This window comes from Hylobates moloch, unplaced genomic scaffold (genome assembly GCF_009828535.3).
Source record: "Hylobates moloch isolate HMO894 unplaced genomic scaffold, HMol_V3 SCAFFOLD_23, whole genome shotgun sequence".
Classification (NCBI taxonomy): domain Eukaryota; kingdom Metazoa; phylum Chordata; class Mammalia; order Primates; family Hylobatidae; genus Hylobates; species Hylobates moloch.
In genome coordinates, this window is record NW_026652298.1 from 14,670,270 (window position 1) to 14,742,358 (window position 72,089).

A 72,089-nucleotide genomic window follows, 5' to 3' on the forward strand; every position below is an offset into this window, starting at 1 on the left:
ACAGCCACCTGAGAACTTGTTTCCAACAAACACAAAAGTCATAAACGTCAAAAATAATAAAGGAATTAGTGCTAGGATGTGCTTCAGTGGTTGAAATGGAACTCTGAGTTGGAAATGTGTTTACATTTACAGTTTGTTTAAATTCCTTTTTTAACTGAAAAGATAGTCATCTGGGACTAATATGAGTTATTCAAGATATAATGGTATTGATAAGCCCATTAATCAAGTGTGTTTTAGGGAATAATTCTGACAAGTGCGTTTGGCAAGGGTAATTATCACACAGTACCAAAAACTGATAAAGTCTGGCCTACATAGACTAGACACAATACAGGAGAACTCTCTTCCAGTTCAGTTAGAAACTCGTGTTTTGTGGAGTCAGAGACAACACAGCTAACTCCGTGGACAATAGAATGGACATCCCAGCTCCAAGCTGTGAATGTTTCCAAGTAGTTCAAAGAGAATGAAAAGAATTTAATCTTCCCATCTTGGGGTTTCCTAGAAGCATTGTGACTTGCCTTCAAAGCCAAGTTACTACGTGTTTGAGAGTCAAATGGCTCAATAGTCGCTAATGTCATTTTTCTCCCTGCTAAATACTTGGATAACACACAGTAAGAAGAAAATAGGTTTTATTTTGGCTTTTAATAATTCTCTAATCATGCAGAAATGAAAAGTTCATCAAAGATCCATAGTTTCCATTGAGAATTTCCTTATTTTGTTTTTTCTAAGAGTTCTCTTCCCCACAATAAACCACAAAACAATTTTTCCTCTCTTTATATTTGTTGAAAGAATTCAATTCTTGAGTGGAAATTTTGTTTTCCTTTAATTCCCAACAAACTGCATCCCATACCTGACAGCCTCAAGGTAGGAAGGCAGCTGAGTTATTCCAAGAAGCATTTTGTTCTTGGTCTTGCCATTCAATATCACAGGGTGTGATGAAAACTGGAACAAATATGGAAATCACAGAGGTGCCAGAACATTACATTTAAAAAATGGAATTATTTGAGTCAATCTGGAATGTCTGGTTCTTTTGGTTTGGGCCTCATGGGTAGCATTGTGCTTCAAAAACAACTTGAATTGGCTACCAGGATTCCAGAAGGGTAACATAATCCTGTACCTTTGTGGAGAGATGCTTATCTTTATGTCTACTCTTAGCAGAAAGAGGCTGGATTCTTCCACCTTTTCATGTTTCAAAATAAAAATTGTTCAAAAAGTTCCAAACCTGAATGGAATTTGGAAACAAGAGTGGGAGGAGGTACTTCCTCAAGTCTTTTTGGTTTGTGCTGTATTTTATTTGAAATAAATGCTCCACCATGAATCAATATCCTCTAGAGCTACAGAAATGTGGGGTTTGGGGAAGGTTCATCCTCACCACTTCCCCTTATGTGATTTGGAATTTAGAGAAAAGGTCCCAGAAAAGATTAGTAATTCTGAATACAGTGCTCATATCTGCTCAGGAGACAGAGACACTTAAAGGAGCAGGAGCTGGCAATAACTCAATTCCTGGCAAATGCAGCCTGCAGCCCAGTGACCTCCACCCCTTGGAGTGATGCGGCTACCACTTTTCTCTTGTCAACAACACACAAAGTGGTAGGGGTGTGTCTGACCTTGATAAAGGGCTGGAGAGAACCAAAGGGAATTACAGCATATGAAGAAAGGAATTTTAAACTCTGTCATCCAACAATGGGGAAAAAATCCCCACCGAATTTAGGGAACACACCCGAACTCCTAACCTCTGTTGACTTGCTGTCCCATAGTGGGAATGAATCCCTAGGTACCTTCAGGACTCAAGGGCCTCATCCCTTGGGGTTTTGTCTACCTCCAGCATTTTTCTTCTTCCTAACATAGTACACATCTCCATCCTGGTATATCCAGCCTAGAAGATCTAATGGTTTCCACAGGACAATCCATGGTGCTACCCAAGAGTCTTGGATCCAGTTCCCTTGAAGGCCTCACCTTCAGGGTGGTGTGGATTGCAGACTGAATTCTCCCACTTGGAAGGCGTATGTGTATACATACACACACACACACACACTGATTCATCACACAAGGACATTCTCCTGCCATACCATTCTCACATACCAGAAATGTAACATCGACACAGTAATATTGTCTGGTGTAATATTTCCCAATCTTCAATGTGTGGATAAATCACTTGGATGGGGCTGGAATTCTTCACTTCCAACAAGCTCCCAGGTGACACTGCCACCACTGTTGGGCCACAACGCACACTCCAAGTAGCACTGATGTAATATACAATCCATATTCAACTTTCTTCAATTGTTTCAAAATATCTCCTACAATTCTTTTCTTCCCTCCCCATTCAGGATCCAGGCAGGAATGGTGTGTTGTATTTGGCTGTCACGTCTCTTTAGGCAGAGGACATGAACTTTTTATTGGTTGCTCTCTTACTTATACAAAGACCCAGAAAGAGTGTGCAGATTTCCGCTTGTGAGACCCCCTCCTCCCAGTTACACTTAGAAAAGGACCACCCTCCTCACAGTCTCAGTAAATGAAGGGCAGAGAGAGAGTGGAAGGAAGCACCTGGAGATGACACTGTGAAGTGCTGAGAGGCTCTATGATGGCTAGGCTCTATGATATGTTTTTTTTTTTTTTTTTTTTGCAAATCACACACATTGACCACCAGGGATATGAGGCCTACCGCAGAATAACAGCACAACATTCAAAAATAGCTTCAAAGATGTTTTGCTATTCTTATTCCCAGATTTAAAGAGTTGATTCCATCTCTCCAGAGAAATTCGAGTCCAACACTATCAACAAGCATGATGCACTCCTGCAAGGTGGACAAATGTCATTTCCTATTTTCTAGGGTTTAGAGTCTAGATAGACATAATCCTTTCTAGAAGAACCCTCCAAAGGGCTCCAAGCAGGATGGGCCATGGGGACCTGTAACTGTCCAAATCCCACTACTCTCTACAGTGTGGGTGGCAATCCCCTCTCGCTTAGTGTGCCCATAACCACTGAGCCCTGCTACCTCTTCATAGTGGCCTCCGTTAAAAGCAAATGTTGCCTGGAAAGAAGTATGTTAGACTAGTCCTTCTAGACAGCTAGCTGATGGAGACTCTCACCTGAAGAATTGGGAATGAGGATAGGTTATTTCTGAAGTTGACGGGGAAGGGCGTGTTATGTGGCATAAGGACTTCTCCAAATAGGAGTGGAGGGGCAGAGGGAACTCAGATAGCAGGAAGCACAGCAGATCACTGGGCATCTGCAACAAAAATAAACCTCTCAAGAAAAGAGGTGGCACTGAATGGGGACTGAGAAGTTCCCTGTTCACCAGCCTCACACTTTGTCCTTAGGTCAACACGTTGCACTCCCATGCAGCAAAGGGATTTTTTCATAGAATAAAGAAAGAATCCAAGATTAGGTGCTAGATCCAGCACCCCACTTTCACCACAATACGATATCCTACTCTCCTTCCAACATTTTAAAAGAGTATTTTAGTCTCTTCTTGAGCATTTCCTTTGCGGGGTCCAAAATGTGCCTGCACACTTAAAGAACTTATAACTCTAACAGCTATCAGTTATTGACTGCTTTCAACACAAGCACCATTCTACGGGCTTTACACACAGTCATTTAATCTCCACAGTAGTCCTAAGAGGGCAGTGCTGTTATGATTCCCATTTCACAGATGAGGACACTAAGGCACTGAGAGATTTAGTAGCTAGCCCAAGATTACTTATTTCTAATCTGGGCCCAAGAAGTGGAGTTCCAAGGTCATTTCTCTAAACTACCTTCTAAGGAGACACAAAACGAAAACAATTGCTGCCTTACAGAAGCTTCAATACTAAAATAGGTAGCACATATCTATTAAGGACTCATTTAACTTATAATTTTTATTTTATTTTATTTTAGAGACAGAGTCTCGCTCTGTTGCCCAGGCTGGATGGAGTGCAGTGGCACAATCTCAGCTCACTGCAACCTTCACCTCCCGGGTTCAAGCGATTCTCGTGCCTCAGCCTCCTGAATAGCTGGGATTACAGGCGTGTGCCACAATGCCCAGCAACCATTCAACTTATAATTTTTAAATTTATAATTCATTGCAATATACTTGTCTTTAAAATTTCTTGCCTTGGTTTTCTGCTTTTTCTATTTTCTAAGTTTTGCTTGTGGTGGGCGCAGTACAGGCCTCCTGGGGAAAAACTTGTGCCAGAGAGGAAAGATAAAGGTTTCTTCCATAACTCACTCATGACAAGAAGCTTCCCCACAGCTGCAGGTGGGATTTGAGAAGGGATTTATGGGGGAAGGAAAAGGGAGGGAGACGGAGTTGGGAGGTTTGCTGGGACAGAGAGACAAACACCAAAACGTTAGGTAGATAACGGTATTCGGGAACACACTGAGGTAGCACCCTTGAAGCTCTCTTTTCCACATCCTTCTTATTACCCCCACCCCATCCCCACTGCCATCCCCCACCCCAGCACCCCCCACCATCACTGAATCTTGCCTCCTACTTCAAGGAGAACATAGAGGCCCTCAAGTAAGAACTTCCTGCCTCTTGGACCATTATGTGCATCTCTTTCCATCTTTGCCTCCTTCCTCTTACCTTGAAAAAGTTGTCCCTCCTTCAGGGTGAGTCCTCCACCCTGTGCTCTAAACCCTCCCTCTTCCATCCACCATCACCCTCTACTCCTGCACTTCCATCTGCTCCTTCCTCTCAACATATGTTTATGCTGAAATCCCTCTTCCTGAAAAATAAAAATTTCCCTCAACTGTGGCTCCTTATAGCAGTTTTCTCTCCTTCCTTCTCAAAGAGTGGCCTGAGTTTATTCTTTCCATTCCTCACCTCTGTTCCTTCCCCATAGAACACACCCTGGCCTCTACCTTTGCCACCATTGAAATTACCTCTGTTAAGATCACCAAGAACTTCTTAACAGCTAACTCCAGAAGTCCTTTTTATCTGGGCCACCTGCAACATATGACTTTGCTGACCACCTCCTCCTTGCAACCTCTCCTCTCTTGGTTTCTGGGCCATGGTACTTTCCTGCTTCTCCTATCTCAATCTATCTTCTGAGGAAATTGTCTCCATTTCTTGATGTTTCCTAAGGTTCTATCTCCAACTCTCTTCTCATTGCAATCTACACATTTTCTCTGGGCAATCTCAACTGTGCCCCCCATTTCAGATACTGCCTTAACCATTTGTCTCCACCCATTGCACTGCCTCTTGTTAGAGCTCTGTTTTCACTGACCCCACTCTTATACCTTCTACTCACTCTTTTTTTTTTTTTTTTTTGAGATGGAGTCTCACTCTGTTGCCCAGGCTGGAGTGCACTGGCGTGATCTCGGCTCACTGCAACCTCCACTTCCTGGGTTCAAGCCATTGTCCTGGTTCAGCCTCCCGAGTAGCTGGGAATACAGGTGCCCACCATCATACCCAGCTAATTTTTGTATTTTGAGTAGAGATGGGGTTTCACCATGTTGGCCAGGCTGGTCTTGAACTCCTGACCTCGTGATCCACCCGTCTTGGCCTCCCAAGTGCTGGGATTACAGGCGCGAGCCACCGTGCCCGGCTCTACTCACTCTTGAACCCACTCTAATTAGTCTGTCATCCCCACCACACCATCTAAACTGCACTTGTCAAGGTCCCAGCAGCAACCTCCATGTTCCAGTGGTCAGTTCTTAGAATCTTTCTTTACTCAGTCTCTTAGCAAGATAAGAAATGATTGGTCACTCTTGGATGGGCGTGGTGGCTCATGTCTGTAATCCCAGCACTTTGGCAGGCCTAGGCAGGTGGATCACGAGGTCAGGAGTTCAAGACCAGCCTGGCCAAGATGGTGAAACCCCATCTCTACTAAAAATACAAAAAATTAACCGGGCCCAGTGGCAGGCACCTGTAATCCCAGCTACTTGGGAGGCTGAGGCAGGAGAATCATTTGAACTTGGAGGGTGGAGGTTGCAGTGAGCCGAGATTGCACCACTGCACTCCAGCCTGGGTGACAGAGTGAGACTCCATCTCACAAAAAAAAAAAAAAAAAAAGAAATGATTGGTTACTCTTTCTGTTTTGAAACTACTTTTTTTTTTTTGACTCATGAAACACCGCAGTCTCCACAGAAGGAGCTAGTTTTTATCAATAAGTAAAAGAATACCAGGAGGCTTGGTATTCTTTTATTCATTAATAGAAATTAGTTTCTTCTCATCTGTTCAAATGCTACCCATGGGCATGGCCAAAAGGCTCAGTCCTAAGTCTTCTTCTCTATCCACATTTACTGTCTGGAGACTTCATCCAGTCCTGTGGATGGGTGTTCCCATCCTGTCCTCCAGTGACCTCACCTGGTTCTGTATCTGAATATTATTTCTGAATTAATGATTTCTGAATTGATAACTCTAGTCCTAGCTTTTCAATTTTGGTGTCTCATAGTCACTTTCAATTAATATTCAAGCCAAAATATTTGATTTCCACTACCAAGCCCCAATCCTGCCCTCACCCACCTCATTAAATCACACCACTGGTCACCTAGTTCTTAGGCCAAAAACATGGGAGTCATCCTAGATTTCTCTCTCTCTAATACTCACAGTAATTCCATTGGCAATCCTGTTGGTTGCACCTTCTAAAGATATTTGGCATTCAACGATTTCTCACCACATCACTGTTTTCATCACCTTCTTAGTCTAAGCCACCATCATCTTCTGCCTAGATTAAAGTACTAGCTTCCTGACTGATCTACCTTCTTCCACTCTTGTGACCCCCAAAGACCCCACAAGGCAGCTGTGAGAGTTAAAAGAATAAGTCACCTCATTTCTGTTCCTGCTCAGAGCCCCCTCATGGCTTCTTACCAAACTTAGAATGAAATGAAAATTTCTCATGCTGATCAACTATATAGACTGTATCATCCGATCCCTGCCCACTTCTCCAAGATTATCTTCTGCCACTATCCTCTTACCCCACTCTGGCCACATTAGCCTTCTTGCTCTTCCTTAAACACCCTCAGCTTATTTTTCTCTTTGCATTTGCTGTTCCCTTTGCTTAGAGTGTTTTCCCATGTCCTCAAAACTTGGCAGGGCTCACTGCCTAATTCTGTTCAAATGTCACCTCCTTAGAGAGGGATTCCCATGGACACTCTTTCTAAAACAGCTGTTTTAACCGTCACCCTTTATCTCTTCATCTGCTCTGCTTGTTTGTTTGGTAGCACTTATCACTCTCGAGATCATTCTTTTAAACTGTTTACTTATTTCTGATTTATCCCATTAGATCATAAGTTTTATGTGAGCAGGGATCTTGTCTTACTGTTGTTTCCTCAGTGTCTGGACCGTTATAAGTACTCAATTAGTGTTAATTAATAGGTAAATATATTCTGACAAGTCCAAAATCTGATTTTAGCCCTCCTTGCGGATATCAAGGTTCATATTTTTCACCACCTTTGACTCATATGTTCCCAAAGAAATTCAGACTCAGTATTTCGAAAACTGAGTTTTCCCACTCTCTCCCCTAAGCTGCTCCCGTTCTCTCTCCTAAGCTGCTCTTTCCCACTCATTCCTAAGCTTACTTAGCAGCGCTATCATGCACCTAGGTACCTGAGAAAGATATGGATGTTCTAAATTTCACCCTCTTCCTTACTCCCAGTTTATCTCCAAATGCCATCATTTCTACTTGTGTCAGATCATGTTCTAAGTTGCAGAAAACAAAAGTCGTTCTAGCTAACTTAAGAAAAAAAAAGAAATGTATTAATTTATTAGGTAGCATGTAGAATCTTCAGGAAAGTCCAAGGGCCTGACTTGGATACTTTGCAGAGAGGAACAATGCGGAAGTCACCCTGCCAGGCTATCCAGTAGAAATCCTGCTGCTGCCACGGACTACATGCCAACTCTGGGGTGAAAAGTGACTGCTAAGACTATTGTGCCTCAAAACTCACACTCACAAGGATGGTAGTCACTACCATCCTTGTTCAGAATGAATTCCATGCAATATCTTCTTCACATCCTTCTCTTCCAAATCAAAGTCCTGATGGCATCTGATGGGCAGAGCTCAGGTCACACGCTTGCACCCTCCTGCCAGGGGTGAGAAAATGAGTTTCTCACTTCTTCCTTGAGGAGGACGGACTGTAATTGGGAAATTCTCTAATCATAGGAAGGGTGTTCAAGAAATACCCAGCAGTTACAAAGCATCACAGATGTCAACTAACACTATCTTCTATTTACCAACTCCGCCCATGCTCCTACCACTGACTCAGTTCTAGTCTTTATAGTTTGTAGTCTTGACTAATGCGGTGACCACCTCCTATCTTGTTCCTCTGCCTCTTTTCTCCCCTCCACACCAATGCTAGATCAGTATGTCTAAAAGCAAATCTTACCATGTCACTCCCTTCCTTACCACACATTATTGTAAAACAAAAGTCCCTTAAAAGCTCTTCATTGCCAATAGATGATGTCAAACTTACTCAAATTGGCATATAAAGCTTCTTACAACGTGGCCCTGGCCCATCTTTCCAGGATCCTCTCCTCTCTCAGGATCCTGTGCTTCTGCTGCACTAAATTATTTGCCCTCTGCAAGTGTTGCCCATACTCTCTGGCTTCCGTTCCCTTGTTCATACTGCTTCCTGCTCCTTGGAATGGCCCTTTCCTCAACAAACTCTACTCAGCCTTCAAAACTCATCTCAGGCATTACCTCTTCTCTGCATCTACCCTAATCCTTCATTCGAGATGTGAAACCCCCAACTAGGTTGACACTTCTCTCCGTATTTTTTCTATTTTTAAAATAATTGTTAGCTTCCACATCTGTCTTCAGTACAGGAAGGAACCAGACCGTAGCTCTGTGGAGGCAAAAACCATTGCCTTGTTTTCTTGATTATTTGTTTGTTTTTGTTTTTGTTTTGAGATGGAGTCTCAGTCTGTCACCCAGCCTGGAGTGCAGTGGCATGATCTCAGCTCACTGCAACCTCCACCTCCCGGGTTCAAGAGAGTTTCCTGCCTCAGCCTCCTGAGTAGCTGGGATTACAGGCATGTGCCACCATGCCAAGCTAATATTTTATATTCTTAGTAGAGACGAGTTTTGCTATGTTGGCCAGGCTGGTCTCCAACTCCTGACCTCAAGTGATCTGCCCACCTCAGCCTCCCAAACTGCTGGGATTACAGGTGTGAGCCATTGCACCTGGCCCATTGCCTTGTTTTTGTATCCTGAGCATGGCATCTGGCTCAAAGGCAGACACAATAACCTTGTATTGGATGAACAGTGATGCTGCTGCTCCTGGCAGCAGCAGCTCCATTTATGGAATACTTACTATGTGTGATGAACTGTATTAAGCTATATATGTATATATATGACTATATATTCCAACACGTTGTGTTACTTAATCCATATAATGATTCTGCAAGATAGGAATGATTATCCTCATCTTATAAATGGAGAAAATGAGCCCTAATGAAAATATATAACATTCCTGGTATCACATGACTAGAAACCAACTGAGCTAAAATTTGAATTTGGATTTATTTGACTTCAAAGCCAATGTATTCTTAACCACTTAACCAATACATTCTACAGTCCCCTGTGAATAAATGAATATGTGAAAGAAAAATCAATACTTGTAAAGTGTCATATTATACTCTATAGTGAGAATTACGAATTCTCTAGCCTGCACAGACGGAGTGCTTCCTTTACTTTTTGTTATTTTACTTATTTCATTCTGCTTGAAATACAGCTGTTTCTTTCCAGGCCTTAGGAAACAGTAAGCTCCTTGGGGGCGGGAAGTCATATTTTTTCTATGTCTTTGCCCATTTGTATCAGTTTCTGAGAGTTTCCAAAATAAAGTGCCACAAACTGGGTGTCTTAAGCAACAGAAATTTATTGTCTCTCAGTTCAGGAAGTCTCAGATCAAGGTGTGAGCAGGGCCACACTCCCTCTGAAGGTATGAGGGGAGGATCTGTCTCAGGTTTCTGTCTTAGTCCACTCAGGCTGCTATAACAAAATGCTATAGGCTGAGTGGCTTATGAACAGCAGAAATGTGTTTCTCACAGTTCTGGAGGCAGGGAAATCTAAGACCAAGGTGCTCACAGATTTGGTGGCCAGTGAGGGCTCACTTTCTGGTTCACAGATGGTCATTTTCTTGCTGTGTCCTTACATGGCAAAAGGGGTGAGGGAGCTCTTTGAGATCCCTTTTATAAGATCTCTTTGTGATGGCTTTGCCCTCATGATCTAATACCTCCCAAAGGCCCCACCTCCTAATACCATCACATTGGGAGTTAGGATTTCAGCATATGAATTTTGTGGTGATACAAACATTCCGTCTGTAGCAGGCTGTCTCTTACCTTCTGGAAGTTCTTTGACTTCTGGCACCATACCTCTAATCTTCCTATGGCATTCTCCCCATGTGCTTGTCTCTGTGTCCAAACTTCTCATTTCTATAGGGACACCATTTATATTAGGGCTCACCCTAACGACCTCATCTTACTGTGGTCATCTGCAAAGATCTTTCCAAATACGGTCACATTCACAGGTACTGGGGATTAGGACCTCAACAACTTTTGGGGGGACACAATTCAACCCATAATGTCATGTGTCTAGCAAAATGTCCTGCACTTATCAGGTGCACAGTTAAGGTTTGTTAAGAGACCTTGAGAGCCACCAGTGAGGCATGGCTTTCAGCCAGTGTGTTTGAGACCCATGGGCAGAGGTGAGGTGAATGAGCTTTGCCTAGTGGCCGCATCACTTCCTGCTAAGTTTCTGTAGGGCTGATGGGTGGGGAGGGGACACAGAGAAGCAGTTCATCTTCTTTTTTAAAAAAAAGTATTTTCTCCCATGAAGAATATAATGTCCTCGGGCTCATTAGTACCTAAGAAGAAAGGGACTTGGGCTGGCTGCCTTTATGGCAGCAGTGTCAGGCCAAGAGGTTGTAAACATGCCATCCTCTGGAATGCATCTGCTTGCTTCGCTTGGCAGATTCCTCAAGAGTTGGATGAACTCCAGCCAGTGTCTGAGTCTCTGCATCCCATGTGGGGCCCATGAGAATTTGTCCTGGTGTCTCCAGCCCACACCTCCGTGCCCTCCTGTCCCAACCCTAGTACTGGCCTGAGGTAAACATTATTTTATTCTATTTTTTAAATTTGGACACTTTATATTGAGCACTTCTTAGATGCTTGGCACTTTATGTGTCTTGTGTCATTCAGTCTTGGCCACAATATTACAAAGCTGACTTTTCATTTAATTGGGGGAATATATCATATATAAAAATGAATAAATGTTATCTGGAGAGTACAAAAAAATAATGAAATGTGCAGCAATTACCCAGGATAAGAAACAGAACATTACCTGTATCTTAAAGACCTCTGTGTACCTCTCTCAAATTATAGAGCCCTCTCCTCCCTGCAAGAAAAACAGCATCTGAATTTTGTATTAATCATACCCCTGCTTTTCTTTATAGTTTACTAAGTATGCCTGTATCTCTTAGAATTTAATACTTAGTTTGGCTAGTTTTTGTTCTTAATATAAATGAAACCATACTGCCTGAGTTTTAGTAGTTTATTTCTGTTGATCATCATTCATCTGTGTTTTTGAGATTCATCCATGTTGATACATGTTATAGTCATTTGTACCTTTTTTTCTGCTGTGTAATATTCCATTATATAAATATACCAAATTTATCTATTCTACTTTTTATGGACATTTGAAGAGTTACCAATCATAGCTGTTATGCATAATACTGCTAGAGCATTCTTATACATGATTTTTAACACCCATGAAATTTCTTTAAGCTACATACTTAGAGGGGTAAGGGATGGATTTCAGATACGCATGTATTAACTTTACTAGGTAATGTCAAAGTGTTTTTGAAAATGCTTACACCAGATTATATTCCTGCTAACAATGAGTTAGAGATCTCATTACTCCACATCCTTGCTAACATTTGGATTTATCATAATTAAATTTTTGCCTATTCAGTGGGCATGAAATTGTAATTTTATTATGTATTTCCCTGATTACTAAAAAAGATGAGCACTAATGATGTTGAACCCTCTTTCATTAAATGCTTGTTTTTGATCATTTTTCTATTGGAAGGCATTTTTTTCTTATAGAATTATAGGAATTTTTAATATACTCTGGATACTAGTTGTTTGTACATCTGTTGAAATATTGTCTTCATCTTTGTGATTTCTCTTTTTATTCTCTAGATAATGTCTTTCAATAGCAGACATCTAACAGAATTAGATTTTCCCATTTTTATTTTATGGTTTAGGTTTTTATATCTTGTTTAAAGAATTCCTTCTTTACATTAGAATATCATAAATATATTGTCCTAATTTATCTTCTAAAAGTATTATATCTTTGCCTTTCATATTTAAGTCTTAACTCCACTTAGACATGGTGTTTATGTATGGTATAATTAGAGACCCAACTTTAGGTTTCTCTGTGTGGGTAACCAATTGTCTCAACACTATTTCTTTCTTTCTGTGCTGATCTATTAATACAGTGGCAATTCAGTGTTTTTCTTGGTACAAACTTATGGGATACATGTGAAATTTTGTTACATGTATATAATGCATACTGATCAAGTCAGAATATCAAGGGCGTCCATCACCCAAGTGCAATATATTTTTGTTAGCTATAGTCATCCTGCTCTGCTATCAAACACTGAATTTGTTCTTTCTACTTTACTATATGTTTGTACCCTTTAACCCACTTCTCTTCACGCCCCTGCCAAATCACCCTTCCTGGTCTCTGTTATCTATCTTTTCACTCCCTACCTCCATGTGATCAAAATTTTTAGCTCCTATATACGAGTGAAAAAATGTCTTATCTGTCTTTTTGTGCCTGGCTATTTCACTTAACATAATAACCTCCAGTTCCATCTATCCTGCTGCACATGACATGATTTCATTCTTTATTATGGCTAAACAATATTCCATTGTGTGTGTATATTTTATATATATATATATACACACACATATATATGTATATATGTATGTGTGTATATATATATATATATATATACCATACTTTCTTTACTCATTCATCTTTTGATGGACACTCAGATTAATTCCATAGTTTTGCTGTTATGAATAGTGCTGCAATAAATGAGCAAGTGCAGGTATCCCTTAGATATAGTGACTTCTTTTCATTTGGGTAGATTCTAAGAGTGGGATTTTTGGGTCAAATGGTAATTCTATTTTGGTTTTCTGAGAAAATTCTATACTGTTTTCTATAGTGGCTGTACTAGTTTATATTCCACCAACAGTCTATAAGAATTCCCTTTTCTCTGTATCCTCACCAAACATCTGTTATTTTTTATTTAATAATAGCCATTAGGGTAAGGTGATATCTCATTGTGGTATTAATTTTCATTTCTCTGATTATTAGTAATGTTGAGCATTTTTTCATATACCTGTTGGCCGTCTGTATGTTTTCTTTTGAGAAATGTCTACTTATATCCTTTGCCTATTTTTAAGGGGATGATTTGTTGTTGTTGTTGTTTTTCCTGTTGAGTTGCTAGAGTTCTTTTTTTTTGTTTTGTTTGTTTTGTTTTGTTTTGTTTTGTTTTGTTTTGTTTTGTTTTGTTTTTTGTTTTGTTTTGTTTTGTTTTGTTTTGTTTTGTTTTGTTTTGTTTTTGGAGATGGAGTCTGGCTCTGTCGCCCAGGCTGGAGTGCAGTGGCTCGATGTCTGCTCACTGCAAGCTCCGCCTCCCGGGTTCACACCATTCTCCTGCCTCAGCCTCCTGAATAGCTGGGACTACAGGCGCCCGCCACCGCGCCTGGCTAATTTTTTTGTATTTTTAGTAGAGACAGGGTTTCACTGTGTTAGCCAGGATGGTCTCGATCTCCTGACCTCGTGATCCGCCCGCCTCGGCCTTCCAAAGTGCTGGGATTACAGGCGTGAGCCACCGCGCCCGGCCTAGAGTTCTTATAAATTCTGGATATTAGTCTCCTGATAAATGAATAATTTGCAAATATTTTCTCCCATTCAACAGGTTATCTTTTCTCTGTTGATTATTTCTTTACTGTGCAGAAGCTTTTTTGTTTAATTAAGTTCCATTTATCTATTTTTGTTCTGTTGCCTGTGCTTTTGAGGACTTAGTCATAAATTGTTTGCCTAGACCAATGTCTAGGAGAGTTTTCCCTAGGTTTTCTTCTAGTATTTTAACAGTTTTGGGTCTTATATTTAAGTCTTTAATTCATTTTGAGTTCATTTTTGTAAATGCTGAGATAGGGGTCCAGTTTCATTCTTCTGCATATAAATATCCAATTTTCCCAGCACAGTTTTTTGAAAAGGGTGCCCTTTACCCAATGTACTGTTTTTGGCAGCTTTTTTGAAGATCAGTTGGCTCTAAGTATGTGGCTTTATTTCTGGATTCTCAATTCTGTTCCATTGGTCTATATATTTTTATACCAATACTACAATACTACAGCCTTGTAATTTTTTTTTTTTTTTTTTTTTGGAGACAAGGTCTCACTCTGTCATCCAGGCTGGAGTGTAGTCTCAATCTTTTGGGCTCAAGTGATCCTCCCACCTCAGCCTCCCAAGTAGCTGGGACTACAGGCATGTGCCACCATACCCAGCTGCTTTTTTTTTTTTTCTTTTCTTTTTTTAAGTAGAGACCAAGTATCACTATGTTGCCCAGGCTGGTCTCAAACTCCTGAGCTCAAGCAATTCTCCTGCCTTGGCCTCACAAAGTGCTGAGATTGTAGGTGTGAGCCATCACACCTGGTGCCTTGTAATATATTTTGAAGTCAGGTAATGTAATGTATCCAGCTTTGTTCTTTTTGCTTAGGATTGCTTTGGCTATTTGGGTCCTTTTTGGGTTCCATACAAATTTTAGGATTTTTTTTCTGATTTTGTGAAGAATGACATTGATATTTTGATAGGGATTGCACTGACTCTGTAGATTGCTTTGGGTGATATGATCATTTTAATGCTATTTATTCTTCCAATCCATGAGCATGGGATGTTTCCCATTTGTTGGTGTCCTCTAATTTCTTTCATCAGTGTCTTACAGTTTTCCTTACAGAGATATTTCACCTCCTTGGTTAAATTCATCACTAAATATTTTACTTTTTGTGCCTATTGTAAATTGTACTGCCTTCTTGATTTTTTTTCTCAGCTAGATAATTACTGGTGTATAGAAACACTACACTGGGTTTTGTACATTGATTTTGTACCCTGTAACTTTACTGAATTCATTTATGAAAGCTAATAGTTTTTTGATGGAGTCTTTAATTTTTTTTTTAGGTAGAAGATCATATCATAAAGAGGAACAATTTGACTTCCTCTTTTCCAATTTGGATGCCTGTTATTTCTTTCTCTTGCCTTATTGCTCTGGCAGAACTTCCAGTACAATGTTGAATAGGAATGGTGAAAGTGGGCATCTTTGTCTTGTTTCAGTTCTTTTTTTTTTTTGAGACAGAGTTTTTGCTCCTGTTGCCCAGGCTGGAGTGCAATGGCACAATCTTGGCTCACTGCAACACCTGCCTCCCGGGTTCAAGCAATTCTCCCGCCTCAGCCTCCCGAGTAGCTGGGATTACAGGCATGTGCCACCACACCCATATAATTTTGTATTTTTAGTAGAGATGGGATTTACCATGTTGGTCAGGCTGGTCTCAAATTCCTGACCTTGTGATCCACCCTCCTCAGCCTCTCAAAGTGCTGTGATTACAGGCATGAGCCACCGTGCCCAGCCTCAGTTCTTAAAGGAAAGGTTTTCACCTCTTCCCCATTCATAAAGACATTAGCTCTGTGTTTGTCATATATGTCCTTTATTATTTTGAGGTATGTTTCTTCTATTCCTAGTTTGTTCAGAGTTTTCATTATGAAGAAATGTTGAATTCTATCAAATAACTTTTCTGCTTCTATTGAATTTTATCAAATGATTTTTCTGCTTCTATGATCACAGTGTTTTTTCTTGATTCTGTTGATGTGATGTATCATGTTTCTTGATTTGCATATGTTGAACCATCCCTTGCATCCCTATTATAAATCTCACTTGATTGTACTCTATTATCTTTTTGATGTGCTGCTACATTTGGTTTGTTAGTGTTTTGTTGAGGATTTTTGTTTTTGTGTTCATCGTGGGTATTGGCCTGTGGTTTTCTTTTCTGTTTTGTCCTTGTCTGGTTTTGGTATTAGGCTGGTATTGGCTGCATAGAATGAGTTAGGGAACATTCCCTCCTCTGCAATGGTTCCAGGAGGATAAGTATTAGTACTTCTTTGTACATTTGGTAGAATTCAGCTGTGAATCCATCCAGTCCTGGACTTTTCTTTCTAGGAGACTTTTTATTATCACTTCAAACTTGCTACTAGTTATTGTTTTGTTCCAGTTTTCTGTTCCTTCCTGACTCAATCTTGGTAGGTTGTATTTATGCATTTCTGCTAGGTTTTCTAGTTTGTCAGCTTGTAGTTGTGCCTAACAGTTTCTGATGATCTTTTGTGTTTCTGTGATATCAGTTGTGTTTCTGTGATATCAGTTGTAATGTTTACTTTTTCATTTGTGATTTTGCTTATGTCTTTTGCTTTCTTGGTTATTTAGCTATGGTGTATCAATTTTGTTTATATTTTCAAAGAACCAATTTTTGTTTCATTGATCTTTTGTATTGTTTTATTAGTCCCTATTTCATTTAGCTCTGCTCTGATCTTTATTATTTCTTTTCTTCTGCTAATTTGGGGTTGTGTTTGTTCTTGCTTTTCTGGCTGCTTGAGGTGCATTGTTAGACTGTTAATTTGTAATCTTTCTCCTTTTCTGATGTAGGCATTTATTGCTATAAACTTCAGTCTTAGCACTGTTTTTGTAACCCACAGGTTTTTGTGTGTTGTTTCCATTTTCAGTCATTTTAAGATCTTTTTTGATTTTCATCTTAATTTCTTTGTTGACTCAGTGGTCATTCAGTAGTATGTTGTTTAATTTTCATGTATTTGTATAGTTTCCAAACCTCCTCTTTGTATTGATTTCTAGTTCTATTCCATTATGATCTGAGGAGATATTTGATATGATTTTGATATTTAAAAATTGTTGAGACTTGCTTTGTGGCCTAACATATGGTGTATCTTGGAGAATGTTCTATGTGCTAATGAAAAGAATGTATATTCTGCAGTTGTTGGATAGAAATTTCTGTAAATGTCTGTTAGGTTCATTTTGGTCTAAAATACAGTTTAAATCCAATGTTTCTTTGTTGATTTTCTGTTTATGATCAATCTAATGCTGAGAGTGCGATATACTGTAGAAGTTCCCCACTATTATTGTATTGCAGTCAATCTCCCTATTTAGATCTAGCAATATTTGCTTTATGAATCTGGGTGCTCTGGTGTTGGGTGCATATACATTTAGAATTGTATCCTCTTGCTGGATTGATCCCTTTATCATGATATAATGACCTTTTTCTTTCCTTCTTCTTTCTTTTTTTTAACTGTTATTGACATAAAGTCTGTTTATCTGATATAAGTGTAGCTATTCCTGCTCCTTTTTGGTTTCTGTTTACATGGAATATTTTTTTTTCATTTCTTTACTTTCACTCTAATTGTGTCTTTACTAGTAAGGTGAGTTACTTGTAAGCAGCATATAATTAGATCATGTGTATTTTTAAAAAGTTTTTCATTTAGCCATTCTACATGCTTTTGTTTTGTGTTTTATAACTTTTAATTTAAGGGCTACATGTGCATGTTTGTTATATAGGTAAACTCATGTCACAGGTGTTTGTTGTACAGATTATTTCATCAGCCAGGTATTAAGTCTAGTTCCCATTAGTTATTTTTCCTGATCCTCTCCCTCCTTCCACCCTACCTCCTCCAGTAGGCTGCAGTGTTTATTGTTCCCCTCTATGTGTCCATGTGTTCTCATCATTTAGCTCCCACTTATAAGTGAAAACATGCAGTATTTGGTTTTCTGCTCCTGTGCTAGTTTGCTAAGGATAATGGCCTCTAGCTCCATCCATGTTCCTGTAAAGGACATGATCTCATTCATTCAACATGTTTTCAGTGGAAATTTTAATTCATGTAATATTGTTCATTGTTTTCTGGTTGTTTTATGTATTCTTTCTTCCTCTCCACTTATTTTATTGATTGTTTTTGTGGTTAGGTGAATTTCGGTAGTGATACAATTTGAGTCCTTTCCCTTCCTGTTTTGTGTGATTGCTTTACCACTAAATTTTATATTTTCATGTGTTTTCATGATGGTAGAGGGTTCCAAGAAACTGTTCACCTTCCCAGCCCACTGTGGTCACTACCAGCATCCATGAAAGCTATCTGGAGGCCCAAAAATTGGCCTACTGGTAACTACCAACATACACCAGCATATACCACCCTAGAACACAAAGATAAGCATACTCAGTTCACTGTTGCCACCAATGGGGTCTGAAGAATGGCTAATACAGTTTGTATCTGTGTCCCCTCCTAAATCTCATTTTCAATTGTAATCCCCAATGTTGGAGTTGGGACCTAGTTGGGGGATGATTGGATCATGGGGTGGTTTCACAGGAATGGTTTAGCACTATTTCCTTGGTGCTGTTTTCATGATAGTGAGTGAATTCTCATGAGATCTGATTTTTTGAAAGTGTATAGTACCGCCCTCTTCTTTCTTGCTCCTGCTCCCACAGTGCCTCAATTCCCTTTGCCTTCCACCATGATTGTAAGTTTCCTGAGGCCTCCTCAGAAGCCAAGCAAATGTCAGAATCATGCTTCCCCTATAGCCTGTGGAACCGTGAGTCAATTAAACCTCTTCTCTTTATAAATTATCCAGTCTCAGGTATTTTTTTATAGCAGGGCAAGAGCTGACTAAAACAGAGATTTTGTCTCATAAGTGGGGTAGAGCTATAAAGATACCTGAAAATGTGGAAGGGAAGCAGCTTTGAGATTAGGTAACAGGCAGAGGTTGGAAGACTGTAAAAACTTAGAAGAAGACAGGAAGATGAAAAAGTTTGGAACATTCTAGAAACTTGCTAAATGTTTGTGACCAAAATGCTGATAGAAATGTAGACAGTGAAGTCCAGGCTGAGAAGGTCTCAGGTGGAAATGAAAAATTTATTGGGAACTGGAGCAAAAGTCACTTCTATTATATCCTAGCAAGGAACTTGGCTGCATTGTGCCCCTGCCTTAGGGATCTGTGGAACTTTGAACTTGAACATCATGATTTAGGATATCTGGTAGAAGAAATTTCTAAGCAGTAAAGCATTCAAGATGTAGCCTGGCTGCTACTAACAACATATTACATGAGCAAAAGAAGACCTAAATTTGGAGCTTATATTTGTATTTATATATATATTTTTTTGAGAAAGAATCTCACTCTTGCCCAGACTGCAGTGCAGTGGAACAATCTCTGCTCATTGCAACCTCCACCGCCCAGGTTCAAGTGGTTCTCCTGTCTCTTTTTTTCTCACTCACTTTTTCTAGGAAATGCTGGCTTTTAAAAATGTCTCCAACACATGAAATGCTCTTGCCTCATTAGGAAAATAGTTCATAGTGGATCTATTTTATCAATGTGGTAGGTCATTACACAGTCTTTTGTGGTCCTCGACTCCTCTGTAATGCTGCATCAAAGAGTTTGTTCAGGGTGGAGGCCTGGCTACCTTTCTCTCTGTAGCCCAGGGCAATTTGATGACAGTCTGATGGTAACAAGGAAGCTTCTCTGCTCCTCTTCATGTGTTAAGTTCATGGCAAAGAGCCAGCTAGCACCCAGACCTTGTTTCCCGTCAAAGCGCCTGTCTCTCTCAACATGATTTTTTTCTTTCCGCTTTTGAGGCTTGGTAAGCCACCCAGAATTTCAGGCAGAAATGTAGCTGCAGGCAAACGCTGACAAAACATCCTTGTGATTTTCCACCATCAGGAGCCCAGGTGTGCCGCTGGTGACTTCATGCCCTTCCCCCTCACACTCCACAGACCTCAGTTACTGTTGACCGCCTGCAACAGCACCAGGCCACCGAATCTGGCCAGAGGAGACACAGGCTGCTGATTTTCCAACCCCAGTGAAATTTCTTGAAATTTCACACAGGTTTCAAGAAATGGCCGTGCACACAGAGCAGCCTTCTGAGTAGCTGGGGTTACTCCTGGAAGGCTGCTCTGTGCGCATGGTCACAGCCTTCCCAGAGTGGCTAATGTTTCCTCAAGGTATACTTCCTCCTGGCCCCTGGGGTTCACTGGAGATAGGAGAGGCAACATGTTCATTGGAAAGTTCTGTGACTCTGTAGGAAGTCAGATCTGGGTTCAAATCCTGGCTTAGCCACTCACTAGTTGTGTGATCTCAGAAAAGCTAAACGTTTATTTCCTCACCAATAAAATCTTCTGTAAAACATGAGGATGATAATGACTACTTTGAAGAGTTGTTGAATGAATTAGGAACAGTTATATAAAGAGCCTAGTATGAGGTGAGCATTTAGAAACTGACAGCTACCATTCATTAATAGTAGCATTTTGTAGCATTAGAACCTTAGGGTATTAGGCTGCAAGATTTCAGTTTCTGAGAACAGAGGGTGGACGTGCACAGTTTCCTGCCAGGTCAGGCAGTGAGGTAGGTTAGTGGTAGGGAGGTGATCATGCCCTGGCCTCCAGGGATTAAGAGTCTCTCCCTGATTATTGTCCTGTTCCCCATGGGGCAGTAGGGAGGTTAAAGGGTGTATCTTTTTCAGTAATTCACCTCTTCTCTGGGCAAGGGCATAGATTCCCTAGCTTCAGGGACTCCTCTGTCTTCTTTAGAAACCTCTTTTGCAATTTCCCCAATGCTAATATTTAATACATAATTTTATAATTAGCACGTCCCAGTCACCATCTCCAAGTGGTCTGCAACACCCTCTGGGACTTCAGTGTGATGGAACCTGTAATGCTCCCCTGTCCTCCCTCCGCAGAATTGGCTGTGGGAGTTTCTCTCCTCATTCCTATTAGGTCTATTCCAGGCATATCCTCACTCACTGCAGGTTGGTATCTCAATCCAGCGGCATTCTTTGTTCTGGAATCATTCCAAACAGGGAAGGTCAGATATAATGCACATACAACCTACCTTTCAGGCACATAAACTTCAAATCCCCTCTACAACTGTGCCTGAGCAGTAGGTGTGGCAGGAAAAAGCAGAATGCTGCAAGACTCCTCAAGTCAAATCCTTTGGGATTTGAGCAATCTTCCCAGCCAGACGTTACAATATGCTAACACCCTTGTGAGTCATGAAGTCACTCATGGTCAATTCTGTTTGGAGAACAGGATGAATAATTGAAAGTGACCGGGTGTTTGCCTGAATCCAGGCCTAACCCAGTATTTATTCTGTTTTTTTTGTCTCTTTTTGCTGAAAACAAACATATCTGGTTTCTCATCTTCCCCCACGTACCCTGCCTACCCTTCACTGGATCTCAGAGGAAAGTTCAAAGCCTTTCGCACAGTTAGACCCTATAGGGTGGCCCTATCTCCTTCTCCAGCATCTCTCTGCTTACCTAGAAAGCCCAGACGTGAGGGCAGCCACATCCTTAGGGTACGGACCTAAAAGTCATAAACTTAATTTTCTTTAACTTTTTCTGTTGGAATAATTTAAGACTTACAGACAAGTTGGAAAAATAAAACAGAACACTCCTCCATTTCCTTAAACTATCTTCCCTTGTTAACATCTTATGTAACCATAGTACAATGATCAAAGCCAGGAAAATAACATTGGTACAATATTAACTACACTACAGTCTTTATTCAAATTTCAACACTTTTTCCACTAATACCTTTTTTCTGTTTTAATAGTACCCAATCTGGGTTCCCATGTTGCATTTAATTGTCATAGCTTTTTAATTTCCTTCAATCTGTAATCATTTCTCAGTCATTAATTATTTTTCATGACCCTAATGACCTTAACTCTTTTTTTTTTTTTTTTTTTTTGAGACAGAGTCTCACTCTGTCACTCAGGCTGGAATGCAGTGGCATGATCTCAGCTCACTGCAACCTCTACCTCCCGGGTTCAAGCGATTCTCCTGCCTCAGCCTCCTGAGTAGCTGGGATTACAGGCACGTGCCACCACGCCCGGCTAATTTTTGTGTTTTTAGTAGAGATGGGGTTTCACCATGTTGGTCAGGCTGGTCTCAAACACCTGACCTCAAGTGATCCACCCGCCCCAACCTCTCAAAGTGCTGGGATTACAAGCGTGAGCCACCGCGCCCGGCCGACCTTGACTGTTTTAAAGAGTACTGGTCAGTTATTTTGTATCACATGCCTACATTTGGACTTGTCTGATATTTTATCATGGTTAAATGGAGATTATATGGTATTTTTTAGCAAAATTACCACAGACGTGAAGGTGTGCCCTTCTCAATGCATCATATCGGGGTAAATGCTGTTGATAGGTCTTATTACTAGTGATGATAACCTTGAACATTATTGATTAGAATTATATTCTTTATGCTTAGCTCCTAAACATTTGTTCCTCTTCTCTAATTATCCTTATTCTCTTGGTGAACTCATCCTTTCTCATGGGTTGGAGTATCTTCTATCTAATCTCCAAAGATACCCAAATTTATACATTTTTTTCTGGATCTCTCCTCTGAGCTTTAGTCCATATATCCAACAGCCTACTCAATCTTTCCACTTGCTTATTGAAAAAGGGCCTCAAACCTAATTCAAAATCAAACCCCTGGCTGGGTATGGTGGCTCACATCTGTAATCTCAGCACTTTGGAAGGCCAACACGGTGGATCACCTGAGGTCAGGAGTTCGAGACCAGCCTGACCAACATGGAGAAATGCTGTCGCTACTAAAAATACAAAAATTAGCCGGGTGTGGTGGTGCATGTCTGTAATCCCAGCCACTTGGGAGGCTGAGGCATGAGAATAGCTTGAACCTGGGAGGCGGAGGTTGCTGTGAGCTGAGATCGCACCACTGCACTCCAGCCTGGGCAACAGAGAGAGATTCTGTCTCAAAAAAAAAAAAAAAATTAAAATTAAAATAAAAAAAATAAAACCACTGAATTTCCAGAAGTCTTCTATAGTTTAGTAAATGGCAATCCATCTTTCCAGTAGCTCAAACCAAAAGCTTTGGTGTCATCCTATTCCTGTCTTTCATTCTCACTAAAACCAATTCATCAGAAAATGCTGCCAGTCCTATATTCAGAATCTATCCAGGACCTAGCCACTTCTCACCACCTTCTCAGCCAACACCTTGATCTAAGCCACCACTACCATCTTCTATCTGGATTATGGTAATTAATGGTAATCTGGATTATTGTCACCCAACTGGTCTCCTTGATTTTGGGCTTGTCCTCCTACAAGACAGACTCTGCCTCCTTCTCCAATCATGCCTCTGTGACTTTAACAGCTACTATGCTCCCCTTGCTCTTCCTTGAAAACACCAAGCATGCTTCTGCTTCAAGGCTTTGCTCATTATTTTCTCCCAAAATTTAGTTCCTTTTTTCAGTATTCCCCTGCTTAGTAAATGTGCAAACAATCCAGTTGTACAAATTGGAATCTTGCAATTCTCCTTGATGATTACCTCTGCCCTATTCCTCATGTTCAATCTATCATCAAACCCTGTGGCTTTTTCCTCCACATAAATAATGCTCAAACCTGCCTACTTCTCATTTCCACTGCTGACACCCAGCTTTGCTGTTATCCTCCTATCAGATCTCTTTGGCCCCTACTAATTGATCCTCTCCACTGTAGCCCAAGTTGTCTTTTCAAAATGCAAACCTGATCAAATCACAGCCCTGCTTAAACACTTTTTAATGGCTTATTTTAATGGTTAATTGAGAATATAGACCTCAATTCTTAACATGAGCTACATAACCTTCCCGGTGTGGCCCTCATTCTCTGTACTTCCAGCCATGCTGACAGTCTCTTCATTCCTCGAATGGCGTCATACTTCCCCCAGCTGCAGCCTTTCCTCTGATTGGAAAGCACTCCACCCACCCAACCCTGTCTATCCTCCCCAGCCCCTTTTCTGCCAAGTTGAGACCTGTTCATGCTTCACACTGCAACTTAATTATCATTGCCTTGGTGGAGCCTCTCCTGACTCCTCAATCTAGATGAGATTCCTTTATTTCACACTACCAAAGAATCTTGCTTCTTTCCTATGGTACACTCTTTTTCAATAATTCGCCCCTTCTCTGGGCAAGGGCATAGACTCCCTAGCTTCAGGCAACTCCTCTGTCTTCTTTATAAACTCCTGTACAATTTCCCCAGTGCTAATACCTAATATATAATTTTATAATTAGCACTTCCCAGTTACCAGCTTCAACTGGTCTGCAACACCCTCTGGAACTTTGATGTGATAGAACCTTTAATACTTTCCCCTTCCGCCTCAGCAGGGTTGGCTGAGAAGGAGGGTGCTGAAGAAGGGGTTGAAGAAGGTGCTGAAGAAGGAGGCGAGTTATTGAAAAAGAGTCTTCTGTAGGCAAGAAGCAAGATTATAATTGCTTATAATTATATGTCCAGGAGTGTGATTATTTGTCAAACATCTGTTTCCTCACTAGACTGTAAATTTTATTTATTATAGCAGGGAGCAAAGTGCTTGACATACAGTTGGCATTCAACAAATATTTGTTGAACAAATGGATACATAGATGGATTGATGAAAATCATGCTCTTGAAAGACAAATCTAGCAAATCAGTAGAAGGAAGAGAAAGTGAAGGGAAGGAATTCTGAATAATTAGGAGGCCAGTAGAACAACACAGGCCAAAAAAGAGGAAATGAAATCCTAAACTAGGGTGTTAAGAGAGGGAATGGAAAGTAACTGTCTTTGGGGGGACTGTATTATGCTACTGATATTACCAGGTCAACCACAAATAGCCCAGCAATATCCAAGACTCTGCTCTGTGCCAGCTGCTCACCCCACATGTGGGCGGGGAAATCAACAAACTCTTGGCCTGACCAGCAGTCTCAACACTGAGAGGGAAGTTCTGTGGCAAGGACAAAAGGCACTTTCTAGGACATCTTGTCTTTTAAAAAGACAAAGCCATTTGAACAACAAAGAAATTCCAGCACCGTTTTCTCATCCTCTGGACCTTGGGGGCTCATAAATAAGCTGGTTCTTGTGCTTTTAACAGCCTCTGATGTATTTGATTACATTTTCAATTCAGATGGTTCCATTACTACAAGAAGCAACTTCATTACCAGGAGGGCCCAGAGCCCAGACTATACTAGCTCTCTGTCATATAATTTAGCCTCAGTCATACCTCAGACAATATTTATACAAGGTCACTTCTTCAAACCATGTCTAGCCTTCCCAAATGACAATATTATTTATGCCAAATGCTTCTCCTAAGGGATGGAAAACTGCCAACTCTGGTTTAATAGGCTATACGGACAGGCTAGAAAAACATCATTTGTAGCACACACAGTTTATGTATTTAGTATATAACTAGGAGTACAGACTGATCATTGGAAACATAGCTGAAAACTGGCCTCAGGAAAAAAAAAAAAAAAAGCCACAAAAGCACCAAGGTTTGGATCTTTCCTCCCTGATATTAGTTTTGGAAGCCCTAGGTTTAGCCAGAATTATGAATGCACAAGAGAGAGCTGCCTCAGACTTTAGTGGCTACCTGAATATCCAAAATAGGGAGAAAACCTGCAAAAGGAAATTTAACGTGGGCGTATGTGCCCAGCAGCCATCCTCCTGTGGCTGCAAATTAATGTGACCATCCAGTGGAACAGGCAGCCCAGGGGCCTTTGGTAACAAAGAACAGTCTAACCCATTGATGTTAATTTACCAAATTATTCACATCCCACAATCTGGAATAGAAATCAGCGGCCAAAAAAATGCCTCCTCTACACCTCAATCAAAACACCTATAAAAATCTAGATACCAGGAGGCAAAGTCTGGAACATAAACTACTTCATAATGCTGCCAGTGAGTTATTAAAGTACAGAATGATGGAGCTGTTAGAGGCGGCTGGGCTACTGTTGCTTCCAAGCTCCATTCTTGGTGGTGTCTTTAATAAGGTATTTGGTCAAAATATATTGGTGACAACTCCTTTCTCTTAAAATCGAGCGAAGGATACAAGTCATACATTCCACTTAATCCTTTATAGACCACTAGAACTTAAAAATCTCTCTACTAGAGAATGAAGAAACTTCAAGTACTGAGCTTTCAAATAAAGTGCAGAATGCCTGTTCATACTTGCATGATTTATTGATGATGAATATCACTAATAATTTATATATTAATGTCCTTTAAATAGATGCTTACAATTCCTACATTTGAATAGTGTATCAATTTAAATTTTAGGAAGCAAAAATGTCAGATTATAGAGTGGTTTCGAAATTCAAAATTGTTCCATTGTACTGATACATTTGGTATGGTTTTTGTTCCTTAAGATGCATTTTTTTAAAAAGCTGTAAGTATCTTTTGTTTTTAAAAGCTCTCTCCAGAGGAACTGCTACCCATTAACCCATATTTAGTAGTATTTGATATCCTTATCATTACTTATTTACAATAATAGCACTTCTTATAATTAGCATAACCTATGGCCAAGCAATTTCATGCCCAAGGATTTATTTCAGGCCAATAATTTGAGATATATGCAAAGATGTATAAGCAAAGACATTCACCACAAAGTTGTTTTTATTGGAAATAAATATACAACAATAGAAGACTGTTTAAACAAATTATCCATATGATATAAACATAAACAATCATGTTATGGAAAAAATATCTAACTCATTGGAGAAAGTTCATAGTAAACTACAAGTGAAAAAGAAGATGACAAAGCAATATGCATCAAATGTACATTCATATGGAATGACATCAAAATATTAGCCCAGGCTGGACAGTCTTGGGGACACCTGGAAATAATATAGGTAGGCTTTGAGAAGGAGGTTAAGGAATTGATACTGATGTGACCTCATTGACAGCTGTAGGCAGGTGATACTTAGGGGCATTTGAATATTAGAATTTTTACATGCGTTTTTATTATGGAAGTAAGTAGCTTTCTATGTGTTATTCCCCAGCTGAAGAAGGGATAGCATGGACATTTTCTGCTGCTCCTAGCCCAGTGGTGGTTTGGACAGGATCTGTGTAAGACTCCTTCTTGTCCTCCATTTGAATCTCTTTCCTTAAGTCAAGTGAGAGAAACTTGACTTCAGTATCATGCAGTGAGATCCCTGTGTCCTCAACAGTAAAGCATTGCCATCTGCTTCCTAACATTACAATACTCCTGGGTAGCCCCTGAAACTGTCCACATGTCCATATGATCCTGCAACATAGAGATTTATTAGGATACTGTAAATAAAACTTGAATAAACAGAAGCAAGAAATGAGAGACCCCAAGGGCAAAAAAAGAAAAAAGAAAGAAAGAAACGACGTAAGAAAAATAGACCTGCTTCGTCAGCTTCTCTGTCAAACAGATATGGCCCATGATTTATTAAAATAGGAGCTTTTTCAAGGCATGATTACAGGCAAGAGAAACCTGAATAAAGCTTTTACTTAACAGTGTCTTTGTGTGCACTGGGGGAAATGTTTCTGTTGGACTTTTCTATTTAGACATCCTGTGGGCTCCCCAAGCTCAATGCTTTTGAAGTAGGGATCATTCACTTTTTTTCTGAGCATTACTCCTTAGACAGCACCTAAATAGAAGTGACAGGTCAAACAATATGGATGACTAAAATCTCTGCAGTGAGGAGAGATTGGGGAAGAAGACCAGGCATAGACCTTTGGGACAGGCCCACATTTGAGGGAGAGGAAGACAGAAAGGAAATACAAAGAGATCATCCAAAAAGTCAGAGTATGAATGAGTCTTTTCTGTATCAAAGAGTATAAACATCATTTTCTTTAAGGTGAAAATTTTAGTCAAAAATATAGTTTGAAGACAACATAGTTTTGTGTGATGCTAATGGATCTTTGCCTAGGGCTAAAATAATCCAGATGTACTGGAGAAAACAAAGCAGAACTACACTTAACTATTTCCAAGAGCTCAACTATTTCACTCTCCTGAAAACCTTAAAAAAATCCTTCTCAAGGAGGTAAGTAAATAATTACAGGCATATAAAGGAGAGCCAAAATCTTGAAAGTATCAAGAAAAATTTACAAATGAGTATGCTTTAAAAGGGTCCTACTTGCTTGATAAACCAAAAGATTCTCATTCTTAAACATTACATTGACATTTTTGCTTGAAAATACAATATTAAAAGGTGGGTGCTAATGTGGGTTGACTTTTGTTTCCTAGGGCCAACTGTTGTCTGGCTCACTCTGCACTGAAGTAACCAAAGGGCCAGTTTATTCAGCAGCAATGCTGGGAGCATCCTTGGGACTAGAAGATTGAAAACTGTTACCTCTGTGGTCTCTGAGGCTGGGTTCAGACTAGAGCAATTGTGCAGTGAATTTGGCCCATCTTGGGGACTTTGGCTCTCAAATGGCAGGGACTGTTCAGACTAAACTAGAGGTTATTTTACAAGGACCATCAAAATTCTCATTTGCATGTGTGAAATTCCTGTGGAGAGGCTGGCTTTTTCAATCAAGCTGGTTGGGCCAGATTACAAGTGGAGTCTGCTAGAGTGCATGTGAACAGCATCAGACAGCTCTCAGTCCTTCCCAGTTGGTCTTTCCCTTCTCTGGTGGAAATGACCAATAGTTCAGTGACCCCTAGCACCTTCTATTCCCCAAGTGGAGAAGTGGTCTTCTAGCTAACAGGAAGACATCAGGCTTTCTTAAAACAAATTTTTATCAACAGCTACCACCACCACAATGACGTTATTGAGTGCTTACATTGTGCTAAGTGTATTACATCCGTCATCTCTTTAGAGCCTCACAATCCTTCTATGAAGTTTGATATTTTTTATTTATTTATTTATTTTGAGATGGAGTCTCGCTCTGTTGCCCAGGCTGGAGTGCAGTGGCACAATCTCAGCTCACAACAACCTCCGCCTCCTGGGTTCAAGTGATTCTCATGCCTCAGCCTCCCAAGTAGCTGGGATTACAGGCACCTGCCACCACACCTGGCTAATTTTTGTATTTTTAGTAGAGACAGGGTTTCACTGTGTTGGCCAGGCTGGTCTCGAACTCCTGACCTCAAGTGATCCACCTGCCTCAGCCTCCCAAAATGCTGGGATTACAGGCGTGAGCCACCGTGCCCGGGCAATATTTTCATTGCTTTTTTTTTTTTTTTTAAAGGAGAAAGCTTAGTCTCCATTAAGGTTAACTTATCTCAGGTCACACAGGTTGAAGGAAATGGATTTGGATGCAGATAGTTTAAATTGCACATCCATACTTTTTAAGCCTTTTTACATAATGCCATGTTGCTTCCCTATTAGTAGACTGGCCTCCACTGGCAATTAATAGCAACAATGAACACTGGGCTCAAAACCAAAATCCTGGGTGATATGGAGCAAACCATAAATTTGATTAGGAATCAGTTGCCTGTGTCATTTTTTTCTTACAATGGAGTTGTGTGGTTCACAGGAGCCCTACCACTTCTGGATGGTGTCATAATTCTCACAAAAATCTGGACCTCATGTCAGAAGCACTGCCCCATCCCTTTATTTTCCATGGCATCCCTTTATTTGATTCCATCTGCTCTGGGATTCAGAGCTTTCTCCACAGAGGCTTGGGAGGGGGAAGAAAGCAACCTATAAACAAACTCCAAATTCAGGCTGTCGGGGGCAGTGCCCATAGCGTTGCAGGTGCACAGTCCACTCCCGACCACTGTTTCCGGTACAACTCTAGGGATTGTGAAGAAAATGGGCCAATTATTCTTCAGCTTGGACATTCTTCTGAGGCCAGGACACCCTCGGTCTGGGAGCTGTGTGATTCAGGTCTCTAATGTCTTTTTCAGGGAGGGAGGCAGCACAATAGTTAAAAATTTCCCAGCTCTCAGTCCCTCCAGATCATCTTCCACATGTGAAGGGGGGGTGTCCTGTACTCATCACCTGGACAGCAGTCTGGCAACCGCTGGCCAAAGTGGTTTATAACATCTGGATTATTGTTTCCAGATGTGGCATTGAAATACTTGATTAAAAGTTTCACACACAGCATCTTGTAATAACTGACACATGCACAGAGAGTTTCTACCATCTGGAGCCAGGGTGGAAGCAGCAGGGACACTCAGAAGATGAGAGAGAGCAAGGACAGTTTCTAGGATCTAAGCGGCCTGAGAAAACTGTGAGGCTCAGTTTCTACTGGGTCCTCATTAAAGTCAAGCAAATGGTGCTGAGCCTGGTGGAAGTCAAGTAGACTGGACAGAGCAAGGCCTCAGACAGATGTGCATTTAAACACCAACTCCACCAATCACCAGCTGAGATTTCTGTGAGATACCTAACCTCCTGCCTCGGATTTCTCCTTTGTATGATGGAAATGGCCATACCTACCTCAGAGGAGGATTGTGAAGTGTCTAGCACATAGCAGGCACTTAAGAAACAGTTGTTTCTCTTTTTTATTGTTATTAGTCAAGTCTATAAACACAATTCACTATTATACTCATTACAAAACTGTTAGCAAAGCACATAGGACTAGAAATTCCTTTTTATTCTTTATACAGAACAATAACATTTTTAAAGGACAAACAATAGTAGCAGCTGTTTATTATGTGCCCCTTGGAGGAAGAGCTCAAACAATTTTCCACCAAGTACAAAAAGCTCTGCATTTGTCTTATAAACAGATTCAGACCAATCCTGACCCTCAGACTAAAATCCTGAAGTCCCTCACATCTTCTGGAGTGAGACATCTTGATGTTGCAGGGAAAAGGGAGCTCAGCTAGAGCTAATGTTAAGATGCACAAGACCTGAGAGTGCGTCAGACAAAGCTATCCTCATTTAATAGGTGTGGGGATGCTGAAGAATTGGTCCAAATGAGTAAACTAATTTTATTCATTCCACAGCATTTTCCCTTTTAGTTTGAAAGTCATTGCCAACATAATAATGGTTATAATTAATGGAGCATCTGCAATACTCACGGGTGGTGATAGGCACTTTACTTACACCATTCCCGTGTCATCTTCTCTACAACTTGCCTGTAAAGTAGGCATTATTAGCACCCTCATTTTCCACATGAGGAAAGTGTAGCTGAGAGTTACATAGTTTACCACAAATCATGAAGCCACCAGCAGCAGAGTTGGAATTTGAACTTATCAATCTAACTTATCAATCTAACTCCAAGGGCGTCTCCCAACAGTCCTGAAACAACTTCACTTTACCATCTGGTGCGCAGAAAACTAGTGAAAATTATTTTTCTGCTCATCACTTAAAATAATCATGATAGTTACACCTGTGGCATCTCTTGTTTAGCATGTCCACAACCGGTGCTCTGTCCATTGTACCACGTGGCCTCTAGAACACTTCAGTTTTTTGGTCCTGATGGCTGAACAGGTGTTCAGTACAATAGCTCCCTTTTCTCCCCATCTGCTTCTCCATGCACGGTGGGGCCCCGAGCCGTCACGGGCGGATGCTTCCCACATGTGTTTGCAGCCCCGGTGATGAGAAATGGCAGAAGCAGGTATTAAAGGTGGAGGTTATGCCTTGTTACTCTGAATGTATTAAAAACCATTTCCAGACTCCACATAAAGAGTTTTACACACACAGCACATATGATACAAGGGAGACAGAGAAGCAGACATGGGGATAACCACAGTGAGACATGTAACCACAACAGAAGTCTGGAGAGATGGGCTCAAGGAAAGCTACTTTCACAGACTGGGTGATGGATCGTCTCCTCAGCAGACAGACAGACAGCTAGAGGTACTTATTTTTATAAAAAGTTGACAGAAGCAACTCCAGACATCCAGGCCTGCTGTCTTCTAATTCTCATGTCCAGAGCTGACTCAGCCCTGTCTGTTTCCCTTTGCAGGATGGTGAGTTATTCCATGCGCTCGTGCTAATTATCCACAACCCGCTCCTTTCTTTTCTCACAGGTCGTTTAAATGTCTACTTGTCTGGGTTAGAACTTGGATGGATGTTGAATTCCCCTCTGTAGTCCTCCCCAGTGATGAATTTCTCATACCTAGGGTATTGTTTGTAGGGAAATTCTTTAAATTTAAAGGCCCTTGAGATGGCTTTCCAAAGAATTTGTTTTACTAGGCTCTTAAAGAAGGTACTTACCATTTACTGAGTACATAGCAATTGCCAAATATTTCCATAAGCTATCTCCTTTAATGCTCCTAGTAATCATAAGAGGTAGGTATTTGTCCCATTGTACAGATCAATAGTATATAGGACAGACACAATAAATGAAAGGGAGAATAAAACCGGATTGCATACAAATTTCCTCAGGGCTTCCCTTAGTGTCCAAGACGCAGAGTGGCATGGTGAAGGAGCTGCACCTAGTCCAGGAGACCCGCATTTTTTTCCTGGCATTGCCACAAAACAACTCTGTGATCTGGGCAAGACACTTTACCTCTGGGCACTTCTGCTTATCTAAAAAAATATGTATAGGTAGCTGGACTAGGTGATTTCCTCTATAAGACCCCTTCCTCCTCTAACTTTCTATGACTATTGCCTATTTTCATACCCAGTTAGTGTTCATAATGTCAGACTCTCCAAGAATAAATTACTAGAACATAGCTAATCTATTAGCACTGAACTGATGTCCACCATCACCCAGCTCTGGAGAATAGCTCATCCAAGCCACATCTGGATAGCAAATTAAAGTAGCTACTTTACCCTTTCTAGAGTAATTTAGCATGCCGTATCTATTAAAGCCAAGTAGAAGCAGAACTTCCAACCCTGTGGCACAGTCACAGATGCCATTGCTTTGCTACCTTGGATCTGAAAGGTTTTCTTACAAAAAAAATAGATACTTGGTATTCCAGTTATCTATTGACGTACACCAAACCATACCCAAAACTTAATGGTTTACAGCAATAATTTAATATTATATTTCAGCTGGGCACCGTGGCTCATGCCTGTAATCCCAGCACTTTGGGAGGCTGAGGCAGGCGGATCACCTAAGGTCGGGAGTTCAAGACCAGCCTGACCAACATGGTGAAACCCCGTCTCTACTAAAAATACAAAAATTAGCCATGCATGGTGGCCAGCACCTGTAATCCCAGCTACACGAGAGGCTGAGTCAGGAGAATTGCTTGAACCTGGGAGGCAGAAGTTGCAGTGAGCTGAGATCGCACCACTACACTCCAAACTGGGTGACAGATCAAGACTCCGTCTCAAAATAAAATAAAATAAAATATTATATTTCATGGTTCTGGGGGCTTAAGGGCTCAGCTGAGTGGTTCTTTTCTGAGGTCCCTCATATAATTGCAGCTGGATGGAGGCAGAGGCTGGAGTCTTTAAAGGTTTCTTCACTTGTATGTCTGGCATGTGGGCTGGGATGGCTGCGGGCTTATTGGTCATATTTTTGTTCATGTGGCTTATCCATGTGACCATGTTGGGCTTCTTCACAGCATGGTGGTCTCAGGGAAGTCTGATTTCTTATATTGTGGCTGGATTTTCCCAGAGTCAAAATTCTAAGACAGCCATGAAGAAGCTATAAGCTTCTATATTCTATTTATCATGGTATTCACAGACCAGCCCAGACTCAAAGAAGTGGAGGCATAAATTCTACCCTCGATGGGAGAAGGAATACAAGAAGGGAAGGACTTGATGGCTGCCATTTTGGAGACAAGTTACTTCACTTCACCTATCTCAGAGCAAAATGAACTATAGGTAAATGTCAGGTAGTCTCTCTCTCTCTGTCTCTGTCTCTCTGTCTCTCTCTCTCTGTTTCTCTCTCTCTCTGTCACACACACACACACACACACACACACTTACACAAACTGTTCCAAATGGTGCTTATTATAGTACCGTGCTCTAACACAACAGTTATCTACCTAAACATAAAGGGCGACTTACAGGTTGAATCCCATATGGAATAGTAGGGGAGAGAAAGCATACTTCTATTTCTATATGGGATAACATTAAACTCTGTCACTGATGGAAAGGAGAGAGTAACTTAATTGGAGAATATCTGTTCAGAAGAAATTGTAAAAGCATGTAGGTGATCTAGTCAAGTCTGTCAGGATGGATACTGATATTCCAGTAATTTTAAGACAACCAGATGCCATTTGCAATCATCTCTGAATGAAGGTAAAACCAACGGGATGAAGTTGCCAGACTCTCTTCCAGACATCCACACAGATAAGCAGGCCTGACGTGCAGCAGCTTTGACAGGGAGGCTTAAGAAACAAACTGAGGATCTGGACAATATCACTATCAAGAAAGCATGTCATAAACTTCAGAATGTGGCATTGTCCCCCACCAAAAAAAACCAGCAACTGAGAAGCCAGCTGAAAAACTGGAGATGCTGGAGGAGAAGAGCAGGTCAGCTTTGAAAGCAGCCGGGAGCAGAGAAAAGTCTGGACAACATGTTGGAACCCAAGGAGAATGGCATAAGCACTGGAATCACAGACCCCTACAGGGCGGATATTATCTGTGGAAGAAAATATCTGCAGCTCCTGGGGAGGAAAGGAGACTTAGGGAACCATCAAGGAAGCAGCACAGTGATCCTTTGGGTTATAGATGCCAGAACAAAGCTAGAATTACTGTGGCTTGGAAGGTGAATCTAAAGGCCCCCGAAAGAAGCATTTCTTTTTCTTCATGACTCAGAGAAAGTCAGGAATGAATTCTCTAGACATGTAATTTAAGGAAGTTTCTGGCCTGTATCTGGAATATTTAGGAGTTGTCAGCTTTGCAATCTGATGGGCACTGCAAGAAGCTCTGTGAGTCTACAGGGCAGGGAGACGGAACAGAAAGTTATTTTCCTCTCTGGCCCTGCCTCCAGATGAGAATACGAGGCTTGCTCTTCAAATTACAAGATGTTTAAAGGCAGAGGGCCCCAACAGATCAATTATAATTCCCTCCCTACAGGGGGCACTAACTGAACCAATCTTCAGGTTATATAGCCTTTGGCCACACCCACCCCTCTGGCTCTTGAAGTACCCTCCTGAAATTGTGGCAAGCATACAAATCTGCAAATTCTCAGAACTCATAATCTCACTTCTGGGAATGGAATACAATGAAACCATCCCCAAGCAGGGGAAATATATGTCCATGAAGATGTGCACAGCAGTGTAAGTTGTAAGGAGACTCTCAGTGCTTCTCAAACTTTGATGTGCATCACTTGGAGATCTTAAAGGCAGGTTCAGTAGATCTGGAGTGGGGCTTACAACTCTGCATTTCTAGCATACTCCCAGGTAATACCCAGCGCTACTGGTCTGCAGGCCATACTTTGAGAAAGAATGGTTTACTTTATATGCTGCAAAAAAAAAAAAAAGAAAAAAATCAAACACTGATAAGACATGACTAAATAAATGGTAAAGACATCTCCTTGGAATTATACTGAGATAGATGTTAACATGATCCTGAAGACTAGCCTGAATTCGTTGATGAATTTCATGGCCATGTTAGATATAGGACATGTCTGGAGGCCGGTTGTGTACTTTCTCTGTCACTTTGAAGCATTTGAGAAGCTGAACTGAAGTGCCTGCAGGGAGGGTTCCGGGGCGGGGAGAGGTCATCTGGTGTGCCTGTTGTCTTTTGAAGGTACGTTTGGATTGTGGTATGAGGCCTTAACAGTGTATGCATAGAAAACATCCAACAAAATCATGAAAGCTAGAAATTCTGAAATGAGGGGAAGTCACGTAAACCTTTGCTGTACTTTAAAAACGCTCTTTTTTAGGTAGCCTTTTTTTGATCTTTTCTCATTATTGTATACTACAAATAATCTCATAAAACAATGTCCCAGACGTTTCAGGGCAACAAATTTTTATTCTACTGCTGCTGATTCTCTAGTAGGGTAATGTTTGAATCAGTTGAATTTTTTTTAAGGTATTATTTAAGGGAAAAACTTTAAAACACCAACTAAATTAACTACTACAAACCAAATTTGTACTTAGTTAATTGTACAAATTCCAAAGCACTATTCCAATTCCTCTATTGACTTGGAATTTTATTATATTAAATATTGTTTTAAAAATATGAGCCATCAACTGCAACTTGGAAAATATCTTGCAAATACAACTTCTGCTGTGTTTTTTTTTATTATTTATTTTTTTTGAGACAGAGTCTGGCTGTCGCCCAGGCTGGAGTGCAATGGCGGGATCTCGGCTCACTGCAGGCTCCGCCCCCCGGGTTCACGCCATTCTCCTGCCTCAGCCTCCCGAGTAGCTGGGACTACAGGCGCCCGCCACCTCGCCCGGCTAATTTTTTGTATTTCTAGTAGAGACGGGGTTTCACTGTGTTAGCCAGGATGGTCTCGATCTCCTGACCTCGTGATCCGCCTGCCTCGGCCTCCCAAAGTGCTGGGATTACAGGCGTGAGCCACCGCGCCCGGCCTGCTGTGTTTTATTAAAATTGAATTTAACTTGCAATATTATTTCTTTTGTCCATGACATTCATCAATTTTTCTTTGTTCTTACAGAAATTATCTATCCCCCCACTACACACACACGCACACATGCATCTTGATATGAAACACCTGAGTCCTAGACCTGGGGTGTTGTGCTGAGTCCTTGTTTGCTAATGATTACATAGGTGGGAACCCAGAGAATGAGGGAGTCTTTGTTTTTTTGTTCTCCCTGGCATATATTCTATTTCATCTGAGCAGAACTAAGCTTACACCCCAAAGGACAATTGAGCTAGGTGGATGACAACAGAAGATTCTAATTTGAGAATAGCTATTCAGTATGAATGTAAGTTCTGATTGGTAGTGCTTTTAGAAACAAAAAAATCGGGGCCCTTGGGATGAGTATTGGACTTCAGCTTTTGGGTCATTTTAAATAGCAATGAAAGAAAGACGGGAGAAAGAGACAGAAAGAGAAAGGGAGAGAAACAATAGTTTGCTATTCCAAGGAAATAGAAAAAGAAAAAAAGGCAGTGGATAGGGCCGAAAAGCCATGCCTTCTTAAAATACACATGAAAAAAGAAAGAAACAAAATAAGTAAAATGGAGTATCAACAAATGCAAGGAAAAGCGAAAAAATGTTTAGGGGACAAAGTGTTACTAAAGGAAATCCTAGCTTCTGAGACTTAACTTGAAACAGGAAGATAAGAATCCTTTAAACAATCAGCAAACAAAAGCAAGGAAATATAAATTTTCAAATCCCATGGAGAGCCTGGAAGGGAAGTTACTGAGACAATGCTGAGCATACAGTTGAGAAGATAAATCATTTCTTTACCTCACTCTATGCAAAAAGAAGATAACAGACCAGGGATGAGACGCATTTTCCAGCATAAGCATATGGAATTGTCGAAATGATTTTCTCTTACCACAAAAAGCTAACAGAACACACAATTCAAATGAGCACTATTCTCACAGAGAGACAACATTCTTTTCTGTTGTTGACATGGGTGAGGTACTTGAGTATGGAGGAGAAAGGGATGGTCCCCTTCGATACCACATGAAATACTCATTGATTCACTGTTAAAGGAAGATCGGTGAAGACATTAGAAATCGCTGGAGCAGCCTCTCTTAAGGGAAAATTTTGGGGCTTCCCGGGGGTGCAATCCTTGAGCGCTTGGAAACTTGGATCATTGAAGCACTAAGACTATGAAATTCTCACCCATACCTACATTTGTGAGAGGGAAATTTTCTCAAACATGTACTTAAAATAACACTTACATGTTTCAATGTTTACTTAAAAAACAACACACACACGCACACATGTGCACACACACACACACATACCCTTTAAGACACTACATTCCAGAAGTAGAAGTCCACTAAGATCTTACAAACTTAAGAAAAAAATATCTGGCACAAAATCGAACCAAATATATTTTATCTTGGCCAAAAAGCATTTAAAGATTATTTTTCTGATAAAACACAAGACTGAGGAAGAGTTCAGCACATATACGGAATGTTTATTTTTGAAAATGCTTGGAAAAACAGGTAACCAAAGCGTGAAACATCAATGAACCTTGTACATCAATTGTCCGGGATCGGAGATAGGGGGTAGGTCAAAACCAGTGACATGAGCGGCATGTGTAATTAGATAGGAGCATTCTTGTGGTTGGATTTTAGAACCATTGGTAATTCTTGACTCTGACATACTCTCAACGTTCACCTGCAAAAATGGGCTCTGTGATAATACTGGCTTTTCTCCACACTGGCTTTTTATTAAAACTTCTGTTCAAATCTATTTTTAAACACTCAGGAAAAGATCTAAGCTTCTTTGAGAAGCCATTTTAAAAACAACTAGGAGCTTAGAAATTCAATATAAATTAATTTTTATACAAAATTGGGCTTCAATGCTGTAGAAAGAGGAGAGAGTTTACAAAAAGGAGTGCTTTTTCCTGCGAAATCTTTTCTAGTTAGAAAGAAACCATCATGGAGTTTTTACAAGCTATGGAAAGTCTCATTGACATCTTGATCATCCTGCTTTTTCCCCCTTGTTTTCTTATTTAGAAACTTCCAATTTGGAAAGGAAACATACAGTATAGGCAAATACGAGTTACATTTTCCCTAGTAGAATGTAGGGTTCTCTCCCACAGCTTGGAAGCAGTCTAGATCCTTTTGGGGCACAAATAGATAGTTAAACCCTTTTGATGTGTATGAGCAGCAAGTTTAAAGGAGATTATTGTGAGAGAATTTCCTGCTGTTTGAAGCACTGTGTGGAAATAGCATTTTCTTTAAATCAAAATAGAAAAAATAAGGTTGGTAAAACAGTGGTTAAAAATGACTGAAGTTTAAATGACGAGCTAATGGGTGCAGGAAATCAACATGGCACATGGATACATATGTAACAAACCTGCACATTGTGCACATGTACCCTAAAACCTAAAGTATAAAAAAAAAAAAAAAAAAAAAAGGACAAAAATAAAAAAAAAAAAAAAAAAATGACTGAAGTTTAAGATAGTACTTAATTTGCACCTAGGTAGTCATGTTTCTTTAAGAATTTGTTTAGATTGTGTGAGCATATATCTTATAAAAACATTCTTCCTTCCTTCCTTTCCTTTTTCCTTTCTTTTTTCTTTCTCTTCCTCCTACCCTCTCTCCCTCCCTTCCTTTCTTTCTTCCTTCCTTCCCTTTTCATTCTGTTAGTACTATTATTGCCAAAGGAATGGCCTATAATTTTTCTACATGATAAACAGAAACCAAAGCTAACTATTTTACATTCATACTTATTTTATGAAAGCTTTTGCCTATTACATGTGGTTCTGGCTGGTAAGCTGTAAATATCTTTAAACTACATATTCTGCCTTGTGTGTTTAGCTCTAACTGCAACATATAAGCCTATTTCATTACTTATAAAAATTTTTTGAAACAAGAAAAAAATTGCACTATTACAAGAGGATAAAAGGTAAGAAAAGATAAAAGGTAGGAAAAGAGATATTAAAGGAAAGAGACTTTTGAAGCACAATTTTCTTGTTTTTATTAATGATGATTATTTTGTAATGAGAAGCTTCTGTTAAACCAGGAAAGCCTATTAGAACTGAGAAATTTGTTATAGATTATCTGAGGTCAATGTACTTTTATTAGGTCGGTGCAAAAGTATTCACAGTTTTTGCCATTAATTAAGGTTTTTTGTTGTTGTCGTTGTTTGTTTTCTGTTTGTTTGGTTTTTTTTTTGAGACGGAGTCTTACTGTATCGCCCAGGCTGGACTGCAGTGGTGCAGTCTCGGCTTACTGCAACCTCTACCTCCCAGGCTCAGGTGATTCTTCTCCTGCCTCAGCCTCCCGAGTAGCTGAGATTACAGATATGCACCACCATGGCTAATTTTGTATTTTTATTAGAGACGGGGTTTTGCCATGTTGGCCAGGCTGGTCTTGAACTCCTGACCCCAGGTGATTCTCTCACCTTAGCCGCCCAAAGTGTTGGGATTACAGGTGTGAGCCACAACACCCGCCATTACTTTCAATGTAGTAAAAGTACAATAGTTTGTAGTGAATCTCTCTATTCTAAGCTACTGGGAATGAAAGCCAGGGTCTAGAAAATAATCTTTATGGTTTGTTTGCATGTTCAAAATAACTAATTTGTGGATACTGATCTCTTTCAAATGCTGGTTTTTTTAGATGAACAAAAAGGTCATTTGTGAGTAATAATAAGGAAGAGGCTGCCTCCAGGCTATGCATTCCATTCATTACCAGGCCATCCCTGCAGGACCCGTTCTTTGGCCTCCAGCCTGCCTTATGGCATCACTTTGAATTTTGATTTCTTTTTTCCTTTTCATCTTTGCTTGTTCTTCCTTTTTCCCTTTCTCATTTTTCCAAAATTAGAAACTGTAGTATATAATTTAAAAAGTATGGATAAAATTACTCCTCAGGTTTAAACTACTTCCAAAGGTAGAGAAAAATCTTAAATTGTTTAAATTGTGAAATGTCAAAGAGTCATTGAGATGACTCTTTAGCAGTTAAATATTTTATATGAAAATTATATATATTCGAAATAAATGTATGAAAATTAGACTTTACTAATTATGGATTTGTGATAATTCAACCTGGTAAAGACTAAAGTTAAGTTTTTCACTATTTAGAAATGACTTAACAGAGAAGCAATACTATACATATGATTATAGAACTAAGTTTAAATTACTTAAGACAAAGAGTATTTGAATATATGTTTAGAGCCAAAAGATATTGTTATCTATTCAACAGAATACATCTAACAAGAAGTCTTAGTACATTTTCTTAGCAGATAATTGGAGTCACTTTTTTATTTTGAAAGCAAGAGGCCCATATAACTTTAAAGAAATACTTCGTATGTGTGTGTGGAGACAGGGTTCCATTATATTGGCCAAGTTGGTCTCAAATTCCTGGCCTCAAGCAATCCTCCTGCCTTGGCCTCCGTAAGTGCTGGGATTATGGGCATGAGCCACCATGCCAGGCAAAAACTACTGTAAATGAGATTTTAAAAAATTAATTCAGAATATCTTTCCTTTTTGAGTCGTTCCATATTAGTGAGGTTTTATTGTAATTAGCTGTTCTGTAGGCAACAGGAATCCTTAAGAGGAGGTAACTATTTGCCTTCCACTGACTTCCAGGAAGAAAGCTAATATACTGTATAGCAACGTTACACTTTTATAGAGGTCGTTTTCCAGATGATCTCAACTTCAAAATATAATTTTCAGAGCCAGGACATGAACATAAGTCTCTGAGCAGTCAAAAACAACTATTAAAAAGCACAAAATCTCATACCTTAACTCTGAAAGAGATCTCTTACATGCTCAACTCATATCCTACTCATTTTTACTTTGCATATATTTCTAACAAGCTTCCATATTAGTTTCCCCCCCTTGAGAATGAAATCAACACATTAGACATAATACAATGTTAGAAGCGAATTCATTGACAGCAGCAAAAAGGAAGAACTCACAGTCTTTAGATCAAAGGAGGAATCGAAAAAGAACTATAAGAGCAGAAATATTTTCTCAAAAAATCTGAGACCATTTAATATAGGAACACACAGTTCAATATTTCAATAATACCTGACAATATGAATGAATTTCAGCATCATTCTGGAATTGACAATCCATGATAGTGGCCCTGAATCATCAAGAAAAGATAGAAGTAATTTAAGGTAGCAAAGTAGGTATACTGTATTTTATAATTATTCTACCTAGAATTATTACAATAATTTTTAAAATTTAAAGGCAAGAATCATATTTATCTGGAAAATGTTTATATTAAAGATTATGTTCCTTGAAAATGCCAGAAAAACGAGGCATCTCTGTGACTGTCAGATATGGAATATTTTAGAGAGCAGCTGGGTAATTGCCTCTGAGCTATAATCTCTACTGCTTTCAAATTTTCTGCTGGGAGGAAAGAGGAAAGCACCACAGATATCTCAACTGTGTGGCCAGTTAGACCATTAGCTCTCTCTTTTTCAGCATTCTCTGTGTGCTGGAAAGGGCACAGGCGTTGACGTTCAATCTGTTTGACCCCTGGTTCTGCCGCTCAATAGTTTGATAACGTTGGACAAACTACTTCAAACCTCAAATTTCTATCTGTAACTAGGGATTATGTTACCTACTCAGGGAGCTGTTTTAAGTGTACGGTGCCAGAGTCCAATTCTGAGCTTAATCTTGTACATTTCTTTCCTGTCGTTTTGCTCTCAGTGACCAGCTTCTGGGCACTTACACAGAGAGTAGAAGTGGAGAAGAGTCAGAGGAAGGAGGTGGCTTTTGCAAGCTAGTGTTAAAGAATTGGTTCAAATACAGTTAATACAGAAAGATTAGCCCATTCAGCTCCCTACCATCACTGTGACAGTCCAGAATGTCTTTCTTCAAATGCTTGATGTGGAGTTTCTTTTCCTTTCCAAGAAGAATTTTAAATGCATAAAAATGATGAAGCATGGGAAAGCTAAGAGGCCCTTCACATTGCAATTATTGTATGGCCAACTTATCTTGGGAATTATTATGAACTGTTCAATACCAAAGACATACTCCTAAGAGCATAGACTCATTCATTCCTCATTCATCAACCATTCAACCAGCATTTGTTATGTGCCTGTCATGTTCCCAGCACTGCTCCAAGCACTGGGTATTCAAAGGCATAGTCTTTGACCTCAGGAATATTATAGCCTTGTAGACAAGTGCTCTAAAGTCTTGGCACTCAAAGTGTGACCTGTGGACCAGCAGTATCAGCATCACCTGGTAGCTTGCTAGAAATTCAGAACCTCAGGTACCAATTCAGGCCTAATGAATCAGAATCTGCATTGTAACAAGATTACCAGGTAATTCACGTGTACATTATAATTTGAAAAGCACAGCTTTATCATATTATACCTGATGGGATTGGGAGATATTCTTGGGACAAGCTAGGGTTCAATGGTAGGCTATTCATTTTGATGTTATGTGGCTCAAGAAAGGTTGTACACCAAAAGTGACATGTATTAGTTTGCTAGAGCTGCTGTAAGAAAATATTATAAACTTGCTGGCTCAAACAACAGAACTTTATTGTCTCACAGTTCTGGAGGTGGGAAGTCTTAAATCCAGGTGTTGGCAGTGTTGGTTCCCTTTGAAGGCTGGGAGAGAGAATCAGTTCCATGATTCTTTCCTAGCTTCTTGTGGCCCGAGTCATTTCTTGGCTTATGGATGGCCATCTCCTCCCTATGTCTTCTCATTGTCTTCCTTCTATGCATGTCTGTCTCTGTGTCCAAATTTCCCCTTTTTGTAAAGACAACAGTCATTTTGGATTAGGGCCTACTTTAATGCCCCATTCTTGACTAGATCATCTGCAAATACCCTATTTCCAAATAAGGTTACATTCACAAGTATTGGGGTTTAGAACTTGAATATCTTTCAGGGGGATATATTTCAACCCTTAACATGACCCATGATCTCAACTTGGAAGACGATTAGTAGGCCAAGTGCAGTGGCTCATGCCTGTAATCCCAGCACTTTGGGAGGCCAAGGTGGGTGGATCACCTGAGGTCAGGTGTTCGAGACCAGCCTGGCCAACATGGTGAAACCCCGTCTCTACTAAAATATACAAAAATTAGCCAGGCGTGGTGGCAGGCGACTTAATCCCAGCTACTTGGGAGGCAGAGGCAGGAGAATCATTTGAACCTGGAAGGCAGAGGTTGCAGTGAGCCAAGATCGAGCCATTGCACTCAAACCTGGGGGATAAGAGTGAGACTTCTCTCAAAAAAAAAAAAAAAAAAGAAAAGAAAAAAAGAAAGATGATTAGTAAAGCAAACTGGGAAAAAGCGAGGGATGGCATTTTAGGAGGTGGTGGGACCAGCATGAGTAAAGGCATGAGTGAAGCAGTCTGCTTAAGAAACTGCCTGCCTCTTAGTAACCATGGCTGAAGGACAAGAGGTGGGGTGAGGAAGGAGGCAGATCTACTAGGGAAGTAGGCAGATCTCAAAATACTGTGGCAGGGTTGAACTTTTATTTTGTAGGCAATGGGGAACCAACAGAAAGCTTCTAACTTTTGGTGATATGGCTACGTTTTCAGCTCCCTGGAAATAGGGCATAGGGTAGACTGAGTTTACTTTGGGGATTAGAGTCATCTCTGAAGAGGTCACCCCTCTGGTCTCAGTGATTGATGATGAGGGCCTGAGCTGGGGTAACATCAAAGAAGAGTAGGGGAAATGATAAAAAGAAATGGTGCTGTATGCCAGCCCCGGAGTTTGTTTAAATCCCAGGTTCTCACCCAGTCTGCAGGTGTGGGGGGTGCTTAGCCTCAGGGGGCAGGGATTACCCTACGCACATGAGCCTTGGGATTTGTGTTGGCCCAAAAAGAAAGCAAGACAAAGGATGCTTCCTGCTCCATCTCCCCTACTGTCAGCCCTCTGTAATCAGCCTAGGGGTACATCAGCAGACTGAAGATTTTCCTTCAAGATACCAGCAATATTCAGACAAAGCTGCAGCAGCAGAAACATTCGTGACTCTCCTGGGATCCAGATCAAAGAACAAAGAAGAACCTGGACTGAAAGGCAGTCTCTATCTAACTAGAGAATTTAGGAATTAATTTAGAATCTTATCTTTCCAAAACTTTGCGGGGGGGCCAGCTCTTAAAGAAGAGTATTAGAGGAAAAACACCAAAGTATTAAATGGCTCCAAAGATCTGATGAACATGTGTAATCGCTGAAAGGCTGGCTGTACTGGAAGCCCTGTTGTGGTCTGGGGAATTAGAGGGGATCTTTCTAATTCATGTTCAGTGTAATTTCTGTAAGCTCTTGGTTCTCCATCTAATGACCTGCTGAGCACAAACATAAAGCACTGTTAGGTTATACTAAGGCCTACCTGAAAGTGATGCAGGAAACCCCAAAACTACACATGGTTCTCATAGAATCCCTTAAGTCAAAGTCAAAGTCCTCTCCTGGGCCCACTGACAATTCAGGTGGACTCTGAGGAAGACAGAGAAGTGGTATGGCAGCTAGAAATGAAAAACTTATCTTCATTATTGCACCCTATTGCTTAGATATTTTTACTGTAAAAGATCAGATAGTAAATACTTTAGGGTTTGTGGGCCATATACAGTCTTTGTCCCGTATTCTTCTGCTTTTGGGATTAAAAAAAAAATAATAATGCTTTAAAAACATTTTTAGTTTGTGAGCCATACAAAAACAGGCTAAAGGCCTTCATTAGCAAACCTTGGCTTAGAGCAGGCTCATGATGCCTAGAAAACAATAGATAAGCAACCTGTTTTACTTAATCATTTGAAGACATTTGGGTTTTTCTTCACACTTCTTCCGACCATAAAGTCTGATTCACTGGAGTCCTGTAGTTTGCTCACTTGTTTGAGTGCTCTCCAAGAATTCAGGAGTGAAGCTGTGTGGCCTGCTTTCTGCTGAGGCCTCAGGTCCAGAAGTGATTGATTGATGTGCAAGAAGCAAATGGCCTCTTGTCTTCCACTGACTGCAATAAAACCATCGGCACTAATAAGAAAACAAGCTCCCCACTGAGAAGCCAAAGGAATGGGCCTGCCTCTAGGATGGTGTGATTTTGTCTTCCCCAAACAGTCATGGATTATACTTCCAATTAGCTCCAACCGTCATGGCATCCTGTATAGCATCTCTTGGGGAGATGTCTGGCCAGTTCACACATGTCAGGTGTTATATTAGTAACACACCTCCTGGTATCAATACAACAGGCCTGGTGTTTGCTTTCTGACTCATAGACATGGTTTCCATGGAACTGCAGTACATACCACCAACAATGCCCAGTCTGTTCCATGTACAGACCCTTTTGGAGTGTCTGGCCTAAAGCAGAATAGAAAAAAGGAAAAAATCTGAGAAAGAATTTTTTAAAAACAAACTAACAAAAAACTCAATATAGGTGTATCTCAATTGCAAATCCAAATCTCTATTCCAACATCATAAAATGCAGACAACTATGTACAATGATATAGATAGATAAATACTATGTACAATGATATACACAGACACAATAGAATGAATTAGGCTGTAACATATATGCAAAGACAAAAAAATATGGTGTGTATCTGTGACCCCAAACAGTGGTAGTATTTTATTCCAGAAGCATTATTAAAGAAGTTGATTAACATCTCCATAAAGATAGTTAGGTACTGACTATAGGGGAAATAAACTTCTGATGTATACTACTCATGCTGGGGGAAAGAAGAAAAATTGTTTAGGCACTTTGTTATCTTCTCGTTTCCTTCTCACCCTGCAATTCTGCTTAGCATGCAAACTACTATAGTGGACAACCTGCCAACAAACAGAAAGAAAAAGATGTGTCTATCATTCAAGTGTGAGTTTTTTGTCACGTGAGCCCAGAAGAAAGTCACTCTCTTCCTAGCAGATAAAGTTGTTCCCTGGCTATATACATGGATGTTTCCCTGTGTGCCTTGAAATCCACACAGAGTGAGTTTGCAATTGTGTTTTCCAGAAAGGTGTAAGGTGAAAAATAAAAGCCCACTTCTCAGCTATTGTATTGCTGGCTTATTTTATGTGCAGAATATTATATTTAAGTAGAGCATTTGTAGAAAATTTTATATAACTTGAAAAATTCTCACTAGAATTTCTACAACATCAATGTAAATCTCATGTTGGCTTAAGATTTAAACACACACGTGAGCTGCTATTGAAATGCACAAGTTTAAAACTGTCTACAAAGAAATATAATTGACTAATATGGGAGGAATATACAACAGTACAAATGATGTAAAGTAAATTGCCCTTTAAATTATATGCACTTTAATAACTAAAAACATTGTACTGCACATAAGGGATTTTACAAGTTATAGCATTTAAACTGCTGTTCCTTAATATATCTTCTTCCTATCTGTTTCATCTCCTTCTAAAATGCCACAACCCAATGTCCTGCAAATGCTAAGACAGGACAGATTTTGAGTTATAATGTTGGGTTCTGCCACGCACAGCTGCCTTCTTAGAATAGTACAACCCACTGCCAAAATAAATGAACAGCATCTTTTTTGTGGGACTTAGCTGTCAGAAATGCTCTAGTCTCAGGTCTGCAAGTTTGATTGGTAACAGAAGCAACCCAAGGAAAAACGTGTGATGCCTGCACCCTGCTAATGCTGCTGTCTCTGTATTTGTTATTTCGGATCTAGCTTTTCATAGGAACCATTGAATATGCAAAATGAATTTAGGGGTGCCAGAGTTAATCACACCAGCTCTATTTGATGGACAAGTTTTGTAAACAATCAGGATTCTAACTTCTCTAGACTTGAATTTGTATCCCTTTATCGAGTTAGAAATTTTGAATAAAGTATAAATAGACAGATGAGTTCAGGTCACATTTACTTGTCCAAAGATGGAACACAGATTGGTAAAGATGCTTGCACATCTATAGGCTACTGAATGTAGAAGGATTTTCACTTTCTTTTTTTTTTTTTTGAGACAGGGTCTCGCTCTGTCACCTAGGCTGGAGTGCAGTGGTGCATGATGGCTCACTGCAGCCTCGAATTCCTGGGCTCAAATGATCCTCCCACCTCAGCCTCCTGAGTAGCTGGGGCAAGAGGCCTGCACCATCACATCCAGCTAACTTCTTTTTATTTTTCATAGAGATAGGGTCTATCTATGCTGCCCAGGCTGATCTTGAACTCCTGGGCTCAAGTGATCCTACCTCTTTGACCTCCTAAAGTGCTGAGATTACAGGCATGAGCCACTGCACCCAGCCAAATTTTCACATTTAATCGCTAGCAGTAATATTTCGTTTAAATTTGGAGAGATGCCCAGGCTTTCCCTCCAGGGAAAAGCAATAATAAAGTTTAGTTCTTGGGCAGGCTCTTCAGAACTCCTAGGTTGTAACTGACTTTTTTAAAATTTTCTCCTACACATATCTTCAACAATAACTACCACTTTGTTGTCCTCGAAGTGACAAGGTAGTTAGTTGGATGCAACATAAGAAAGTTTAATTTTTTTCCATGTAATACACAGTGCCCTAAAGATATTTAGCATCATTGCATCTTGCCAAAACCAAATATTCTTCACATTCCCCTCAAGTTACTTACGACCAGCTCCATACACATCATCCCCCCATACAAATTCATCCATATTGCCACAAAAGTACTCATCTCACATTTGACACCTAGCAATGGACACTCAACACTCAGAAGTTACAAAACCAGGCAGGTGCTCCTCTCCTAGATGACAGTAGACTCCAGTAAGTTTTCTGTTTTCCAGGGGTTGAATGTCCAGGTTGCCGCTCTTCCTTTGGCCACTTGCCTCCTGGCCTTCATTACCCATTTGCACCTTCACCAGAGCCTGTGCAAGAGAACTAAGTGAAGTTAAAATTCAGATCTGCCAATCTTGGTTTTTCTTAGATACTGCCTGGTAAAGGAGTTGACCATGAAGAATGCTGAAACGTCTCGATCATTAAAAAATATGTCATCTATGGATTGCAGGCATTCGTGTTAGTGACTACAAAAAGTTACACTTTTTGTAAATGAGCAGCATATTCCTACAACCTAGGAGGAATGTTGGAGTCAGGATTCAAAGAAAATTAATCGAGAACCAGAACGTGGAGGAAGTTGAAAACTGTGTTACTGCATCTAGAAAAGAAAAGGCTCAATGTTGTCTCTCGATCTGCAATATGAAGGAGTCGTATTGGATGACAGCTGCAGTTCCCTCCGGTTGTAACTTTCTATACTTTTAATGGCTAAATATATGATTGATTATTATTTGTTCTGGTATGGAGTGGTAATTATGAGAAAAGAACCTGGACATCAAGGGCAGGACTATCTTGCTTTTTTCCTCTGCCAGGAAACTGCTCTAAGGTTGCCAAAAATATCCTAGCAGTCACTGTGAATCCATCAACCTCTATTTACAGGAACACCTACTACGTACCAGGCACTATTTCAGGAGCCCAGGATATAAAGATGAATAAGACCCAGTCCCTGCCACCTAGGATCCCAGAATCTGGCAAGAGAGTCACATGTAAAACCCATCCCAGTAAGAGCTCTGCTTGAGATGATGTGTGAGATGCTATGAGTTGCGTGAGAGTGCGACTAACTCTAAGAAGGATCTGAAAAGGTTTCCCCTGATGTTTTTGCCAGGTCTTAAGGAATAAGGTCAGGGTGTTCCAGGCAGAGAAAAGGAAGAAAGGGCATTCCTGGGAAAAGTGATGAGTGAGGAACGGCAGAAAGAGGGGCAGCTTGTGTGGCTGCCGTTGAGTGAGAAGGTGAGGAGAGCAAAGTGACCAGAAGGTGAGGACAGAAAAGTGAAATGTTGGTTTCCAGAGTTTAAAGCATCTTTTATAGCCCACTAATTAATTTGATGTCATCTCTAAAGCCATGGGTCTCAATTGGTGGTAAGTAGTCATTGCAAGGCATTCAGCAATCCACCAATCATCATCTCCAGATTGAATACATGTTATCTTTCCAAATATATATTACTATTGGTTCAATGTTTGTAAATTCCATGCTTATTAATCATAAAAAATTTAACATTATTGCTGGATTCAGAGTAGCTTTTGGTTTACATAATTTCTCAATTAATATATATGTAGGTATCCACAATGTTTCTTGACACGAAAAAAACCAATGAACTGTTGTTTTGGGTAACAGCAAACGGTTACACATTTTAAAACAGAAATGTAGGATGATCAGCTTGTTATTTTAGAATGATCACTCTAAACAGATGTTGGCAATGGATCTGAGGGGAATGGAAGGAAAAGCAAGGATATTGGTTAGAAAGCTGATCAACGTGAACAATAATTAGGACCTCTGACAGTGAAGGGGAGTGAGAGAGGAGACAATCAACACAGGAGGTATGTGGAAAGTAAAAATAAAAAGAGTTTCAACAAATTTAACATGAAAGAGAGAGAAGAAAGGCAGAGTGAGGACCACCCCCAAGTTTCAAGTTTAGACTGTGAAATGGGAATGGAAATAGAATATGTAGGAAGTAGGATTGTTGGAGAAGATAATAAATTTGATTTGAGATATATTCATTCAGGGTTCCTGAGGGACAGAGAAGACGAACCCTTGGTAAGAGATGGGAAAGAGGCAGAGGCCACAGATAAAGATACAATAGAGTAATAGCTGTGACCTGTGGCATATACATGGAAGATGCACGAATCTCTTTTTGAAACAACTAGCACCTTTCTTTTGCTCCCTTTTCCCCATCCCCTTTTCCATTCTACTGTCTAGCATTCTAATGGTTACTTTGGATTCCGATAATGAGTGCCACACCCTAGGGATGTGGAGCAGCAGGCTGGGGAGAGCCTGGGTTCCGAGGACTTTGTGGAACACAACTGTCATCGTAACCTTGGATGTCTTTGGACTCTTTTTTGAGAAAGAAAGGAATGTCTCTTTTGTAAGTTGCTGTAATTTTTTCTTTATTTCATGCATTGAACCAAATCCTAATTAATTCATAGTATGTGCTGGGAATTATATTTTTCCTGTATCATATGTTCTCAGAATCAAGGAATCAGAGAGGAGATAAGAGTGTAACATTTCAACATTCTAGAAAACTGGACTAGAAAGTATACTGATATGGTTTGGCTCTGTGTCCCCACCCAAATCTCATCTCTGATTGTAATCCCCCTAATTCCCATGTGTTGAGGAAGGGACCTAGTGGGAGGTGATTGGATCATGGGGGTGGTTTCCCCCCATGCTGTTCTCTTGATAGTGAGTGAGTTCTCACCAGAACTGATGGTTTTGTAAGTGTCTGACAGTTCCTCTTTCACATGCTCTCTCTTGCCTGCTGCCACGTAAGACGTGCCTCCTTCCCCTTCCACCATAATTATAAGTTTCCTGAGGCCTCCCAGCCATATGGACCTGTGAGTCAATTAAACCTCTTTCCTTTATAAATTTTTCAGTCTCAGGTATTTCTTTATAGCAGTATGAGAACAGACTAATACATATACCTAGCATCTTCATTCTTGAGAAGGGGAATCCATCTGCTGAACAAGATAGTGAAAGGGACAAGGCAATCACCACCCAGTCTGTTGGCCAATACCAGATCTGGATCTATCTCTTCCTATTTCACAATAACTGAAAAGGTAAAATAAATAAAATGAAATAACTATTTATATAAAGTTTTAAACCAGGCAAAACTAATAGATGGTGACAGCAGTCAGGATATAGAGATTACTTTAGGAGTGGTAACTGGGAGAGGATGTGAGGTGTGCTTCTCTCATGCTCGCACTGTGCTCTTTCATGATTTGAGTGGTAGTTACATTTTGAGAAAATTGATGGAGCAGTCCATTTATGTGTTATATATAGTTTTATATATGTAAGTTATTAAGCAACAAAACACTTATAAAAATAAATATAAAATAAGAGAAAGAATGAGAGAAAATTTTTTGCTGAAACAGACATCTGAAAACTATGAATATTTGATAAAGCTATTTGGCATCATCAATAAGACATAAGGGGATATGTACTTTATGAAACAAGACCAGAAAACTATGAGTAGTAAACAGGCTGGGATGAAAAGAAAGCTGCTTGAGATTTTAAAACATTTTAAAATAAAAAACGTAATAGTAGATGTGACATATGCATCACAGCCCCAAAAGTGTACAATTGACATTCTTGATAACAGAGTGGGGGCAGAGCAAGATGGCAGAATAGAAGACTCCCACTGATCATCCCCCCTGCAGGAACATCAAATTCAACAACTGTCTACACACAAAAAAAGCACCTTCATTAGAACCAAAAATCAGGTGAGCACTCACAGTACTTGGTAAGAGGCACTGAAGAGGATAGGACAGACAGTCTTCAATCACCGACATTACCCCTCCCCCACCCCCCACCCCAACAGTGGCAGTGTTGCATGGAGAGAGGCTCTACACTTGGGAGAGGGAAGTGCAGCGGATTGTGAGGCTTTGCACTGAACTCAGTGCTGCCCTATTACGGTGGAGAGCAAAACTGGGCTTACTTCAGCTAATACCTGCTCATGGAGGAAGTATTCAGACCAGCCCAAGTCAGAGGAGAATTGCCCATCCCAGCGGTCAGAACTTTAGTTGCGGCAAGCCCTGCCACTGTAGGCTGCAGTGCCCAGGGGCCCTAAGTAAATTTGAAAGGCACTCTAGCCCACAAGGACTGTAAGTCTTAGTGCTGAGCTGGGTTGAGAGCCAGTGGAGTTGGGAGGCATGAGACTTACTGAGACACCAGCCGGAGAAGCTAAGGGAGTTCTTGCACCACTCCTCACCCAACCCCAGGCAACACAGCTAGCACCTCCAAAGGAGACGTATTGCTTCCACTTGAGGAGAGGAGAGGAAAGAGTAAAGAGGACTTCTGACTTACCTCTTGGATACCAGCTCAGCTACAGTAGGATAGGGCAACAGTCAGAATCCTGAGGCCCCTATTCCAGGTCCTAGCTCCTGGACAGCATGTCTAGATACACCCTAAACCAGAAGGGAAACTGTTGCCTTGAAGGGAAGGACCAAGTTTTAGCAGGATCCATCACCTACTGACTAAAAAGCCCTTAGGCCTGAATAACAAGCAGCAATACCAAGTAGCATGACAGAGGCCTTAGGTGAGACTCTGAGATGTGCTTTCTTCAGGTACCACCTCAGCCACAGTGGGGTAGAGAACCAGGCAGGCTCCTGGGGTCCCTGATTCTAAGACTTGGTTACTGGATGGCATTTCTAGACCTTCTCTGAGCCAAAAGACAGCCCACTGCACTGAAGGGTGAGTCCTGGGCCCGTTAGCATTCACTACAAGCTGCCTGAAGAGTCCTTGGGCCTTAAGGGAGCATCAGTGGTTACCTGGCATTACTCTCAGTGGGCCTGTGGTGGTAGTGGCCATGGGGCGAGGCTCCTCTGCCTGTGCAAGGGGGAGGGAAGAGTGAGAAGGACTGTGTCTAGTGGTTTGAGGGCCAGCTCAGCCACTAAGGTTTTTAACTCCAGTCTCTAGCTCCTGGATAGCATCTCTGGACCTGGCTGGGACCTGGGAGAACTCAACACCTTGAAGGGAAGGACACAAGTCTGGCTGGTTTCAACACCTGCTGATTGTAGAGCCCCAGGGCCTTGAGCAAAAATAGGCAATAGCCAGGTAGTGGTTACAGCAGGCCTTGGGCAAGACTTAATGTTGTGCTGGCTTCAGGTCTGATCCAACACAGTCCCAGTGGAGGCCACAAGGTGCTTGTGTCACCCCACCCCCAGTCCCAAGCAGCTCAGCACAAATAAAAAGACTCCATTTGCTTGTAAGGAAGGGAAAAGAACAAGACTGTCTGCCTGGTAATCCAGAGAACTCTTCCAGATCTTATCCAAGACCACCAAGACGGTACCTCTGAGTCTGCAAGAACCACAGCATTACTGATCATGAGGTGCCTCCTAATGCAGTTATGGCTTAGATCACAATGCCCAATTCCTTTCAAATACCTGGAAAGCCTTTCCAAGGAGGACAGGTACAAATAAGCCCAGACTGCGAAGACTACAATAAATACCTAACTCTTCAATGCTCAGGCACCAGTGAACATCAACAAGCATCAATACCATCCAGGAAAACATGACCTCGCCAAATGAACTAAATAAGGACCCAGGGGCCAATCTTGGAGAAACAGAAATACGTGATGTTTCAGAGAAAAGGAAATCTTTATACACTGTTGTGTGTTGGTGGGAATGTAAATTAGTACAACCACTATGGAGAACTAAAAACTAAAAACTAAAAATAGAGCTACCATATGATCCAGCAATCTTTCTGCTAGGTTTATACCCAAAAGAAAAGAAATCACATTACTGAAGACATATCTGCACTCCCATGTTTACTGCACAATAGCCAGTTTGGAAGCAACCTAAGTGTCTATGAACAGATGGATAGATAAAATGAGGTACATATACACAATGGAGTACTATTCAGCTATAAAAAAGAATGAGGTCCCATCATTTGCAACAGCATGGATGGAACTGGAGGTCATTATGTTAAGTGAAATAAGCCAGGCACAGAAAGGAAATCTTCACATGTTCTCAGTTATTTGTGGGAGCTAAAAATTAAAATAATTGAACTCATGGAGATAAGAGACTAGAAGGATGTTTACCACAGGGTGGGAAGGGTAGTCGGGGATTGGAGGGAACTGAGGATGGTTAATGTGTACAAAAAGCAGTTAGAAAAAATAAATAAGTATTTGCTAGCACAATAGGGTGACTACAGTCAAAAATAATTTAATTGTACACTTAAAAATAACTAAAAGAGTATAATTGGATTGTGTGTTACACAAAGGAGAAATGTTGGAGGTGATAGATACCCCATTTACCCTAATGTGATTATTACACATTGCATGCCTGTATCAAAATATCTCATGTAACCCATAAATACATACACCTAGTATGCTTCCACAAAAATTAAAAATTAATTTAAAAAATAAAAATAAGAAAACAGAATGAGAGGTATAGAAGATAAGGTTGTAATTTTTTTCAATTTTGAGAAGGCAAACTAACTAGAAAAATAATTTCAATTCCTTACCTTATGCCATTTGCCAAAACTCCTTCTAAATATACATTAAATGGGCAAACTGATAAAAATTAATGATTGATATAAAGGAAGAACCTGGGATCCAATCTCAAAACCAGTCATGTTTCTGAAAATGGATCCAGAACAACTGTACAAAACAGACAAATATATAACGGAAAAAAACTTTCCTGAATTTAAGAGTGACTTAAATTTGAAGATTAAAAATGTCTCATTTTTTTTCCAGGTAAAACCAATATAAAGAAACCAAAATATAGACATATCATGGCAAAATGTTTAAATGTAAAAAAAAAAAGACTAAATAATTAAGTTCGTTGGAAAAAGAGAGAGACACAAGAACATTATTCGGGAGTAAAAAGTAGATTTATCACAGAAAAAAAAGTCATGCTTTTATCATAGAACAGAAGGACATTCTATGATGTGCAAAGGCTTAAATTCTTCATTCATGCATTTATTCAGAAAACATTTATTGAGTACTGACTATAAGATACTTTTTTGAAAACAATTACTTGAGGGCATATTTCAGTTATCTGAGTGATATAAAAAATTAAGAACTCAAGCCGAGCGCAGTGGCTCATGCCTGTAATCCCAGCACTTTGGGAGGCTGAGGAGGGTGGATCACCTGAGGTCAGGAGTTCGAGACCAGCCTCAACATGGAGAAACCCCGTCTCTACTGAAAATACAGAATTAGCCTGGCATGGTGGTGCATGCCTGTAATCCCAGCTACTCGGGAGGCTGAGGCAGGAGAACTGCTTGAACCTGGGAGGCAGAGGTTGCAGTGAGCCGAGATTGTGCCATTGCACTCCAGCCTGGGCAACAAGAGCGAAACACCGTCTCAAAAAAAAAAAAAAAAAAAATTTAAGAACTCAAAAACAGGAGAAAGTGACATATGAAAGGATCAATGATGAGAACAAAAATCAATTTAGCAGAGTTAAGATTAAATCACAGTTACAAAAATGAATACAAAACTATATGCAAAATAAAATTGAAATGGTTAAAAAATTAAAGCTGGGACAATGATCTTAGGTAAATGCAGTCATCAAAACCAGAGGTGACAATATTAATTTCAAATACAGTAGAGTCAAAACAAAAAACACTACAATGAACCAGAAGAATCATACTCTTTTACAAGTATCAACAATCCTCAACTGTTACGTGCTAAATAACACAGCATTGAAATACTTAAGATAGAAACTCTTAAAAAAACTCTGAGGAGAAATTAATAGACATACAACAATGGTAAGCTTTTTGATAAATCAGGTACACTTTTAAAATAATGTGATAAATTTCAGGATTAAATAATTGCATTACAAATGAAATCCTTAAAAAAACTTAGGAGAGCCAGGTTCAGTAGTATGTGCCTGCTGTCCCAGCTTCTTGGGAGGCTGAAGCAAGAGGATCGCTAGTGGCCAAGGAGTTTGAGGCTGTAGTGTGCTACGATCATGCCTCTGAATAGCCACTGCACTCCAGTCTGAGCAACATAGTGAGGCCCTGTCTGTAAAAACAAGGGAAGTGAGGGGAGAAAACATAGGTGAAGAATTAACTATTTGGGGAATAGGTAGACCTAAAACAATGGAACAGACAACAAAGGGATAGTGACAGATTCACCTACATTGTTTGAATATAAGTAAATAAAAAGAATAAACAAAATTAAAAGGTTAATGGCATAGTGGAAAAACTACAACAAATAGGATAGACAAAAACTAAATATATAAAGTTTCCTTATAAAAAATATCAAAAGCTCTAGCTCCATGCTAGTGCTGTCCAGTTGAACTTTCCACTATGATGGAAATGTTCTGAATCTGCACTGTCCAATATGGCAGCCACTACTCACAAGAGCACTTGAAATGTAGCTAGTGCCAGTGTTGAAATGATAATATTTGGGGTGTATGTAGTTAAATAAATTTTATTATTAAGATTTTTATTACTAAAATAATTTTATTATTAAATTTTATTTTATTTTATTTTATTTATTTTATTTTTTATTTATTTATTTTTTTTTTTTGAGAAGGAGTCTCGCTCTTTCACCCAGGCCAGAGTGCAGTGGCGCTACCTCGGCTCACTGCAAGCTCCGCCTCCCAGGTTCACGCCATTCTCCTGCCTCAGCCTCCTGGGATTACAGGCGCCCGCCACCGCGCCCGGCTAATTTTTTTTTTGTATTTTTAGTAGAGACGGGGTCTCACCGTGTTAGCCAAGATGGTCTCGATCTCCTGACGTCGTGATCCGCCCGCCTCGGCCTCCCAAAGTGCTGGGATTACAGGCGTGAGCCACCGTGCCCGGCCTAAATTTTATTTTACCTGTTTTTTTTTTTAACTTGTTTAATGTGGCCACAAGAAAATTTGAAATTACATACATGGTTTGCATTAGGTCTCTATGCAGTACTGTTCTAGAATAACGATCAAGGAAACAACGAGAAAATTCACAGAAGAAGAAATACAAACAGCCAATAAACTATGAAAAAAAGTTCCACCTCACTTATAATCCAAGAAATACAAATTAAAGCAAGATACTATGTTTTATCTATCAAATAGACAAAGTTTAAAAAAAATACTCATTGTTGGCAAGCGTTCTATAAAATGGGCACTCTCATACACTGCTGGTGGGAGTATAAATTGCTTCAACCATTCTGGAAAGGCATTTGGCAATCTGAATCAAGAGCCCTAAAAACTCTTATATTCTTTGACCTAGTGTCCCTATTTCTAGGAATTCAGCCTACAGAAATAATTTTTTAATGTGGTTAAAGTTTTATATATATATATAAAGACATTCATCACAGTGCTATTTCTAATAGTGAAAGATTGGAAACAACCTCAAAAGCCAATAATAGAGAAATTGTTAAATTATGGTACTTCTACTTTGTTAATAGTCCATAGCCTTAAAAAGTTTTTTTCTAATATTTCCTAGTTATGAGGAAAATGTTCACAACAAAGAGTGAAAAAAGCAGAGCTTATCATACAGTATAATCATACAGAATACTGTAAGCATATATAAAAAATGCATAAACACTTTATTTCATAAAAGTAAGATCATAATTTCATATTTTCTAGCACATGTCATAGAGTTAGGATCAAGGTTAAGTAACACAAAAAAGTTTACAAGTGGTTATCTCTGGGGACTGAGATTTTTAATTTTCACCTTCATACTTTTCTGGGTTTTCTTTCCACCAAAGTTCTTATGACTATATTTTTACTATAAAAATCAGAAAAGTATTAATAATTTCGTTAAAGTATTTAATGCCACATCAATGCTCACCTTCTCTCTTAGGTTTCAGGTCCTCTATAAACTGGGTCCCTTTTCCCTTCCAAACTTCCTTCCCACTGCTCCATATTAGTCATGTCCGAATTCCCTCTATGGGATATCTGTCCTCACCTACTTTCCCTAATGCGGTGCCGTCTAACTTCCCACTGAGCACCAGGCAGTGTCACAATGGAAATGTTCACAGACACTCTCATTTATCCTGCCTAACAATCCTGAAAGGTAGAGATTATTATCTGCACTTTAAAGATAGAGGAAGGCAAGGAAACAGTGTTTGTTCCACTAAACGACAATTTTCCACCCACTTTTTCTCTTACTTTCTCCTATACAAATGTTTTTGGCTCAGTTGTGCCATTTTCTTGCAGGGTGACCTCAGGCAAGCTCCTTAACTTTTTTAAGGCTCAGGTTCCTCATGTGTAAATGGGGGAAACAATGGTACAAATATCATAGAGCTGGTGTGAAGATGAACAGAAATGACCTACTCAGTCCATTTGGCACACACAGTGCCTGGCCTGCCATATTATCACTACTACCTCAGGTCCCTCCTTGCACTCCAACCCCTCAGACCCAGGCCCTCCTTGTACTTGGTACTTGGTTGTTTTGCGTGTATTAGCTTCAAATCCTCAACTACTCAACAAGTTTCCAACAGGAACAGACAGTGCCTTCTCCTCCTCCTCCATCTCCCACCACATTGAGTGCTATGGAATGTTCTGTCTGGAATCAATAAATATCTAATTGTTTGAATAATCAGTAGCATTGTTTCTTATGCCAACTCCTGGACAAACTTTTCCATAAATTCTCTTACAGAGTGAGCAGCCAACCATGTGGATTTAATGGGGGTCTCCCAGATATGTTCTTATTTGCCAGCCAAAGACGGAGGAGAGGCCTGTCTACTTTATTCAAGCAAACTTAAACAACCTGCATGTTGTCCTGAGCTGAATACTCACACTGCATTCCTTAGTAGGCTCCCGACAAATACCAATTTTCTAGCTAACTGCTTTCCTTGCCTTCCCGTCCTAAGCCCAAACATCACTTGCTAGATTTCAGTGAGATAGAGCATCTCTGTAAGGAAACTTAGATAAGCCATGTCTGACAAAATCCTTAAGGATTTCCCTTATTCCTTATGGGTTAAGAAATCCTTAACCCATAAGGAATCCTTAACCCATAAGGAATAAGGGAACTCCACAAGGAAACTTTTAGAAGAGATTTCATGAGAAATGCCAGGCCTGCCTTTGGGTCAATGCACACTGACTCCCATCTCCTACAACCTCTGGCTGCAGTACTCACTACCGACCAGTTGCAATCCAAGATCGGAATGTTGAGTCTATAACCATCCAAGAAGAATGTTGAGTTTATAACCATCCAAGAAGAAAAATAAAATAAACCAAAAAACAGCTTTGTGGCCGGGTGCAGTGGCTCAAGCCTGTAATCCCAGCACTTTGGGAGGCCAAGGTGGGCGGATCACAAGGTCAGGAGATTGAGACCATCCTGGCTAACACAGTGAAACACTGTTTCTACTAAAAACACAGAAAATTAGCCCAGTGTGGTCGCAAGCGCCTGTAGTCCCAGCTACTGGGGAGGCTGAGGCAGGAGAATGGCGTGAACCTGGGAGGCGGAGCTTGCAGTGAGCCAAGATTGCGCCACTGCACTCCAGCCTGGGTAACAGAGCGAGACTCCGTCTCAAAACAAAAACAAAAACAAACACAAAACAAAACAAACAAAAAAACAGCTTAGTTTAGCACACAACATTACTAAAGTAGTATTGTTGCCAGAAAAAGGCATCCTGATCCAGGCCCCAAGAGAGGGTTCTTGAATCTCACGCAGGAAAGAATTCAAGGCAAGTTGCAGAGTACAGTGAGAAGAGATAGTTTATTGAAAGCTACTCAGATACAAAGTAGGGCGTCCTTAGAAAGCAAGAGGAGGAATACATCATTGTTGTAAATTCTTCTACAGGGGTCTTATCTATGTAAAGGGTAAGCTAAGTTATATGTATGTGTGGGTGGGCTGACAATGTGACAAAATGCATTACTTTGTTGATATAATGAAAGTTATCCTTGGCATTTTAGTGTGTGGGCACATCAAAGCATGGCTATAATCATCTTAAAAGTATATATTGTCTTGTGATATTGGTGCATCTGGGCATTTTGTCATCATAGGAGTTTGTTCTTGCCGGTATTATGAAGCTGCTTCCTTAGCTGTAAACATCTTAGGACGTGGTCATGACTGTGCCTTGTTAGATTTAAGATACAGTTGATTTTAAAATGGTGTCACCCTGGCTCTCCTATGCACCTGTTTACCTAACAGTATCGATAAAAGATACTTAATAAGTTGGGGAAAAAAAGTTGGCTTAGGAATAACATAAAGTCACCCACAATATTTCATCCTTAAAGAGATTTAACAAGTATTTCCTGAGCACACCCACCTCCATCTCCTTTTGAAGTAAGAAACACCATTTGCAGCAGAATGCTTCATTTCCTGAGCATCTGCTTTGTGCCAGCCACAGCGCTAGACGTGGGCATACGGCAGCTTTACTGCTGCTCAGCTCCTGTGTGCCCATCCTCTCTCCTTGCCTTTCCCCATCCTCATCACTCCCCACGATGTCTCAGAATTCCCCCCTCACCCACAAGCCTGCCTCCCTTGATAGCCTGGTGAAGAGTGATATGGACACAGCAGGTAATCAACAAATACTTGTTGAAAGAGTGAATTGGAGGAGAATCCAAATCTTCAGATTCCTCAGGCCTTCAGCTCATGACACATAGAGAAACAGTCACTGGTCCCCTGGGAAGCAGGGTCCTCCAAAGCTGTCCACACCACCACCTGGAAAGGGGGAAGAATTCCTTTCTAGTTGAGCCGCACACCGACTTGCACCAGGGGGCAGAGTGAGCAGCACTTTTGGAGTTTGACCTGGAGCCAGGGCCTTTTCAAGGGAGTCCTCCCGGAGCCACTTGAGACCTCCCAGTAAAACAATATGTTTTCTGTGCTTCTCAGCACATTCATGTTTCTAGTCAAAGTGCTATTGGGAAATGTTAACTTTTTCTACCCCTGAAGGAACGGTGGCCACTGAGAGACAGTGTGACAGAATTGTGCTGTCTGAGGGGTCTTCCAGTCTGAAAGGCCAGTTCCAGGAAGCCTGCAGTGGGAAGTAAAGGCCAGTTACAGTAATCCCATCAGTGGGAGGTATTCTTAGTTTTATGTACCAAGAAGACAGTATAATATTTAGAGGACAGTAAACCAGACCCACACTGTTTCATTAGACTCTTCCTTACTAGGTCAGAGGCAGCACTCAGGCACTGTAAGCCCAGCTTTATCAAGACATAATTCAGAAATGCAAACGGAAGAAATTTTACTGCAAATGGTATTTCTTACTTCAAAAGCGAGAACTGTTTTGCCTTTTATGGTATCTTAGATATCCATTTTTTGAAAATGTTTTCCCAGCACATTACAAATTATTCAGAGTTGGGAAATGCTCCTGCTAGGAAGAGGCTGAGTGCTCGGAGGGTTGGTCTCGAGTCCCAATCAAAACATTGTTTATTTGGGCAACTACATTCTTCTGTCAGTAAGGCCTGGGGAGTTTACTATTAATCCCAAATGTAAACCTCAGAGTTGCTTACAAAAGGCGACTACTATTTAACCTTATGTTCACAGCACATCTTGTTAATTCCTCCAATAAAGGAGAATTCAGCTCTTGCGTTTGAAATTTCCAATTTTTGGTTAGGTGACCTTAAGCTACTTCACCCCGATCTCTACTCCCATCTTTATTCTCTCCACTTACGGTGGGATTTCCCTAGAAAACACCTGAGGTGTACCAACTTTAGAGGGGACCGAGGGAGAGGCAGGAAATGGAGCCTGGTGAGAGCACGCTCCCTTCCTGTCTCAGAGGGTTGCTGTCTGGACGGGAACTGAAGAAGAATCAGAAATACGTACTGAATTAGGATTGCTTGAGTTAATAAAACAAACGCACACGAATTTTTGTGTGGGTCATAGGTATGCTCAAAATTTGTCGTTGTCTATCTGATATTCATATGGAACCCAGTGTGCTGTATTTTATGTGGCAACCCTTTACTGAATGGATAACCCAGACTTGGACGAAACAGTGGCTGGAAGGCGGAGGCCCTCAAAGTCTCAAAGACAGAGGTCCTCAAGATTTCTTTTCTAGGGCATCCTCTAGTACTCAGGGTAGAAACACAGAGTCTGTGGTGGCCTTGGGGGCAAGGACGAATGAGTCCTCTAAGGCTGGCCCACCATGAGGAGGAATCCGTGTTGAATGGAGACAAAGAGAGGTGTTAGGAAGCAGCACTGGCGTCCTGCTTCCTCACCCTATGGGTTCCCTCTGCCTTTCTCCCTCGTCTCTCCCGGAGGGCTCTCTCTCTCCCCTCCACACGCCTCCTCCCCAAGAAACCAACATAAGACAACTCTCTTCACTTTAGTTCTCCTGTGCCTGGGTGTAGATGGGAATAAAGCGATGAACCTATGGGGCGAGCCGTGGGCAAAGTTTCCTGTGTATTTGCAGCTCAGCAGTCGAGCGTCCACCCTAAGCTGCATAAACTTGGGTGCCCTCGCCTCCGGCAACCCCGGAGCCTCAGTGCTCCCGACCTTTCTCTGCCGCCCCTCGCCTCGGCGGCCGCCGGGGGCGGCTGTGGGGTGCGCCGGTCGCCCAGGGCTTGAGCGGGAGGAGAGTCCCGCCCCGCCGCGCCCCGCCTCCGGGCGCACCGACGCTGCCGGCGCCGACGCCATTGCCGCGGCCGCTGTTTGTTATTAAACTGCCCACAGAAAGGGCTTCGAGTGAAAACACCAACTTTCCAGTCGGGGCGGCGCAGGTCCCCGGGCCCTGGAAAGTTCTGGGACGGCCGAGGTCTCCCCGGACACCCGCACCCACGCCCCCGTCGTGCCCTTTCTGGCTTTTGGCTTCTTCTCCTCGACTTCCCTTCTGTGCGGCCCCCGGCAGCTTCCTCAGGCCCTGCAGCCCCCACCTGCCGCCCTGGGAGCTGTTCCTACCCCAGCAGCAGGAGCATCCAGCTCGGGTTTTATTTCCTCCCGAGACACCCGAGGAAGCCTCAGGTGGGTTTCCATGTCAACCTTCACTGAAATCCAAACATTTGGCGTTCTCAAAGGCAGTTTAACCTCTGCCACCATTTTTTTTTTTCCAAAGCTTAAAAAAAAAAAAACCTAGAGCTTTCAAAAGCCGCAGGCTTCTGGGGGTTTCTAGTCAGAGGGTGATAACACATCTTGAGACAGGATATGTATAATTTGTTTGGTTTCACGTTTATCCTCACAAAGCTAAACAGTAATGGCTGAGAGCTGTGAAAACACTTAGGTAAGGAGAGGGGCTAGAGCAGAGATAAAAGGGATAATTGGAAACAGAGGCGAAGCCTCCAAGTTGCACCTTCTTGAATACCGTCACAGCCAGGCAGGCCGGGGAGCTCATGGCAGGACGCGGCAGCATCTCTTAATTCTGGGCACTCCGCAGCCTCTCCTCTTCCAACGTTTACTTACGCAAGCTTAGCTGCAATTTTCCACAGATACTCGTCCTGGTTCCGGGCCACCTTCCCCAGTAAGAGACCTCCTGAGACGGGAGCTGGGGGTTGAACATGTGGTGAACACAGGTTCCGAGCTTTGGAACAGGCCACCTGGAAATGGGAGATAACCTGTTGAGATAAGGGATTTACTGAGGCCAGGGCGCACTGTAGGGAGCGGGGAGCAGAAGGGGTGCGGCTCCACATGTCCAGTCAGGGATGCAACTGGGAGGTAATATATGAGTATAGTGAGACCACACGGGGAATACTATGTTCCTCATTGCCTCCCAAGGAAGATGCACATAATGAGCTGGCTGCCTTTCAGAGAAGAGCAATTAGGATGCTTAAGGGGCCAGAGGGAGTGACTTAGGGGGAGAGATTAAAAGAATTAAGTATGTATACCTTGGCTGAGCTCAAAGCACAGGGAATGTGGAAACTCTATAAGCATCCTCCGAATATAAACATAAGGAGAGTGGAATTGTTTCTCATGGTCCCTGAGGGATGGAACTGGAAGTAATAGGATAGAAGAAAAGAAAACTTAACTACCTGTTAGAGAAAGCTTCTGAGCAGTCCCAGATACCAAAAGTGTCAGAGTCACACCTAGTATTTTTAAAAATAAAGTCAACAGAGGAAGACACGACATGATAGGAGAGAAATACGTTTAGATAACAGGGACTGGTCTCACAGGGATGCTTCGAAGGGGTAAGAAAATAAGTCAGTTTCTTTTAGGGAGTATCTGAAACCTTTGAAGGCTGCCTACTAACTAAAGTTTATTACCAGGTGTTTTTGCTTGGCATTCAAGACCCTCTCCATCTGGCCAAGCTTACCCTCCTAAAATAATCTGTCATCAATCCCCAACATAAGCACATCTCCTGAGTCCTCCTGGTGTAGTTCCTCCTTTGTGTGTGAAATTCCTCCAACCTGAAATTCCTCTAACCCGAATTTCCTCTCTCCAATGCCAGTGTCCAGCTATTCAAGTCTTACCCACTTTTTAGGGTCTACTTATATCCTACTTCCCCTGGCTACCCCAATCCATAATGCTCCTGCCCTCTTCCTCCTCCTAGAACTCGTGTTGGTACCTGTCATACATTACTTGCATTGTTAGCAGATGTATTCTGATCTGATCTGGTCTTACAGATTGTGAGCTTCTTAGAAACTAGAGGGCATGTCCTCTCCCTTCCACTTCCCACCACTTTTTAATTCTCCGTGCTAGCTCTCATAACCATTATGAACCATAATTCACACAATAATAGGATTCTTTCCTGGTTTCTTCCTCTCTCTTGCTGCTTCGTAGTTTTCTCTTATCTTCCTTTAGATGTTGGTGCCCCCAGAGTTCCTCCTCTTTTCTCACTCTCCATTCTTCCTGGAAGATCACATCCAATCCTGGGGCTGCAGTGACCCTGCCAGTGCTGATGGTTCCCAAATCTCTGTCCAGCTTGGCTGTTCCTTCTGTGCATCAGGCCCTTATTGGGCATCTCAAATTGGCAGTCCCATGTGCTGTTCAGCACTCCTGTGGTACAAATCTGAACTCATTTTCTCTTTCAAATCATCTCTTTCTATTCTTGTGTTTCCTGTCTCAGAGAATGGCTCCTACATCCTCCCATTTTCCCGAGCTAGAAATCTACATGTCATCCTTGGCTCATTGCTTCCCTTGCCCCACAATCAATCACCAAATTCGGTTAATTCTACCACCAGAAAATCTGAAGTGCTTTTGTATCAATTCTATCACCTGAATATCCGGAGTGCTTTTGTGTCTGCCCGGGACTGCCGGCATCTTCCCACAGCCTTCCTGGTAATAGACCTTACATCCTTGACCATTGGGGTGACCATGTCCCTTAGACAATGCTTTTATCTCTCCAAGGGGAGAGGTACTTTGGCCACAGAACTGAGTCCAGACATTAGCACATGATCCGAGCCCAGCCAGTCCCAGCTTTTCTTGGGACCTTATATTCTGAATCTATTCTGAATCAGAGTGAAAAGGTCTCCTTTAGTTAGAAGCTGTAGAGATGTGATCTCAGAACCACCAACAGACCATGTACCCTACCAGGCCTGAAAGATGAACAGCAAACTTTCCAAGATGTGCAGAGATGAGGGCAAAAATAGAAAAGGGGTCCTGGCAGCACTCCATTCCCCCATCCATCCCTTGCTGGCCAGCAGCTCCCTTGCTTTTCTGTGATTCAGTTACTGAAGCCAAGAAGTTTCTCACTTTTAATTGAACTTTTTGAGGTTGTTTCTGTCTCCTTGAAACAATTCTTATTAATAAGTCAAATCTGTTATTTTCTTCATTCCTTCTGTACGGACTGCCGTCAGTCTCATCTAGGCCACTGAAAGCCTTCTAACTCATTTCTGCAAACAACCTCACACCCTTCTATGTCATTCTCTTGTGAGGCACCATGACCTTTTTAGAACTCAGTCTTATCAAGATACTCCCAACCCAAACACCCAGATTTATTTCCAAGGCTTATGAGGCCCCTCACATCCTCACTCCTGCTTGCTTCTTTTCCCCATCTCTTGCATTCCCTGCTCTAGTATTCCTGAATGTCCTTCAGGTCCTCAGGGGCAGTGCTGTCTCTCCTTTAGGCCTTTGTACATAGTGTTCATTCTGCCTAGTTTCTCTTCTCCAGCTAATTGCAACTTGCCCTTAAAGTCAAAGTGGAAATGTTATATTGTCAGAGAAGCTTCCTCTGACTCCTAATCTGGGTTAGCTATTCTGTATTTCATTGATTACAACACTGCTTTTCACACATCTTAACGTATCTACTTGTGAAATATCTTACCTATCCCCACTAGTCTATAAACCCCTAAGAGCAAGTCCATGTCATAGCATCATAGAACTTAATACCTTGCTGGATATAATGAATTAATGATACCAGCTACCACCTATTCTCAAATGTGTATCTCCCCATTGGGTTCCACATATATACAGGTGTCCTTCTGTATCTGTGGGGGATTGGTTCCAGCACCTCCTGTGGATACCAAAATCTTTAAATGCTCAAGTTTCTAATATAAAATGGTGTACCATTTGAATATAACCCATGTACATCCTCCCATATGCTTTGAATCATCTCTAGATTACTTATAATACCTAATACAATCTAAATGCTATGTAAGTGGTTGTTATACTGTATTGTTTAGGGAATAATGACAAGGAAAAAAGTCTATACATGTTCAGTACAGATGGAATTTTTTTCTAATATTTTCAATCTGTGGTTGGTGAATCCAGGGATGTGGAACCTATGGATACAGAGAGCTGATTATATTTCTGACTGTATCCCAAACTGCTCCTCTTCCTGTGGTCCTTATCCTCCAAGGAGCACAATCTAGAAGCCTAGAGTCACTTTTTTGGTTTGGTTTTGTTTTGTTTTGTTTTAGACACTCTTGTTCTGTTGCCCAGGCTGAAGTGCAGTGGTGCCATCTCAGCTTACTGCAACCTCCGCCTCCTGGGTTCAAGCAATTCTCCTGCCTCAGCCTCCTGAGTAGCTAGGATTACAGGTATGTGCCACCACACCCAGCTAATTTTTGTATTTTTATTAGAGATGGGGCTTCCCCATGTTGGATAGGCTTGTCTTGAACTTCTGACCTCAAATGATCCTCTTGCCTCAGCCTCCCAAAGTGCTAGGATTAGAGGTGTGAGCCATCACGCCTAACCCTAGAGTTACTTTTTGATGCCTCCTTTCTCTCCTCCAATATCCGTTCAATCAACAACATTTGTCAATTATCACTTCTAGTCTTCATCTATGCCAATCCTGTTGGTATAGAAGTACTAGCTTCCCAACTCGTTACCTTGATGAACTGCCTCTCACTTTAATCCGTTCTCCCCATTCAGCCAGTTATCTTTCTAGAAATGCAAAGCTGACTGCATTCCTTTTCTTAAAGTTCTTAACTGATATACTCGAGATGGAGTACTCTGTAATGATCTGGCCCCAACTGACATTTTCCAGCTCACCTTCTGCCCCTTCTGGACATGCACTGACCAAGTTACCTCAGTGCTGTGTTCCTGATACAGTATTGTGTCATTATCTTCCATACTTTTGTCTCTTTGCATATGAATTCCTTTTGCATAGAATGTTCTTTTTCCCTTGTCAGCCTGGCCAGCTTAAGACAATTGAGATCTGGGAAATTTGCCATAACTTCCTTCAGCAGGTTTAAGGTAGTTTTCTCTTATTTTCCCATACTGGCCAATCTATAGAAATTATGATAATAATGTATTACATGTATACTATACGCTAGTCCCTCTGAGGCTAATTATTAGTCTATGTAGATTGGCATCTCAATAAAGAAATTAGGAATTGAGCTGAAGAGAGGTTAAGTGACTTCCTGAAGTCTTCATGGTTAATGCCTTTCCAGTGTCAGGAATCAAACCTAGGTCTCATGGCTCAATGGTGTGATCTGGGCTCACCCCAACCTCTGCCTCCCGAGTTCAAGTGATTCTCCTGCCTCAGCCTCCTGAGTAGCTGGGATTACAGGCATGTACTGCCATGCCCAGCTAATTTTGTATTTTTAGTAGAGACAGGGTTTCTCCATGTTGGTCAGGCTGGTCTCGAACTCCCGACCTCAGGTGATCTGCCCGTCTCGGCCTCGCAAAGTGCTGGGATTACAGGCGTGAGCCACCACACCCAGCCTAATCATCTATGTCTTTTTCTCAATTTACCTTCATTCTGGGACACACTCTTAATGAATAGAAAGTCAGGTGGAATCACCGACTGTTGTAATTTTAAGTATGCTATTTGTCTAGGCTTTTTTTGTTTACCATATAATGAATCACCTTTATTGAAAATAATACAATTAAGTAAAATCAGATTGTTTCAAGAAGTTTGGAATACACAGTTTCTATACCTGTGTAAGTCACCCTAATTTGATTTGCAGCAAAATCTTCCTTTAACTTTGCAAGGTCAATTTTATAATGTATAACAACAGGCATTGAGGATAAAAATATCATTCTTATCTTTTAATTTTCTTTCTGAATCTGAATTTTAGTTTTTTACGCCTCCAAAAATCACCATTTTAACCATTTAAAGGCGTGCAATTCAGTGGCTTTTAGTACATTCACAAGATTTTGCAACTATCATCATGATTTAATTCCAGAATTTTCATCACCCACAAAAGAAACTCTGTACGTATTAATCAGTCACTCCCCATTCTACCCTCCTTCCAGCCTGGCAACCACTAATCTGCTTTCTGTCTCTATTGCTTTGCCTATTCTGAACATTTCATATAAATGGAATCATACAATATGTGGCCCTTGTGTCTGGCTTCTTTCTCTTAGCATAATATTTTCAAAGTTCATCCATACTTTATTCTTTTTTATGGCTGAGCAATATTCCATTGTATGGATATACTACATTTTGGGTATTCATTCATTTGTTGATAAACACTAAGGTAGTTTCTACTTTGTGGCTATAATGCTGTTATAAAGAAGCATGCACAAGTTTTTGTTTGAACACCTGTTTTTAATTCTCTTAGGTATATACCTAGGAGCAGAATTGCTGGGTCCTATAATTCCGTGTTTAACTTTTTGAGGAACTGCCAAACTATTTTCCATAGCAGCTGTATCATTTTACATTCCCACCAGTAATGTATGAGGATTCCAATTTTTCCACATCTTTGTCAGCACTCAATTTCCATTTTATTGTTATTGCCATCTTAGTAAGTGTGAAGTGGTGTCTCATTTTGTGTGTGTGTGTTTCATTTCCCTAATGACTAAGGATGCTGGTCATCTTTTCATGTGCTTATTGATCATTTGTATATTTTCTTTGGAGAAATATCTATTAAATCCTTGCCAGTTCTTTAATTGGGTAGCTCATCTTTTTGTTGTTGAATTGTAAGTGTTTATATACTCTAAATACTAGACTCTTATCAGATATGTAATTGCAAATATTTTCTCCAATTCTGTGGAGTGTCTTTTTACTTTCATGGTAGAGTCCTTTGATGTATGAAAGACTTTCATTTTTATAAAGTCCAATTTATCTATTTTTCCTGTTTTTTGGTGTCGTATCTAAAAATCCATTGCTAAATCCAAGTTGTGAAGATTTCCCATATGTTTTATTCCAAGAGTTTTAATCTTCATATTAAAGTCTTTAGTCTATTTGAGTGAATTTTTGTATATGGTGTGAAGTGAGGATCCAAATTCATTCATTCTTGCATCTCATCAGTTAAATTTATCCAGTTGTCTCACCGCCATTTGTTGGAATTATTTTCTTAATTTTATTTTTATAACTTTCATTGCTACTGTATAGAAATGCAACTGATTTTTGTATGTTTTCTTTAGAATTTTCTGTATATTAGATTATGTCATCTGTGAATAGAAACAGTTTTACAACCTCCTCTCCAAGTTGGATGTGTTTTATTTCTTTTTTCCCCCTTTTTTCCTAGCTGCTCTGACTAGAACTTCCAGTAGAATGTTTAATAGAAGTGGCTAGAATGGATACCCTTGTCTTGTTCCTAATCTTAGGGGAAAGCTTTCATTGTTTACCATTAAGTATGATGTTAGCTGTGGGTTTTTTCCATATGTGGCTTTTATCTTGTTAAGGAAGTTGTCCTTTATTCCTAGTTTTTAAACTGTTTTTGTCATAAAAGAGTGTTACATTTTATCAAATGCTTTTTCTACATCGGTTAAGGTAATCATGTGGGTTTTCCCTCCATAATTAATATGGCATATTACATTGATGGATTTTCATATGTTGAAGTACTTCTGCATCCTGGGATAATTAGAAATCAATGTTAATGGGCATAAAATATAGAGAGATGTAACTTGTCAAAATAACAGCATAAGCAAGGTGAGAGAGGAGTGGAACTCCATAGGAGCAAAGTGTGTGCTGTTGATATTAATTCAAAGTAGATTTTTATAAATTAAGATGTTAATTGTAATCCTCAGGGCAACTACTAGAAAATATTTAAGAAATATGTAGTAAAAGAAATGAGAAAGAAATCAAAATGGTACACTAGAAAAAATCTAACACAAAGAAGACAGTAGTAGAGGAACTGAGAAATAAAACAAAGATAGGACACATAGAAAAATAGCAGAAGTAAGTCTTTCTTTATAATTAACTATATTAGATGTAGATGGATTAAACTCTCCAATTAAGATGCAGAGATTGGTAGAATGGGTGCTGTCTTTTAAATTATATAGAAAAAAAGAAAGTTATGAGTCAAAAATAATTTAAAACTGAGTCTTCACCTATATAGTTACCTTCACTGGTGTTTTTTATTTCTTTGTGTGGAATTGAGTTGCTTTCTGGTGTCTTTTCATTTCAGCCTGAAGGATTTCTTATAGGGCAGGTCTATCAGTGATAAACTATCACAGTTTTTGTTAATTTGGGAAAGTCTTAATTTCTCCCTTATTTGTGAAGCATAGCTTTGCCAACTATAGAATTCTTATTGACAGTTTGTTTTATTTTTTATTTTTTATTTTGAGTATGTTGTCCCACTACCCTTTAGCTTCACTGATTTCTGATTAGAAAGCTGTTTATCTTATTGAGAATCCCTTGTCCATGATAAGTCACTTCTCTCACACTGCTTTTGGGATTCTCTTATCCAGTTTGGGAAGTTTTCAGCCATTATGTCTTCAAATCAACATTTTCAGTATAGTCAATGTGCTAAAGGAAGCCGTGTACACAGAACTAAAGGAAAGTATGAGAATGATGTTTCACCAGAGAATATCAATAGATAGACTTATAAATTATAGGAAAAAAAACAGAAATTATAGTGTTGAAATGTATAATAACCAAAATTTAAAAAAAATTGATTGGAGAGGTTCAACAGCAGAATTGAGCAGGCAAGAGAAAGACAGCGTTGTAAACTGCCCGGCTGAGTGTTGAAGGCATGCCCCAATATACACACACAACCTATTTACAAAGACTGGGAGTTTGGTTTTTGTTTTTGGCTCCAGTTATTTCAGGGAATCTCTGTTGAATCACTAGATGACCACTAAGCTAAAAGAACAAAGACTTCTGTGGCCACACACAAACACAGACTTTACAAAATTTGTTCAAAAAATGACAACTGCAACAACACCAACAACAAATCTCAGAGGAGAGAGAACCTGATTTCTGGAGTTGCAACATTATTATCTCTAAGATGTCCAATTTTCAGCAAAAAAATTATAAGTCAGGAAAAGAAACAAGAAATTATGGCCCATCCACAGGGAAAAAATTAATAGAAACTGTTCCCAAGGAAGCCCAAGCATTGGACTTACTAGACAAAGACTTGCTCCAGGTGGCAATAGTTAATACATTTGCCTTTCAGTATTTTCAGCAAATTCCTCCTGGGTAGCCACCTCAGTCCTAGGAGAGTTCCAGATAAGGTTACATAAAGGTAAGTCCTTTGAACTGGTCCTTCAGAGAACCCTGAGAGAGGTCAAAACAACCACAAATCTTTGAGAATAAGATCTGTTCTGCTCCCTTCAGTATTAGGAACCTATACCAGAAATGTGGGCTGTTGTCTTCAATTTTGCCAACAAGCTGAGGTATGGTGTCAAGATTAAGATAAAATGCCATAAAGCTCTCTTATGAAGATTCAGGTCGGGGTGCAGTGGCTCACGCCTGTAATCCCAGCACTTTGGAAAGCCGAGGCAGGCGGATCACGAGGTCAGGAGTTCGTGAACAGCCTGGTCAACATGTCGAAACCCCGTCTCTACTAAAAATACAAAAATTAGCCTAGCATGGAGGCATGCTCCTGTAGTCCCAGCTACTTGGGAGGTGGAGACAGGAGAATCGCTTGAACCTGGGAGGCAGGGGTTGCAGTGAGCCAAGATCACACCACCGCACTCTAGCCCGGGCGACAGAGTGAAACTCCGTCTCAAAAAAAAAAAGATTCAGCTGGGTTTATTTTTTTTTGGCATTCAACTACTTGCTGTAAACTTTTGATTCATTTCCAGAGTTCCAGTAAAGTTGATTCTGATAGTTTTTGCTAGTTCATTTGCTGCTTTTAGGGAGGAACAAACCTTTGGCTTTCTCCACTCCACCGTTTTCACTGATGTCACTCTCTTATCCAGTCTTTTGATAGCTGAATTCATGGGAATTACATTCAGAATGATGTGACTGCAACAAATTAAGTGCACTTCAAAGGGGAAAAGGAAAGAGTTTACCAAGTTCTCTTTGGGAGTGCCTAAGGGGTGGTTAATAACAGGTTAATTGGGCTGGGCACGGTGGCTCACGCCTGTAATCCCAGCACTTTGGGAGGCCGAGGCGGGCGGATCACGAGGTCAGGAGATCGAGACCATCCTGGCCAACTTGGTGAAA